The following is a 55464-nucleotide window of genomic DNA, read 5'->3' as shown; positions in this document are numbered from 1 at the left end:
GGTCCGCATTACAGCAGGTCCTACTTTTTTGCAGGACGGATCGCGGCCCCGTACACGTACGGACGTGAGAAGGGGGCCGTTGTATAACATTGGCCCCATGCTCTGTCGGCGATTGCGGACAGAACAACGGACGTGTCAATTGCAGCACGATAATCGAGCCGTCTAATAGGGCCCTTATACGCCTTCCCATAGGCCGTGTTCACACATTGAGATTTTTCTGCGTTTTTTTATGTTTTCACTGCGCAAAATTACTGCAAATTGTCACTAAATCTATTTTTTTGTTCTATATTGCCTGACAGCAAGCAGAGATGTTGAGGACAGGATGCCTAGCTATGGCTCATCCACTGAATATATACTTACTGCACTAGCAGCCAGGGCAGGACATGGAGGGACCAGCGCTAGAAATCAGCAAGAACAAGCCTGGCTGGCAGAAAGCAAACACCACTCGTGATGGACAGCAGCCGCGGCCAATCAGAGAGAAGACCTTTACAGCCAATCAGCTCTTAGCCACGTGGAGGGGCGGAACTTCGATCAAAATAACAGTCAGCTGTAGGGGGGCGGTGGGCGGAGCCTGAGTGACGGCCGGGAGTGTGAGGAGACTGTGCACGGGGTGAGCGCTCACACACATAGATAGAGAGGCCTGTGTGCGGCTTGTTTACTGCGACTGTCTGTTGTGTATATGGATATATGGAGGCAGGTGTCACGTGTTGCATCATGTAACGGGGCTATTGATTGAGAGTGCGGCTTGTAGCATTGCTGAAACGAGCAAAGTGTGTACGGAGACGGGTGTGGTAGGAGGAGTTTGGTGTATGTTTTATAATTGCATTGCTAATAGGGTGCTGAGCATGGGCACTATAGCCTTGAGCATGCCCTCCATTAGTGCTGAGCATGCCAACTATAGCTTTGAGCATGCCCACTATAGCCTTGAGCATGCCCTCCATTAGTGCTGAGCATGCCCACTATAGCCTTGAGCATGCCCTCCATTAGTGCTGAGCATGCCCACTATAGCCTTGAGCATGCCCTCCATTAGTGCTTAGCATGCCCACTATAGCTTTGAGCATGCCCTCCGTTAGTGCTGAGCATGCCTGCTATAGCCTTGAGCATGTCCACTATAGCCTTAAGCATGTCCTCCATTAGTGCTGAGCGTGCCCACTATAGCCTTGAGCATGCCCTCCATTAGTGCTGAGCATACCCTCCATTAGTGCTAAGCATGCCCACTATAGCCTTAAGCATGCCCTCCATAGTGCTGAGCATGTAGGGACAAATATTGTACATTCCTGCAGTGGCAAAATGCCAAATGCCTTTACGCCAACAAGGATGGGTACACTTTACGTGAGAAACTGCCAGAAGAGTGGGTAACCTAGTGAGCACTGAGAGTGCCCCCCCCCCCCATGCTTCAGGGTTACAGTTACCAATGAGAGGGGGATGATCTGCCGCCCTGCACTGGTGCCCAGGTTGTCGCAGCAGAGTGCTCACAGCCCGACTCATGTAATCATGTGACCAGGATTTCCTTCTGTGACTGTTCCTAGTCAGTGACTACAGGCAGTGATCTCTGAGAGTGTAAACTAATGGCTGCAGAAGCTCTGCTTAGAGAGGGTGAATTGGGTAGAGTTGGGGCTGTGCGTGCTTGGTTAGTGCGGGGGGGGGGGGGCTGTGCGCATTTGGTTAGTGCGGGGGGGGCTGTGTGCGCTTGGTTAGTGCGGGGGGGGGCTGTGCGCGGTTGGTTAGTGCGGGGGGGGGGGGCTGTGTGCGCTTGGTTAGTGCGGGGGGGGGCTGTGTGCGTTTGGTTAGTGCGGGGGGGGGGCTGTGTGCGCTTGGTTAGTGCAGGGGGGGGGGGGCTGTGTGCGCTTGGTTAGTGCGGTGGGGGAAGCTGGGCTTGCTTGGTTAGTGGGGGGGGCTGTGCTTGCTTGGTTAGTGGGGGGGCTGTGCTCCCTAAAGCCTCTATTACAAGGTGCAATGTGGAGAGCAAGCGAGCGCTGACCTGTCAAGTCAGCGCTTGCTTGCTCCTAGTTCCCTGCTTGCTGCTGATGCTATTACATGCACCGACAGAGTGCGAGGAGAGTGGGTAAGAGCACGCCGGGGGGGACAGGAGACAGCGGCGGTCTGCTGCTGCGACGCCTATTGCACAGACAGACAGCAGCAGATCGTTGCCAGGCTGATCGTTATGGTTCTCTTATACGGAGCGATTATCGTTCAAATTTTCGCGATAACGATGGCATTTGAGTGATAGTCTGCTCGTGTAAACACAGTGTACGAGTAAGCGACAACGAGCGAGAAATCATTCATCCTGGTTTTTCAACATGTTCTCAAATCGTCGCTGGTCGCTCACTGATAATTCGCAAATCGCTTTGTCTAAATAGTCTTTCGCACATTCACCCTAGTCTATGAGATGGCCTTAAGCTATCTTAAAACGATCGTAAAAACAACTTTTTTTCTAACGATTTATCTCTACATTTAAACGCCAAAAAACAATCGTTACTGTAAAATAGTTAAACGATTGGGCGATTTATCGCTCTGTGTAAAAGAACCATTAGCGTTTCAGCCTGTTGAAAGCCAACGATTAGCCGATATCGTGCATGTTGGCTGATCGTTGTCTTCTATTACACGAAGCGTTTATTGGCCAAATACTGCTGATCGCTTTCGCGCTGATCGCTGTAAGGGCCCTTTTACACAGAAAGATTATCTGACAGATTATCTGCCAAAGATTTGAAGCCAAAGCCATAAACAAACTATAAACAGAGATCAGGTCATAAAGGAAAGACTGGGATTTCTCCTCTTTTCAAATCCATTCCTGGCTTTGGCTTCAAATCTTTGGCAGATAATCTGTCAGATAATCTTTCTGTGTAAAAGGGCCCTAAGAGCCAGGGTTAGGGTACTATTACACCAACAGATCTGACGACAGATTATCTGCCAAAGATTTGAAGCCAAACCCAGGAGTGGATTTGAAAAGAGGAGAAATCCAGTCTTTCCTTTATGACCTGTTCTCTGATTATAGTCTGTTCCTGGGTTTGGCTTCAAATCTTTGGCAGATAATCTGTCGTCAGATCTGTTGGTGTAATAGTACCCTTAGTGGTGTAAGGAGTTATAGACTGTCTAGAAGCCTGTGTATCAGTATGCGTGGTTGTCCCTGTAGAGCTGATCACTCTCTAGATCTCTCTTTCAATGATGATTGGGGGGGGGGGTCTCAGCCGTATTCACACTATTCATGTCTGATCGTGGTAGTAATGACCAACAACCGGAAACCTCTGTAGGCAGGTATAGTATTACCTTACTACTGCAGTATATTACTATCAGTAGTAGTAACAGTCCCAGATACAGAGGGACCCTCATTATATCCCTGAGTAATGGGGATCCCCAGATACAGAGGGACCCTCATATCCCTGAGTAATGGGGATCCCCAGATACAGAGGGACCCTCATAGCCCTGAGTAATGGGGATCCCCAGATACAGAGGGACCCTCATAGCCCTGAGTAATGGGGATCCCCAGATACAGAGGGACCCTCATAGCCCTGAGTAATGGGGATCCCCAGATACAGAGGGACCCTCATAGCCCTGAGTAATAGGGATCCCCAGATACAGAGGGACCCTCATAGCCCTGAGTAATGGGGATCCCCAGATACAGAGGGGCCCTCATAGCCCTGAGTAATGGGGATCCCCAGATACAGAGGGGCCCTCATAGCCCTGAGTAATGGGGATCCCCAGATACAGAGGGGCCCTCATAGCCCTGAGTAATGGGGATTCCCAGATACAGAGAGACCCTCATATCACTGAGTAATGGGGTTCCCCTAGATTCAGGCTCATTATATCCTGGAGTAATGGCGACCTGCGCCCCCTTTTTTTTATATTTTTTTTATTTTTTTTTTAGTGGCACGGATTGTGCGCCTTGCACAGACGTGTGGATAGAAATCTTATGATGCTATGTTCTGGATGCAATTGTGGGTCTGCAACTACGGATATGTTTTTTTTTTTTTTCAACGATATTTTATTAGTGGCTTATGTAATATTTGAACATACATATTGAAAATTCATTACATATTCAAAAAGAAGGTCGCTCACAGGCAACAAATGATTGTATGTTTACAATATCATACAGATACTATGAGCCTTTGTAATAACCTTAAAAGATATATTATCATATACAATACAACGTAGTCTTACCAAAAACATAGGTAGAAAAACAGTAATTTATAATATCACCTTAAAACATGGTATAGATGTCCGATATTCAAATATGCTACCAATAGAATGGAGAGAATTGTCTTTAAGGGTATAAACCCACACACCGTATATGCAGCGTATTTACTGCTGCGATACGCAGCAAATACGCAGCAAACACGCAGCAAATACGCAGCAGATTAGATCTAAATAACTGAACACAGCATCAAATCTGTACCAACAAATGTGCTGCGTATTTGCTGCGTATTTGTTGCGTATCTGCTGTGTATACGGTGTGTGGGTTTGTACCCTAACAGAGAAAGGGAAAAGCTTAAGATATTTGGAGTGCTCCCAGAGTTCCCTTTTGGGCGGCCATCAGAGGCGTTGCTAGGGTCCTAAAACATCCGGGGCCCGGGCCCTCTGAGTGCCCCGTCATAAGCGGTTAGCGAAGGAACCCAGTGCAGAAGCTAGTAACCCCAATGACTGCTTTATTAGTCCTTCCCTATTGCTTTCACTCCTAATAACTGCGGCTAAGCAGACACAGACAGCTTCTTCACAGCTACCTCTTTACACACAGCCTCTGGGGGTCTGCCCTAGCTCCTATCCTCTAGGCCAGTGTTTCCCAACCTTTTCAACCTCAGGGAACTCCTACCAGATCACATTCTACAAAATGCAAAAACCTTATTCAGTGACTCACAGGTGACTTCTTCTTTGCTCTGAGTTTTTCTTTCCCTTTTCCTCTCCATCTGGCCCAGACCTCCATGATGATTTCTTTCAGTTGCAATTCATCTCTTTAGAACCTGCCAGACAAACATTTTAGGCTCCGAACTTTTCCTTCAATTTCCTCTGTGCTTCTCTCCCCCCTGTTTCTCTCCCCTATACTTCTCCCCTGCTTCTCTCCCCCCATGCTTCTCTCCCCTATACTTCTCGTCCCCTGCTTCTCTCCCCCATACTTCTCCCCCCGTGCTTCTCTCCCCCATGCTTCTCTCTCCACTGTGCTTCTCTCCACTGTGCTTCTCTCCACTGTGCTTCTCTCCACTGTGCTTCTCTCCACTGTGCTTCTCTCCACTGTGCTTCTCTCCACTGTGCTTCTCTCCACTGTGCTTCTCTCCACTGTGCTTCTCTCCACTGTGCTTCTCTCCACTGTGCTTCTCTCCACTGTGCTTCTCTCCACTGTGCTTCTCTCCACTGTGCTTCTCTCCCCCGTGTGCTTCTCTCCCCCGTGTGCTTCTCTCCCCCGTGTGCTTCTCTCCCCCTTGTGCTTCTCTCCCCCTTGTGCTTCTCTCCCCCGTGTGCTTCTCTCCCCCGTGTGCTTCTCTCCCCCGTGTGCTTCTCTCCCCCGTGTGCTTCTCTCCCCCGTGTGCTTCTCTCCCCCTTGTGCTTCTCTCCCCCGTGTGCTTCTCTCCCCCGTGTGCTTCTCTCCCCCGTGTGCTTCTCTCCCCCGTGTGCTTCTCTCCCCCGTGTGCTTCTCTCCCCCGTGTGCTTCTCTCCCCCGTGTGCTTCTCTCCCCCGTGTGCTTCTCTCCCCCGTGTGCTTCTCTCCCCCGTGTGCTTCTCTCCCCCGTGTGCTTCTCTCCCCCGTGTGCTTCTCTCCCCCGTGTGCTTCTCTCCCCCGTGTGCTTCTCTCCCCCGTGTGCTTCTCTCCCCCGTGTGCTTCTCTCCCCCGTGTGCTTCTCTCCCCCGTGTGCTTCTCTCCCCCGTGTGCTTCTCTCCCCCGTGTGCTTCTCTCCCCCGTGTGCTTCTCTCCCCCGTGTGCTTCTCTCCCCCGTGTGCTTCTCTCCCCCGTGTGCTTCTCTCCCCCGTGTGCTTCTCTCCCCCGTGTGCTTCTCTCCCCCGTGTGCTTCTCTCCCCCGTGTGCTTCTCTCCCCCGTGTGCTTCTCTCCCCCGTGTGCTTCTCTCCCCCGTGTGCTTCTCTCCCCCGTGTGCTTCTCTCCCCCGTGTGCTTCTCTCCCCCGTGTGCTTCTCTCCCCCGTGTGCTTCTCTCCCCCGTGTGCTTCTCTCCCCCGTGTGCTTCTCTCCCCCGTGTGCTTCTCTCCCCCGTGTGCTTCTCTCCCCCGTGTGCTTCTCTCCCCCGTGTGCTTCTCTCCCCCGTGTGCTTCTCTCCCCCGTGTGCTTCTCTCCCCCGTGTGCTTCTCTCCCCCGTGTGCTTCTCTCCCCCGTGTGCTTCTCTCCCCCGTGTGCTTCTCTCCCCCGTGTGCTTCTCTCCCCCGTGTGCTTCTCTCCCCCGTGTGCTTCTCTCCCCCGTGTGCTTCTCTCCCCCGTGTGCTTCTCTCCCCCGTGTGCTTCTCTCCCCCGTGTGCTTCTCTCCCCCGTGTGCTTCTCTCCCCCGTGTGCTTCTCTCCCCCGTGTGCTTCTCTCCCCCGTGTGCTTCTCTCCCCCGTGTGCTTCTCTCCCCCGTGTGCTTCTCTCCCCCGTGTGCTTCTCTCCCCCGTGTGCTTCTCTCCCCCGTGTGCTTCTCTCCCCCGTGTGCTTCTCTCCCCCGTGTGCTTCTCATCCCCATACTTCTTTCCTGTGCTTCTCTCCCCCCATGCTTCTACTCTCCCCATGCTTCTCTCCCCCATATGCTTCTCCCCCCGTGCTTCTCCTCCCCCCGTACTTCCTTCCCCCAAGCTTCTCTCCCCCAATGCTTCTCCCCCCCCCATGCTTCTCTCCCCCGTGCTTCTCCTCCCATGCTTCTCTCCCCCGATACTTCTCTCCCTACATTCTTCTCTCCTCCCATGCTTCTCTCCCCCATGCCTCCTCACCTCCACGGTCCACCAAGCTTAACCTACTGCCTGCCCGTAGCGCCCGCCGGACGTTCTGCTCCAATCCAATCAGAGGAGACTGAAAGCATGGGAGCGTGGGGCCGCTGTGGCGGGCCGTGGTGCACGCATCCAATTAGTGCGTGCGCCACAGCCCGCCGCAGCGGCTCCACACTCCCGGTCTCTGCTTATTGGATTGGAGCAGCACGTCCGGCGGGCGCTACGGGTGGGCAGTAGGTGAGACGGGCAGCTGCCGGGATCTGCGGGCCAGATGCAGTCATCAAAAGAGCCGCATCTGGCTCACAAGACCGGGGCTGAAGAGATCAGGGGCAGCAGGCATTTCATTCGGGGCATGAGCCCCGAATAAAACTGCCTAGCGACGCCACTGGCGGCCATGCAATACCAATCAGTGTCCTTAAATTGATTAATGACAGAGTCTCTCTCTTCTATAGTAAAATCATGAATTAGAAATTGTGTCCATTTGGACATAAATGTTTTTGTTGATTTTGCTTTGGTGCGCAATACATCCAAAAGTTCCCAATGAAAGATCTCCTTCAGAGCGGAGATTACCTCAGAAATGTCTGGTAGAGTATCCAGTATCCAGTGTCTTAATAAACATTTCAAGGAAACTAATAGTTAAATGAATTCCTTTAGAAGTAAGTAATTTAGGAGAGGGAGTAGTAGAGTCTATGTCAATAAAATGAAAAAGATAACTAAGAGGGAGAAGTGGTATGGCATGGCCCCAAGTGGACAAAAGATAGAGCCGCACAGAGTCCCAAAATTCCTGCACTCGCGTGCAGGCCCAGGCACAATGAGACAAGTCTGCTTTAGGAAGTGAACATTTCGGGCAACTGTTTATGTGAGAAGTGTGGGAGTTGGAAAAAGGAATATTAAAGGCATATATAGCCTTGTGTATAAAGCGGAAATGTATTTCACGTAGAACCACATTGGGAGTGGCAGAATGCACTAGTTGAGATCCTCTCAATATTTGTTGGGTCGGATCCTCTGAAAAAATTACGGAGGACCATTTTTAAAAAAAATTTGTCTAGATAAATTCTTTTGAGAGCGTGATCTAAGTTCTCCATATGTATGTGATAAAGAATTATGAACCGGTGGTGTTGGGAATAGATTATCAAATTCTATATCACTTTCTGCTTCTGCTATGTCCCGTACTCTGGAAGTAAGAAATTCAATTATAGAATCGTATTGAGGAAAATTAAATGAAGACAATTTAAATCGTGTTCTGATGATATCCCATGATAAGAAAGTGTTGGAATTAGTATCCAGCAGATCCCCAACAGAAGAAACATGTGCACTCTGCCACTCTGAGTAGTCCAATTTGTCTGAGTCAGGTGGGTAAAGTGGTGAATGCCACAGAGGAAATCTTTTCGATAGGCAAAAGGGTAAACCATATAATTTTCGTATCGCCTTCCATGTGGCAATGGTGTCTTTAAAGATAACACTTCTCTTAATTTCTGGGGGTAGTTCTGGTAATTTAGCATGTAGCAGGGTGGGTAAAGGCCAAGGTGCTGCTAAAGCTTTCTCAATTAAAATATTGGAGAAATATGACGTGTCCATAATCCAATCTTTAGCATGGCGAAAGAGAGCGGCTATATTATATAATCTAATATCTGGGCATTGAGCGCCACCTTTAGAAGTAGGGAGACAGAGAGTGGAATAGGCAATACGAGGTCTCTTTGATTGCCAAATAAATTTAGTGAAATATGATTGGAGTAGGGACACGTCAGAATGTTTGAGTTAAAGGGGTATTGTTTGCATTGGATATAACAGTTTTCCATAACACATCATTTTGATTAAGTGGGTACGGCCTAGAATTGACAATGGTAGAGATTCCCATCTCTGGAGATCTTGTTTTATTCTCTTAATTATAGGGCGATAGTTCAGGGAATATAGTGAGGAGGGAGTTCTGCCAATCTGGATTCCAAGATAAGTAATATAGGATTTAGCGATGGAGACCCCCGCAGGACCCGAAGTAGACCTCTTATGTGGAGTTAGGTAAAGAAGTTGACTTTTATGTATATTGATTCTATACCCAGAAAAGGAACCAAAAAATTTTAAGGCATCTAATACTGCCGGAACATGTAGATCTGGGTTATATAAATATATTAAAGTATCATCAGCAAAGCATGTAACTTTGATGACTTGGGAACCAACCCGTATGCCTGAGAAAAAGTCAGAAGAAATAAGATATCTAGCAAGAGGCTCCATCGCCAAATTGAACAATAGAGGGGATAGGGGGAAACCCTGTCTGGTACCTTTTTGTAAGGGAAAGCTATCTGAAAGGAAAGCCGGGGTATGAATTCTAGCTTTCGGAGATGTGTATATTGTGGAAATAAAATCTTTGAATTGACCTGTGATACCAAATTTTGTTAAGGTCATGTCCAGCCACTCCCAGCTGATATTATCAAAAGCCTTTTCGGCGTCAATTGCCAACAGACCTGGAGAGTGGCTGGAACGACCCCCAGATTGGACACCAGACTGGGCCGCTAGTACCGTTCTTATATTAGTGACACCAGAACGTCCTTTTATAAAGCCAACTTGATGGCTGCCTATTAGTGATGGTAGGATGTCTGCCAATCTATTGGTCATAATCTTTGCCAACAATTTTAGGTCTACATTTATTAAAGAGATTGGCCTGTACGAATTAGGAGATGTCGGATCCTTCCCCTGTTTGTGTAGTATTTTGATATATGCAGTATCTCCCGAGGGGAACATGTGATGGTCAGTCAGAATAGTTTGGAAAGTAGAAAGAAGAGTGGGGGAGATGACAGAAGACATAGATTTATAAAATTCCGCACTATAACCATCAGGGCCTGGAGCTTTGTTATTTTTAAGTGTAGAGATAGTGGCAGTAATTTCCTCCAATGTGACTGGGGCGTTGAGAGAATCAAGAGAAGGGGTATCAAGAGAAGGTAGAGTTAATGACTCTAGAAAGTTCTTACCAGCAGCTAGATCAAGCCTATCTTTGGAATAAAGTGAGCGGTAAAATTGTTGTGATATGACTTTAGGATCTTTTTGTATATTACCCGCTGTATCTTTGAGAGCAGGGATATGTGTAGTAGGTCTACGTCCTTTAGCAAGGTTAGCTAACATTTTCCCTGATTTATTACCATAGCGGAATAAACGGGATATGTATTGATCTCTATATATAGCATTGAGTTTTTCCTGTGCAATTTCGAAAGCTTGTCTAGCTGCTGTCCATTTAGATTTATTGTCATCTGTAGGGGAAGACAGGAAAAGAGTGTATGTAGAGCGCAGATCTTGGGAAAGTTGAAGATAGTTTTTACGTGCTTCACGTTTCTGGGCAGCCACATAAGAAATTATTTGGCCTCTTAGAACTGCTTTTGCAGTCTCACAGAAAAGTATTGAGGATTGTGTATGTTCAGCATTGTTAGAATAAAAGTCTGACCACCATTTTTTTAACAGTTTGATAAATGATTCATCATTAGCTAAATGAGAAGGAAATCTCCAAATAATATCGGATCCCTTCTGAAAAATATCTCAATTGTAAACTAACAGGGGAGTGATCCGAAATTACTATATCATGAATTTCAGAGTCTTCTACTCTGCCAAGAGAGTCCAGTGACACTAAACAGTAGTCTATTGTTGACCAGGCCGTTTGGGAGTGAGAGTAAAAAGAGTATTCTCTACCATCTGGGTGTAGATGATGCCAAGAATCAGATAGGGAGGTAGAATTAAGGAAGTTGGATAAAATATTATCTGATGAAGTATATACAGTAGGGGTCTTAGTTCTTTTTCTATCTTCAGTTGTATTAAGAACAGTATTTAGGTCTCCACCAACTATTTTAAGATTATTGTCATCTTGCAGAATGAGGTTTTCCAATTTAAAAAAAAAAATCAGGTCTCTGAGTGTTGGGACCATAAACGTTATATATGCTATATTTGCCCGCTGGAGTGTCAATAAGAAGATGACATATCCTGCCTTCATCATCTTGATATTGAGATAATACCGTACAGGCTAAATTTTTATGTGTAAGAATAACTACCCCGCCTTTACGGTTAATAGCTGGTGAACCATAAACTGCACCCACCCAAAAACGTTTGAGTCTGAAATAATCCGATTCAGTTAAATGTGTTTCTTGCAATAATACTATATCGGCCCTAAGTCTCTTAAGGTGTTTCAGTAAAGAAGTCCTCTTAGATGGGGAACGTAGTCCCTTAACATTCCAAGTGATTAATTTCATACAATATTAATAGAAGAGGAGGTGTTAAGAAGAGACCCTGGAAGCACAATAACATAGTGGGTAACCCTTTCAGGCAGAAAAAGAGGATAGCATGTAGCATTTTCAGACAAACTAAAGGTGATATACCTAAGAATAAAACCGTTAACAATATAAACTAAGCGAATAAAGTGAGATGTGGACTTTACTTTTTTCGTATTGTCCAATGTTCGGAGCATTCGCAAACTACGCATTATGGAGAAGAAATAAAGAGAAAGAAATAACTGGTGGAGAGGTCACATCAACCTCCGCTCCACTAAATGAGTATATATTAAAATTAAAGACATACACATCCCTACCCTCCTGAGAAATGTGTGAGTTGTCACAGGGAAGCAAATAAATAAAATAAAACAAAAGGAAGAGCCAGTATATAATGATTAGTACTTAAAGAAGTTGTACTTAAACCTTAAACCATACAAGGTGGAATTATACATATACATACATATACATGCGCACACACACACATATACATATATACATCCATAAATACATACTTACACATAGACACACACACACCACCAAATGCATTACTACCTAGACTAAAGAAAATAATGTAGTAACAAGGTGTCCCTAATATAGTATTTAGTCAACATATATAGGGCTAAATAGAGAAAAAATACTCAGTTTTAATGAGCAGCATAGCGTCCAACAGAATAGAGATGGAGTTCATAATCATTCCATTTTTTCTACCGTGTCAGTAGGACTATCCAAACGTCGTCTCTTGTGCTTGTCTTGAATAGGTGGAGTGAGACCCTTTACATCTTTAAGGGAAGAAATGGCTTCCTCAGGAGAACTGTAAAGAGAGGCTGAACCATCCGATTTGAAAACTTTCAGTATGGCAGGATAAAGAAGAGCAAATCGTATTTGATTTTTTACCAATATTGAGCAAATGTGTGCAAAAGCTTTACGTTTTTGAACCCCTGCTGCGGAGTAGTCATTAAACATGAGGATTTTGTGGCCACGAATTGCAACATCAACTGTAGATTTTTTTTTTTTAAAGCTTTGTAGAATGTTGTTTTTATCATTATAATTCAGATACTTGACAATCACTTGTCTGGGTTTCTGTCCTTTTTTATTTGCATCTTGCTTTTGTTTCGCTGGTGGGGGTCCCACACGGTGCGCTCTTTCCACAGTAATGTGACCTGGGATACCCAAGGCTTGGGGAATTTCTAGAGAACATATAGCATGTAATTGCATGGCTGGAATGGATTCAGGTAAACCTATAATACGTAAATTGTTGCGCCTAGAGCGGTTCTCTAGATCATCAGTCTTTGTTTGCAATGAAGCTGTGACATTCATATTCTGTTGTAGTTTTATTTTTGTAGAATGTATTTCATCTTCTAACAGGCTGACTCTCTCCTGAAGTTCAGTAATCTGTGAGGTATGCGTTGCTATATCTCCCTGTATGGTTGCTAGGGAGGAAACTATAGTGGCCTCAAGAGAGGATTTTATGTCATTTAATATCATTTTGGACACTTGAATTGCCAGTGCCTTGCAAGACATATTTAGTCCTGGTATTATGGTGTCACAGAGGTCCGGCACTGGGGTTTGTGAGGTATATGTTTCCTCTGTGTGTGCCTCAGCAGCAGCACCTCGTGTTGGCGCCATCTTAGGTGTCCCTGTGACAGAGCTGTGAGGTAAATGAAGGAGGGCTTATGGGGAGATGTATAACTGGTTACCCGCTTAATGAAGTGGTGCCTCCGACTCCTCAGCACTTAGAGAAGTCAGAGATGTCCTCCAGCAGGGCCGGTAATGTCAGGAGTCAGAGCGGGGAGCGATATTATGAGCGGAGGGTGGAGGAGCTCACTCACACTGCTGCCATCCCATATGCGCCGGAACCGGAAGTCCTCACTACGGATATGTTAATAGGGCCTTCGTTCTACAAAGCTTCCTGTAATAAAACAAGGCTATAATTCTATAGTTCAACAGGATGCAAAAACATGATATGAACCCGGCCGAAGAGACGGCCGCCAGGGACAATTATATATTTCTGCTTCTGTGCATATCTGGGTTAGGGTGGCCGCCTGTTATCTCTCCTGTCCACCCACTGTTCTCCCCATACACAGGAACGTTCGGGACAGCCAAGTATACCTGTGTTCTCTATGGGGAGAACTTTGGCTTATCTCTCCCAGAACAAAGGGGTCAACCATGATTTTTTTTTTTTTTTTTTCCATCACAGCCGACCTTTATCTCCACAGACATTATCTGTCAGCAGACAGTCAAGAGAGCCCTATACACCATATAACGGTGGCGGAACCCGCTGCATGTGGCAGGTACAGGGGATAAAAGTATAAAGTTTATAGAGGTATAAAAGGTTACATTTGTGTGGAAGGATTAGGCAGGAGAGGGATAGATGCTGTGCTATGATTGTGTGCTTAATATGGGAGTGCAGTGCTTATTATCCAGGTGGAGCCGTGTACACACCTGCCTGGAGATATCATCGTAGTCCTTATTTACATTTTTGAAGCAAGTAACTTTATTTTGTTACCTCCTTGTGAGCAGTGAAGCTGTCGGTGTGTAATGTGGCACCTGTGCTTTCTCCAGGTAACAATGTGGCAGGCATTGCTGCTTACAGGACACCTGTTATCGGTGGGCCTCTTCTCTGTGGTCCGTGCCTCCTGTGATCCTCAGCCCATCACTGGTGAAGATGCCGAGTTCTGTAGGTAAGTGAGAGTTTTTTTTTTTTTTTTTTTATTATCTATTGGTACAAAAAAACACATTGCTCCAGGTTATACCTTAATTTTAAATTTTTTTTTTGCTTTATCATATGGCCATTTGAAAGCTTCAATATTCAGAGACTGTTTGACATGGAGGAGGATGATCTTCACACATTTTCTATACTTAAAGGGGTATTCCACTCAAACATAACTTTTCATTTGTTGCTGCCCATGGTGAGACTAACAATTTGTTCTATACTTATACTCTAAGGGCGGGTTCACACTACGGAATTCTCGCGGACAATGTCCGCAGAATTCCGTAAGCTGTACGCCCACACTTCTGGGCGCTTTTCCGCCGGCCCCATAGACACCATTCTATGGGCCGGCGTATTCCGCTATACGCTGAAAGAAGTGTCATGTCACTTCTTTTAGCGGATCGCGGAATACGCCGGCCCATAGAATGGTGTCTATGGAGCCGGCGGAAAAGCGTGTGCGGACAGCTGACGGAATTCCGCGGACATTGTCCGTGAGAATTCCGTAGTGTGAACCCGCCCTAGGCCGTCTCCTTCCCCCAATTTTGATCATTTCTGCTGAAAACACAAAAATGTGTCTAAGCTGTTCTGTCTCTGCTCTGAACCCCCTCCTCCCCCCTGCCTTCCCAGATGTAAACAAGTCCCTGGCAGTTTGGATCTACAACTTTGTAATGCTGGGAGTATTACTCTGAAGTTAAGAGCTCACGATGATTAACCCTTCTGGCATTACAAAGTTGCAGATACAGCCGGACAGGGACTTGTTTACATAAGCTGTCTTGAAAAGGAAGGGGGAGACGGAGTGAATAGCTCCAACACAGATTTCTTTGTCTTCAGCACAGAGCAGCAGGATCACAGCTTGGGGAAGGAGACTGAATAGCTAAGAAGCATGGAAGGAATTGTTAATCTCACTATGGGCAGCTACATATCAAGTTATGTTTGAGTGGAATACTCCTTTACCATAACCTGTAAGTTTTTAGTATGTAATGTAATTTATAACCGGCTCCTAGTTTTTCATGTTGAGGGCCATCTGGGCATTTTAAAAATCATTTGAGGGCCTTACCGAAATATCACCATGATTGTGCCTTCTGAGTCACAGATACATCAACACCCCAATGATGCCCCTGGTATTGTAGTTAAAGGGGTACTCCGGTGAAAATGAAATTCTTTCAGATCAACTGCTTTCAGAAAGTTATATAGACTAATATACTAAAATGTAAAAATTTTCAAGTCGTCCAGTGCTCATCAGCTGCTGCATGTCCTGCAGGAATTGGTGTATTATTTCCTGTCTGACACTGTTTTCTGCTGCCACCTCTGTCTATGTCAGGAACTGTCCAAAGCAGGAGTATTTGCTACTGCCCTGGACAGTTCCTGACACGGACAGAGGTGGCAGCAGAGAGCACAGTCAGACTGGAAAAAATACACAACTTCCTGCAGGACATTAAGCAGCTGATAAGTACTGGGAGACTTGAGATTTTTAAGGTAGAAGTAAATGACTAATCTATATAACTTTCTGACACCAGTTGATTTTGAAGAAGGAAAAAAAAAAACATTTTGCCTGAGTACCCGTTTAACCCCTCATGATGCCCCTAATATTGTAGATAACCCCAATGATGCCCATAGTACATAGCGTTGAGTGGGATGTTAATTTTTTTCTGTTACTTGCTAAGGCTGGGGTCTTCTCCTTCTCGTGTAGTCTGTGCCAAAGTCTGGCATCATCGCGCACGGCCCACAGGAGAAAGGAGAAGATGTGCGCCACCTTAGTTTACAGGAGCAGCTTCTCCTGTGTCTGGAGGCCACTGTACTCCATGTTATACTGTGCGCAGTGCTTGCTGGATATAGGAAGGGGCTGTGGATCGCACGCACATCAACACGCCACATCAGAAGCTCCCGGCCGGAGGTTCCTCTCCCCTGCTCTGATACATGGTGAATGTGAGGTCTGCACTTCCTTCCCTTCCCTCATGTTTCAGCACAGCTGAATGACTGCTCATGAAGGATCTCCACTCTGTAGTTTGTTCTGTAGTCGCTGATGCTGAGAAGTGTTTGATTTTTTTTCCCTACTTCCCCCTGTACAATATGCCAGTACTTTACACAGACACTCTGCCTGAAGAGTCCCTTCCCTTATCTCCTGCAGACTGCTTTATCTAAGGGTCCACACAGCGGTTTTTAACAACTAACGATAAACAATTGCAAACAAAATTGTTCATCATAAACCTGAAATCGTTCCCCATATTACACAGAATGATGGTTGTCAAGGTGCGTTTACACGAAACGATAATTGGCTCGATCGTACGATTAACGATGTCGGAGTAACGATCAGCGTTTAGACGGTACGATATATCGTACGGAAAATCGTTTTGCGATCGTTTCGCGATCACTAAGCCTATCTCACACATTGGTTAAATCGGCGAACGACTGTTCACACGGAACGATCTGCGAATTTTTTACAAACTATGATTTGATAACATGTTGAAAGATCAAAATGAATGATTTCTCGTTCGTCGTTTGATCGTTCGCTGCGTTTACACGTACGATTATCGTTCAAATTCGATCGTTATCGCGCAAATTCGCACAATAATCGTTACGTGTAAACGCACCTTTAGTTACTATCGATACAACGATCGTTATGGCGATCGTTACTATGATCGTTTACTGATCCCGGCAAAACAATGAACAATGTGCAGTTACACTGAACGATTAGTGAACAAATGTGGAACGTGAGCGAACGAATGTGGAATTACAGCGAACGATTAACGATAATTTTAGGTTCAGATCTAAATCAACGATCAACGACATACGAACAATTTTGCGATTGTTGCCTGCAATGACACAGAACGATTATCACTTAAATTCAAACGATATAATGATTTTTCACCCGATAATCGTCCCGTGTAATAGGGCCCTTACACTGACAGAAGGGAAAGCAGAGAGAACGGACATGGACCTAACAGCACAAAGCCATTGGTTATGTCAGAAGCAGCAGCCCAACCAACTATGTGAAGGAGTTACTCAGACTATACAGCAGCAAGATAGTTGTAAATTTAATTGAAGAAGAATTAAAAATAACTTACTTTTTAGCTTTTTTTATTTTTGTGTATAGACATATAAAAATATGCATGTTATTAAGGAAATAATCCCAAAGGTCTCTATAGCTTTTAAGTTGTATTCTATAGTGAGTCGCCAACCAATGCACAGGGCAGAGCCATTGATATAGCAGATGGCTATAATAGAGACGTTTCATGAGGGGACCATACAGAGTAGGGAGAGACCCACTAGCAAGCACACATGATAAAGAAGACCTATAGACTGAAATATTGATGACTTTATTCTTTAAATTTCTTCTTTCCCCTAGCGATGATCTGCAAGTTGAGTATGGAAGCCTTGGGGATATGTCCTGCCAGAAGGTTACACTCTGTGAGAATGTCATCCAGTACCTGAAGGAAGCCCCGCAGTTTACTTACTCTAAAGCCCAGGAGGTAGGTTGGATGATGAGATATATGATGCAGAATGGAGTGATCAGTAACTCTGGTATTGAGGCTGATCTTGGTCGGTGTCTTCCCTTGTGACAAGCTGGAGCCCAGGGAGTCGGGGAACAATGCGCACAGCCAATGGCTTCTTTAATGATTACTCCAAAACTTTCATGTCTGTCTTCGTGATGTGTCAAGGTTTTTTTTTTATTTTGTATAAATCATGCCTGTTCCTATGGTGGCAATTCTCCAATCCAGGAACAGGATGTTGTGTGTGAGCCAAGCTGATTGGCCACTTACATGTAACTTCCTGCCAGAGGGGAGAGTGAGAGCTGCGTGGGATCATAGAAAAGGTAAATGCATTGTTCATTGTATTCTAAGTTTGTATTGTTCTCAGCACAAATGAGCACACCCCAACAGATTTGTCCGATAACTTTTTTGTTAATTTCCCCAAACGTTTTTCCTAACAAATTATTTCCTAATTAAGAATTCCAGTGGTGGGTTGAATGTACCCCAAACCCATGTCATGGGGGGGGAATACAAAAAAAAACAAAGTCCCCCTATGGTTGGTGGCCCCCTCTGTTCAGTCCCCATATGGTAGGTGGCTCTCTTTTTGTGCTGTCTGCAATAGTAGGTGGGTCCATGTGTAGTCCCCCCCCCCCCCCCCCATAGTAGATGGCTGCCCCAACAACCCACATTGAGATCCGCCACAGAAGAATCCGAGCTTGGGTGAGAATTACCTGTGGCACAATATGGGATACATGGCAGAGGAATTACATGCATGGGTGTTGTCCACAAACTGAGCCTCTCCCTAAATCCCATGGGCAGAAAAGCTGACCTATAATTTGCCAGCACCCGTGCTGAATAGGATGAACACTACTCAGACTCCATATTGTGGAGAAATGAGACCAAAAGAAGAGATTTTTAGAACTGATGGCTTCAGAACTGTGTCAAGATGAGCAGGACAATGAGAAAAAAAACATGGTACCTACATGGTCCTTATGTAGGTCTATTGGTGTCGGGGAGCTGCATTTTATCGATGGTATTATGAAGTCAATGCTCTGCATTGACAGTGAAGATTCTATTATCACTCTGTGCACATTGCAGCTTGGTGAGAAGGCAACAACTGTTGGAATAATTATAAGAAAATCTAAGTAACACAAGATCACTCTTTATTGGTCTTGATCTTGCCTGGTGGGGTAAGGATGATTGTGAAAAAAGTCAGGCATCGCCCCAGAAGGACCTGGTCAATGGCCTGAACAGAGCTGGGACCACAGTCTCACTGTTACGATTATCATGCCAATTGACATGTCAATTCTTTGGACAGAAAGCGGATCAGCCGCAGAAAATTCTGCTTGGAAGTTCTGCAGTGTGAACAACAGAGTGCAAATTCTATTGAACGCAATGAGACATTGCTCTGTTCATATTTTACGTATGCAATTTCAAGCTGAAATTAAGAGCAGATTCCTCTTCAATTCCTCACCTATTCCTCAGTGTGCACATACCCTAAGAGCATGACAACAACCCACAAAACACAGCCAGGGCATCTAACCAGCAGCTCTTTAAAAAGCATTTCAAGGTCCTGAGTGGCCTAGCCAGTCTCCACACGTAAACCCAAACTTTGGAGGGAGCTCAAAATCAATGTTGCCCATTGACAACCCTGAAACATCTGGAGATTATGTATATGGAGGGGGGGCCAGCAACACAATATCTATATTCTAAAGTAATCCTGATTATCTTGCAATTTTAATTCTCACCACGGGGGGTAAAACTAAGAACTTACTGTTTTTGTGGTGATAAAAGGAGGCTGCCGTAAAGTGATCTGTACAGCATTGCAGCATCATGTGACACCAGTAGATAGAGGAGACAATAGCAGCTCCCTGTAGAATGATCTCTTCAATAGTCACAGAGCGTTCTTAGTAATGTTTCACATTCATCTCAAGGGGGCACTGTCTGTCTGTCCATGAGTCTTGCTGTAAAGCAGGTCCCTAACTGTTGAACAGTCCAGGCAATATGGCAGCCCCCATAGCAATGTCCAAAAAAATGAAATAAAAGAAATTACAGTCAGAAAATAAAAACCGATTAGAATAAAAGAACTTTATGTTTTTGTTTTTTTTTTGTATCTGACTCTAATTGGTAAAAGAAAATGTAGGCGACACATCCCCTTTAAATTCCCAAGAAAATGCTTCAGGTTCAGAAATTTTTATTCTAAAGCCCAATGGGAACAAGGCTCAATGTCGGTGGCGACAACGTCTGCCGAGGAGTGTTAGAGCAATATAAATCGAGATAACTCATGCAGAATCAAAGTCTAGTGAACCCTTTTGTGAGCAGTATGTAGATGTGTCCACTAGATGGCAGTATTGGTGTGTGTGTTGGCGGGATGATTACACAAGAGCGGGGTAAATGCATAATTACAGTCATAATGTAAATGCCAGCACTCTCCGTGCAGTGTCTGAGCCTATAGGAGCAATTTACATTGTATGTATGGCTGTCTTACATACCGCATTTAATGGGATGTCAGCGTGGATGTGCGGGGGGCTGATTTTATATTCCAGCCTGTACGCTGTTTTCCATACGTGAAACCTATTGTGTGTAACCTAATAACCAATAGTGTGACAGTATAATGAAGCTCTAAAGAATGAGTTTAGAAACACTAAGGTGATATATTGCTGCATATATTAATATTACAGACCCTCTTCGGTCATTTCTGCTGGGAAGAAAAATATACCAACCTGTAACAAGGAGACTGAGAAGCCTGAGGACCCTAATGGGAGACAAGGACACGCTATTGTGACTACTTTAGTATGGGTCTATAGTAGTAATGCTGTGACTATATACGTTATACTGGGGAAGGCCAGGTCAGACATTGCACATGTTGGATTTAACATGCCCAGTCCCTTGTTGTTGGGGAGATAAGCTGCCGCCAGAGGTGTCTGACATTGCTTTTCTCCCTTCTCACACTTGCGTGAACTGAGAATGCATGTGTATGGGAGTTTGTAAAGGACAACTGTAAGTGGTCATTCAAATTGTCTGTATTTGTGTACAATGTGCTACGGAACGGACTTCAGAACCCCCAACATCCTTATTCGTGATGATGCCGGGAGCTGTGAAACTGTTTACGCTTGTATCTTCCTGAAACTACAGCTACGAGAAATCGTTGGACGTTTAATAGAATTTGGACCTATTTTTATCTTTGATCGTTTGCATGTAATAAGTCGTTCAAAGTAGCAGCAAACGCAGTGGTGACACCTGGATGAATGCAATAACGATCAACGTTCTGTGTAATTGGGTGAACAATTTCAGGTCGTTCTCCATAGCGGTCGTTTGAGTTCGTCGATCGTCAAAATATCGCTTTGTGTAATACTACCCTTAAAGAGTTTCTAGAAGATATTCTATTACCTGTGAATATACCTTAAAGGGAACCTGTCACCCCCCGTGCCAGGGAGACAGACTCCCGACCCCCCGTTAGAGCCCCCTATACTCACCTAATCCCGCCGGGTCCCGCTTCTGGAGGTGGTCGGGTGACGGAGATCTCAGCCGCTGCAGCCCGGCGCGCGCACTGAGAGATGAGTCCAACACCCATAGAGAATGACGGAGCGCTGGACTCTCCTGTCATTCTCTATGAGCGTTGGACTCCTCTCTCAGCGCGCGCCGGGCTGCAGCGGCTGAGATCTTCTTCACCCGACCACCTCCAGAAGCGGGACCCGGCGGGATTAGGTGAGTATAGGGGGCTCTAACCGGGGTTCGGGAGCCTGTCACCCCGGCACGGGGGGTGACAGGTTCCCTTTAAGGGCCAGTTCACACTGAGCAAAAAGCGAGGAATTTCCTCGCTGAATCCACGCTTAAAATTCCTCCCAAAAGTTTTGAGTTCAATGGAATTTACACACTGAATGTTCTGCCGCGGATCCACTTTCCAGTTAAAGAATTGATGTCAACTCTTTGGGCGGATTCTGTTTGCGGAATCTTAATGGGGCTTTGATTTTCTACTTTGAGATATTTTGGCCCGGAATTCCGCGAGAGATGATTCCTAGCGGAAGACTTTCCTTGCTGATTCCTTGCCTTTTTGCTCAGTGTGAACTGGCTGTAAGGGATAAGCCATGCCAACAGGTGTGCCTAGTCCTTGCATCTCACTAGCTGAGTTGGCAGCTGCATTTACGTATATGAAAAGGGTCCTCTGCGTTAGGCAATCCCTACATGTAAGGGTCCCTTGACAATAAGCTAAAAAGAATGTGTCCTTCTGTTCGGACCCCTAGAGACGGGCTGTAATCTGTGGAGGAAGGGGGGATACCTGGCAGCTAGTGTTGAGTTTTCCTGCAGCACATTACACCGTGGCCATTAACATGAATGTGTTGTCTAAGTAATGTATGACTGGACAGGTGCTCCAGAATCTACAAACCCTCTTTTTGTAGCAGATATCCATATTGGACAAGCTATAAGGATCCTGGAAAAACAGCCTCCCCTCTTTAACATACAGTTCCCTGAGACTGTGTTCACATGCACTACAGATGCATTGCGATACAGCAGTGTCTCCACGCCGCATCAGTACTGCAGTCTGTGAACACAGCTGCTGCTGCTCCTCCTGGTTGTCCTGTCCATGTTCCCTGCATCATTTTTGCGTGGTGTATCCCTTTTAATTTTAGTCCCTCCAGTATTGGAAGCCATCTGATTAGGATTATTTTTCCCGTTTCCTTAGAGCCCTGTTATACAGGGCTGAATGATGCCAGGATTTCAGTGCTGATCTGGTTGGTCGTCGCTCCTCTATCTTTTATCCTACTCGGTGATTGATTAGGCCGGGCTGCACCGACAATCGCTGGCCTTTCACTTCCATCATTCATCGCAAGGTCACTTAGATGTGGCCAGCCAATGTTATCAGCCGACAAACAAGGGTTCGCGACTACAGGGCAGTATTGGTCTTTTTAGCTAATTGCTCTGTTACATGGGGCAGTTTATCTGTGACCGATTTTCCTCCAAATCACTGTGCAGATTGCTTTCTACCTTGCTCGTTCGTTGAATGACATCTCCCTCCCTAGTTTTCTGCTCTTGATTAGCTCTGCGGAGCCCTCCAGTATACGGGTTAACGATGAGTTCATCCGGCCGGCCTTGCCAAGCTCAGCAATGACCGCTCAGTGCTGATAAATGGTCCCGATTCCCCACGTCCACTGCCTGATGTATGAACCGTATTAACACTGCTGCTGAGTTTACTTTATTCCTTTCCGGACACTGACACAATCCGTCTGCGCCAGGAGCGCTATGGGGATGTAGATGGAGGGAAAGTGATGGCTTAGGCCTGTCTGGGTCAAAAGAAATGGGAAAAAACTTAAGGTTCAGTCGCTGCCGACTTATCAGACCATTCATCAACGAGAAAGTGCTTGGTGACATTTCTTCTGTGTTGTGATATTAGCACATGGCCGTTCTTTATCAGGGGAGCGGAATGCAGCGGTCGGCACAGCAGCGGCAGGCAACAGTTTTCAAGGGGGGATTCTCACAAATTTGCAACAAAATCTTCATGTCTTGAATGCAGCTCTAGATGCAGATTTCACCCTTTTTGCAGTGCACCGTTCCGGCCACACGCTAAGGATGATTTGTTGTGCAGATTTGTTGGCAATTTTTCCACTGTGGATTTTCGTATGAAATAAAAAAATAAAAAATCAGGCTAATTGCAGAGTCTCTATTCCCATTAGGTTGCAGCAGTGAAGATTCACAGCAGAAAATCGGCACAGTTTACGGCAGCAGCAAAGTAGATGAAGAGTCAGAGGTGGAGTCATCCCCTGAGTTCTCTTTAGAAGGAGCTTTTGTTTTTCTGACTAGACACTAGAGCTGTCAATCATTGTTGAGAGGCGTAGCCGGGGGCACTCTCAAAATGGAGAGCTCGGAAATATCCCACCCGTCCCACTTTTCGGAAATTAAAACCATATTTTCTCGATCATGCAAAGTCCATGACAGAACAAAGTTTTATTTTTTGTTCTCCTCATCTTGGTGGCTCTTTCATTTCCTCCCAGACATGACCTAAAGTAGCCATAGTGCACCGGGGATTGTGATGTGATGTGATGGCTTCCCCCTCAATGATCCAGTTGGAAGACACTATAATCGGCTTCTTAAGCCGCTGATAACAGGGAAAAATACTATGAGTAGCCCAAGTCTATTTGTTTTCACAGTACTTGCTGAAAACAAAGTAAGGGGCCTAGTTATTGTGGTACTACAAGTTCCAGCATACTGTTGACTAAGCATGCGGTCACTTGCAGGTCACAGCGGTTCTGCCTCTGTGTGGAGGTTTCGGTGTTTTTCCTCACTCTCCTTTAACCCATTTACTACGAAAATGTCTTCAATTGTAACAAAGCCTTTTATTAACATAGCTTCCCCTTTCCCATCCGCACGTCTCTGGTATCTTCCCTGCAGCCCCCGCAGGCAGGGGAAGCCCGAATGGTTTTCTCTGTAGCGGGGGTGGATGGATAGCATCAAATTGCAGGGAGGGGGCAGTGGGTGGAATTGGGGTCCCTCCGCCTCCACCCAGAAAGAACACCTAAAGAGTAAAATAATCTATACACCCTTCATAAGCTGCATCTTCCTGCTGTTGTGGGCTGTGTAGTACAGGCCCTGGGACAGCAGGGGGCCCATGCAGTCTATTAGTCCAGGCGATTGACACTTTATTTCTGGGAAAAGCACTGTCTGTATGGATCACATTAACGTTAAGCAGATTGTTAAGGTTTTCAGTGCAGTCAAATCCTGCATTAGTAATGTTACATGGCTCTAGGGACATACGTAAAGTCAGGGAGCTAGTTAAACAAAACTGGGGTCCGATAAAGCCAACGGTGTTGTCATCTCAAGGTGGGAATAGTGGGGTCTCCAGCAAAGATGGCCAGGTTTTTGGGTAGAGTTATGATGAACTGAACTAATGGAATGTATTCAGTAAAATCCCCAATATGCATTAGATCTCTTAGGATCAATGGCTCTTGGATACAACCAGTCTCCATCAAAAACAAACATTGGGGGAAAAATTATAGCTATTGAAGGCTATAGTCACAGTTGATCTTGGCAAGATGGAAGAATAGTATGTCAACTTTATATCAGAGTCCTACCAGGTCCACTGTGTTCAATGGACCAAACATAGAGCGTAGAGCTGCAGACATGGACGGCTCCCCCAGCTTGCACTACAGCCATACTTGTCCGATCCATGAGACTCTGCCAGCCAGGGACGGTTCTGCTGTTCTCTGTATAATAAAGGCTACATTCACACGTCTGTAGTGCAGCCTGCGGCTGTGGACCTCACTACTGGTGTGCATCTGTAGTGCTCTGTGCTTCATGGAGCATTTTATTGGCACTTTAGCGACCCATTCTGCAAATTACGGTCCACATTACAGCAGGTCCTATTTTTATTATTTTTTTTTTTTTGTGCCATGGATTGCAGCTGTATGGACGTGTGAATGTGGCTTAAGGGAAAGTCTTGGTGCCCTATTACACGGAACAATAATCTGCCGAATCGGCCCTATCAGGCCGATTTATTGTTCCGTGTAATAAAGACAACGATCTGGTGGCTACTGAATATTGGGGGGGACTGAGCAAGTCCTCCCTGAATGAAACTTTCCAAAAACCAGGAAGAAAAGGAAGGCAGTAAAGACTGGAGTGATGGTGGCAATGGGAGAATGGGGCTGGTGAGTGTGTGTTTTTCTTTTTTTCACTGCACCTAAAGGTATTAAAGGGGTACTCCGGGCCAGGGGGGTTAAAGGGGTACTCCGGGCCAGGGGGGTTATCTTTGTGGATCGTCGGGGAGAGGGTGGAAATTGAAGCCGGAGGTCACTTACCTCCCCCGTTCCAGCGCCGGTGCCCGGATCTCGCCGCCCGGTACTCCCACCCCACGGCCGCTTCCTGGTCAGAGCGGCCACTTTGAGGCGGGACCCCGTTACGGCCGCTGATTGGCAGAGCTGCCCTCAGACGTCACGTCTCATGCGGCAGCTCTGACCAGAAAGCGACCGCGGGACGGAAGTACTGGGCGGCGCAATCTGGGCACCGACGCTGGAACGGGGGATGTAAGTGACCTCCGGCTTCAATTTCCGCCCCCTCCCCGGTGATCCACAAAAATACCCCCCGGCCCGGAGTACCCCTTTTTAAGGGGAAAACCAGTTAATAATGATACACTATGGCAGAGAGGATACCTTTCTTAAAATGATCTCTTAGGAGTAAGGCACCTTATTTTTTTTATTTTTTTTTTAAACTCTTATTTTATTGACAAATGTATGCAAACATATTTCCACAGTACAAATGCAGATGCAAAACAGTGTAGTACAAATCAGCACCAACCTAGCGCGAAAAGGACATAAACATAAACAATAGCATCTATGATATGTAGTGAATAGCATCCGGAGTGGAAAACAAAGCACCCAGACATGTACTAAGGTTATACATTTTGTATAGCGTGTATAAGCATCATTGCATTGCACATGTAAAACTATCACTGCATTGTATAGAGTGTATTATTTTAGTGTATACAGAGTATAATTATCATTGTGTTGTAAAGCGTGTAAGTATCTATGCGTTTTGTAGAGTATCTGTTTATTTGCCTTGTATGGAGATGTATAACTATTATTGCATTGTATAGAGAGTATGAGTATTACTGTATCGTGCAGAGATTGTAGGGGCCATTGTTCAGCAGCGGCAGGCAGATGATGGATGTGTTTCGGGGTGATGTCCTTTCTCCATGTGTAGGATCATAGAGTAAATATTCCCCCCCCCCCCCCCCCCCCCCGATTCAGATCTTTGGAATTTTTCTAAGCTGTCCTCAGGATGACCCATGATTTATTTAATAGACTATAGAACCTCCTACCTATTGCTATGGGTGCTCTTATAACCGCATTGGTGGGCTTGGGAACGCCTTTTTGACCCTTTTTACTGGAATTCTGGTACGTCTACGGCTAATTCCCATCTCGACAGTTCATGTCTTTTTGAACAGGTGGCCAAATAACAAACTCCATCACAATGTGGACACCGTCATTGTAATATCTCTCATGTTACGATGTTGTTGAATGTTATGATTCTGTTTTATTATGTAAACGTCTTGTTATGATGTTTGACGTGACTGAGTGGGTGACTGACCTTCCTGCCACTGGTCCTACACATAGTGCCATCTATGCCAGAGTGCTTAAAAGGTTTGCTGGTATGTGTTTTTTTAATTGGTACAGACTGGGACTTGAAAAACAAAAATTTAAATGTATATTATTCCTTAATTCCACTGATGTGCCATTGTTCTGCTATTTACTGTATAGTGTGATATGCTGCAACATCACATAAACAATGTATGCAGCACCTCTGCAAAAGATCCAGCTTTAGGATATGTTCACACACAAAAAAATAAGGACAAAACACTGCCTTATATTCGTCTCAAAAATGTTAAATTTACATGTATCAGAGTATAGGTGAAGGGAATTCTATTTTACTAGCCTACTCCCCCTCACTATGTTTGGGAGAACTGGAGATGCTATCGCTGAAGACAAGTCCCAATATCGCTTTTTAGAATTAAAGTGTAATTTATTTTTATTTTTTTTGCAGAAATCGATAGTACAGGCGATTTTAAGAAACTTTGTAACTGGGTTTATTAGCCGAAAAATGCATTTTTATCATGAGAAAGCAGTTTAAAGCTCTCCCCCCTGTCTTCATTGTTCTCTATGGAGAGGGGAGATGAGGCACCAAAGCAGGACAACAAAGAGTTGGGGTGGTATTACACGGGCTGATAGAGACCCGATAACAACTGTAAACTAGTGCCGATCTGCTAGATCGGCGCTCGTTTACAGGGCCTAATACATGGCCTGATAATCATTTAACAAGGGCTGCAGGGACATAGTTACCGATGTCCTTGCAGCCCTTGCTTAAACTATATACTTTACCTGTCCAGACTGCAGGGATGCTGCTGCATTCCACTTCAGCTGAGAGGCCGCTCAGCCAATCACAGGCCGCGGCGGTCCTGGTCTGTGATTGGCTGAGCGGCCTGTCAGTTGACAGGCCGCTCTGAAGCTTGAGCGTGTGGGACCTGGGGAGAAGTGGATAGCAGCCTGGACAGGTAATGTATATTGTCAGTCGCTGGCCACGCACCGCTTTTACACGTAGCGGTGCATGATCGGCGCCTGACAATTATAGGTTCTAACCTATATAAACGATCAGCCGATCGTTGTCATCGGCTGATTGGTGTATTTATTACACGGAACGATAATCGGCCGAATCGGGTCGATTATTCCGTGTAACAGTACCCTTAATTTACAGCTTTATCACTAGGCTGTCTCCTCTGAAGCCAGCACTGACCTCTCTGACCTCTAAATACCAGCTTTCATACAGCTCCTGCTGTGTAATGCTTTATTCTCTGCTCTCTGCTGCAGACTAATCTCCCTCCTCCCCCCCTCTCCAATCCATAGCACAGACAGGGGCATGTCTGATGCAACAAGACACAATATTCTGATAATGAGCAGTGAATGGAAAAGAGGAGGGAGGGGGGACCTGGGGAATGTTTTTTGAATGCAGATAATGGCTTATTTGCCTAATAAACCCAATTACAAAGTTTCTTAAAATTGCCTGGACTATTGATTTCTGAAAAAAAAAAAAAAAAAAGACAGTGACACTTAAATAGTCAGCAGGACGTGGTTGACTCCCTGAACTTGAATTGCATTGAATCACCATTTTTCTTTTAATCGATGTCCTGGATGTGATATTTCATTGTGTGCTTTTTTGTTATGTATGTTGTCTCCTTTTACAGTATTTTCCAGTTTTTGTTGCTTGTCTTTGTCATTTTTTTTGGGTTGTTGCAAATCCTTAGTGACTCTTACGTGTCTTCAATTTTCCAATTATGATTTCTCTTCTGACGTGGTCAACCCTCCATGTGATCTCGCTACCTATTATTTATTGATCGTACAGTGGATGACCACTTCTGTAGGGAACTCTTCTTGTAGTGCGTACGACATGGTGGCTCTTCATGACCTCAATTCTATTAGGTCTATTCCACAGGAATATTGGCCCACATGGGCAGGATCATTTTTATTACAGATGCCACACATGAGATGTCATCTGAACAGCCTATTCTACCCAGGATTAGTGAAAGCCGAACCTAAACACTCTGCATTTAACTCCTGGCATCTGGAGAAGTTGGCTGCCGCCCTAGGGGGTTCAGGAAAACATGGATAAAGCTAAAGATGAGCAAATCGCTTAATTCCTATCTGCATTCTGCTCATCAGGCTGCGGGCCTTTGAAGTCTGCTCCGCTCTCTGCCGCTCCTTCCCGGGTGCTTGGAAAAGCTGGATCCAGTCCCGGGAAAACTTCTCCCAGTTTCCCAGGACTGGATCCAAGTTTTCCCAGCACACTGGGCAGAGCAGACTTAAAAGCCCCGCAGCCTGATGAGTAGAATGCAGTTAGGAATTGTTCCCACTTTAAATTTGCTCATCTCTAGATACAGCCATAGGCTGTCTCTGTTTTCCTTGGAGCCATGGGGTGGCATTCAACTTCTCCAGATGCCAGGAGTTAAATGCAGAGTGCTTGGCCATGTGGCTGAACCTGAACACTCTTCTGAAGTTTGCTTAACACTACCCAGGATCCCAAAGATGCTGTATAGGATTAAGATCTGGGGACTATAAAGGCTGAGGAAGTATAGAAAACTGATTGTCCTCTTTCTGGAACCAATCCATGACCATATATCCCGGGTGGCAGGGTACATTGTACTTCTGCCATTATGGATTGAACCTGGTCAGATACACTGCTAAGGTAAGTCCTGCTTGTCTGAACACCCATCTACAGGTACCAAAGAAGCCATGGTGTACTAAGGAAACCTTCCCTACACCATTACACCACCTCCACCAGCCTGACCTGCTTATACTGCCTGTGCCGGCTCCTGACCCTCCTATCAGCATGGTGCTGGATCTGGATCAATCTTACCAGGCCATGTTCCTCCACTGCTGAAAGTGTCCTCCTGTCCTAGGGTGCGTGGCTGCCATGAAGGGATGAACATGGTCAGCTGCAATAAGCCCTACTGTGGAAACTCCTAAATAAAGACAAAATGTGTGCTAAGAAAACACACCCCACATCCTTACACCACCTCCACCAGCCTGGACTGTCCACACCTGACAGGAAGGTCTCATCTGTTCATACTGTGCCAAACTCTGATCCTACCATTAATATGGTGCAAAGAGATCCAGATTCATCTGACCAAAAAACACTTTTTCACTCTCGATAATACAGTTATTTGCCCACTGTAACCATGTATTTCTCTTTTCCAGCAGCAATGGCACTGATACTGGTCATCTGCTCTTATAGCCCATCTATAAACAGGAACAACAAGTTGTATGCTCTGACACCTTGACGCACCCTTCTGACCCCCCCCCCCCCCCCCCAACCCTTCTGTCAACAAGTAGTTTATGTCCACAGGATCCACTTTCACTGGATATTTTTCCACTATCACAACATTCCTTATACCGTATCAACACATTGTATGAGAAATCCGCAAGGTTTGAGAAATCTCGGCTCTGGCCAGTCTGGCACTGATGATCATGTTTCACCCTGAGTTTCTCATATCATTGGATTTTCCCATCTAAGGGTGGGTTCACACTGTGGAATCCATGCGGATAAGTTCCGGTGGATTTCATGGCTGGTACCCAAGTGACATGTCTTTTGGCGGACGGTGGAATTGGCCCCGCCATAGAATGGTGTCTATGGCACAGACGGAGACGCGTGCGGCCGTGATCGAGTACTAGCAACGGAATCCGCAGTGTGAACCCGCCTTAGTGTAGATTACAACTGATCCACAGAAAGGCTATACTAGTACTAGTAGGCTATATACTACTTTTACTGTATTCTGCAGGACAGCTGTTTGGTAGGGGGATTTATCAAGCTATCTGTGCCAGTTTGTTTTGTTGTACAGAAGTAAAAATTCTTTTGCACATACACTTTAGGGTTAAGGGATCAAGTGTCAATTTTTTATTTAAAAAATATATAATATACATATATAGATATAGATATATATGTGTAATATTTGTTGTTGTTTTTTTACCTCCTAGCAACCTGAGCAAGGATTTTGTGTTGTGGGACTAGAAAATCCTTTTACCTTCAATAATCTGGTCTCCTGGATGGAGAAAATACTCCGTCTACAACTTATATCCCAGGCAAAGATGCAACTTATTTTTTTCTTTATTCTTTTGCTACAAAAATCAGACTATAGTTTTTAACCTTTTAATGCCTAAAGCTATATACTTAGAGAACACCTGCACAGCAAGTTAGCATACAGTAATGCAAGCTCTCCACCTACTCATAGTGTAGGTTGTGCAATGCGAATAATTGCTCCAGAATTCTTTAGCGACCTAGAAGCAGCTGAGAAGTGGTTAATACTTCTACTCTAGCAAGCATGTTAGTGGGTGAGACAAAGGAAAGCATGCCCTAATGTCTCCCAGAATCCTTTGCAGTGTTGCCATGCACTGCCTGTGAGCCGCACGCTCTGCATGTGTCAGGTTGAGCAGTTGTCACAGAAACACAGCTTTAAATAATGCAATTACAGTAGAACAAGGAATGAGAAGTAAAGACGGATACTCCCCCCAGCTCCAGGGAGCGTCTACTCTCCTGCCTAACTGTGCCGTCTTTGCCTCTATTATACACTTATCACAGGGACCAGCTGGCATTAAGTGTTCCCTGTATACCCACATGGCTGGTTAACTCTTTCTCTGCTTCTAGTACAGGTGATGATTTGTTTCCTATAAGTAAGTTAATGACTAGGTCGTCTCTCTTCCTCTCACATTTGCACTTGCCAGTGGTAATTGAGCCCATCACAGTGCTCTGACACCTCAGCAGCTTGGCATTGTGCTTGTGTCTCTGACAGGTTTCCTGGATCTGAGGCCATGCTTTCTCAGGGCTTGGAACACTATGAATGCCTGTAGATACTAGATGAGTTATTGGACATTTGTTTAGCAGTGATTTTGCCTAAAACCTCCATTGTGGGTAACGCTCACATATAATTTACCAATGTGACTTCATGTCGCATTGTAGTTAAAAAGAAAAAAAAAAAACTACAAGCATACAATGCAGCAAGTATTTTTAAAGCTACAGCATGTGTTCACTTTTTTTTTTTTCCCTTTTGGCTTCTTCTTTTTGGGAAAACCATGAAAACCAAAACACCACAGTGATGTGAGTAGTGCAAGACAAGGGACAAGTCAATATAACTAGTCATAGATGACATCAGATCCAAAGAGTATCGTCCAGGACAATTACATTGAAGATACACCGATCAGCACCACTGTTGAGTGAAGTGAATAACATTATCTCGAGATGATGGCGTCTGTCAAGTGTTGGGATATATTAGACACTAAGTGATCGGTCCATTCTAGGAGTTGATGTGTTGGAAGGATAAGGTATGAGCAAATGTAAAGATATGAGTGACTTTGACAAGGGCTAAATTGTGATGGCTTGATGGCTGTATCACCTGAACAGCAGTCTCAAGGGATGTTCCTAATATCTAGTGGCTAGTACAAAAGTGGTCCAGCAAAGGTCAACTGAAAACAGTTCCCTGGGGTGCTAAGGCAACAGTGCCCTGGGGTGCCAAGTCTCTTTGATGCGTGTGGACAGCATTGCCTATCATGTCTGGTCCACTCCCGCAGAAGAACTACTGTAAAGCAAACCGCTAAAAAAAAGTTCCTGCTGGCAATAATAGATGTCAGAACACACTGGGCTTCGCAGCTTGTTGCATGTGGAGCTGTGAAGCTATAGACCGGTCATAGTGCACATGCTGACTGCTTTCTAGCACTGAAAGTGACTACACTGGACTTGTGAGCATCAGAACTGGGTCATGGGGCAATGGAAGAAGGTGGCCCTGTCTGATGAACTAGGTTTTCTTCTACATCACACGGATGGCTGGGTGTGTATGCATAGAAACATTAAAGATTGGCGGTAGAAAAAGACCACCTGGTCCATGTAGTCTGCCCTTTTAGTATTTCCCTCCGTATTATGTTAGCATAGATATGTTTATCCCATTGACTTATCGACTTACAGACATTACATTACATTGACTTATAGGGCCACTTAATATGGTGGTTTTGGTAGTTTCCTTACAGGAGCCACCCCTTGGCTGGGTCTTTCCTGGAGGGATATCTGGCTAGTCCTGTGTTTCGGATTTACCAACCATATCTGCTGGAAGTTTGTTCCAAGCATCTACTACTCTTTCAGTAAAGTAATTTCTCATGTTGCTTCTAATCTGCCAACTAACCTCAGATGGTGTGCTCTTTATTTTTGTGTTCAGTTTTTTTTATTAACACTTCCCATTTGAACCTTACTTAGTCCGTTAATCTATTTAAGGATTTCGATCATGGCCCCCTTTTCCCTTCCTTACCCCAGACTGTACAGATTTAGATCCTTTATGTCTCACACCCTCCATCATGCTTGTAGTCTGTCCTTGGACCTGTTCTATTTTATCAGTATGTTTTATGTAGGTAAGGCCTCCAGAACTGGACACAGTATTCCAGATGTGGTCTCACCAGAGCTCTATACAGTGGGATCACAATCTCCTTCTTCCTACTGGCTATACAGCACAGCATATGATATACAGCGCAGCTTTCCCTACCACCTGGCTGCACTGGTGACTCATTTTAAAGCTGTCAGAAATCACTACCCCTAAATCCTTCTCTTCTGAAGTCTTTGCCAACACCATGAATCATTTACCTGAGGAAGAGATGGCCACAGGATACACTATGGGAGGAAGATAAGCTGGCAAAGGCAAAGTAATGGGCAATGTTCTGCTGGCAAACCTTGGATCCTGGCCTCATGTGGATATTACTATGACATATTTCACCTACCTATACATAGTACAGACCAAGTACTCTTTATGGCAGTAGGACCCCACTAATGTTATCACAGAGAATTAAACCGCAAACCCCTCCAGCAACTGCTGAATGCCTGGTTTTCCTGTATGTGGGGCCTTAACTCTTGGAATAAACAGGTCTTTTTGGTGAGTGCCGCATTCTTTCTTCTTCTTTCTTCTTCTTTCTTCTTCTTTCTTCTTCTTTCTTCTTCTTTCTTCTTCTGTCTTCTCTCCCTTCTCTCCCTTCTCTCCCTTCTCTCCCTATTCTACAACTGCTCACATTTTACCATTCATATGTAAGCTTCAAAAACATAGAATGCTTTTACTCTCTGATGCAAATAGGCCAATGAAGTTCTGAGGTCTGGATTACTACTAAAGCAGGGATGGGGAACCTTCGGCCCTCCAGCTGTTACAAAACTACAATTCCCATCATGCCTGGACAGCCAAAGCTTTAACTTTTCTAGGGACCTACACAATTAGTCATTTCTGCACCAATGAGCCGTAACCCTAGCCTGAGAGTGAGAATCTCTGCCATACATCTGTATGGGGTTGTGTTTTCAGGGTGTGCATAGATTTCTGCAAGACCCATTTAGAAGAACGGGAAAGTAGCAGAAATTTCTAAAACCAATTTTCCGCATGTAAAATATATGTCTATGTATGTATGGCAGACGAGCTTCACTGTGTTCTTGGTGTATACTATTGCTGCCAGTATTTGTCTCTTCCTGTTTATTCCTAGCAAGAAAGCTGCATGTTCCCCGACTCTCCGCACACTTACTGCTAGGGGGGGTGGGGTGGAAACAGATGGGGGTCTTTAATAGCTATTCTCAAACAATATGGCATATGAGTTACAGCAAGTATAAGGATCATTTTATCTGTCATTAGAGTGTCAGCTCTTGTGTCTGTCACTTCATCCTGCAAGTATTGTATGGATTATCAACTATAAAAGGGCCATCTTCTTCTCTTTATTCACTGACACAATTCTCATTGAGTAGGATGCATTACAAACTGAGCGTGTAAAAGTGTCCCTATTATTCAGTTCTTGGGTGTGGTGCCCGCTGGTGGGTACAGTTGCCAAAGCAACCATAAGACGCCTCAAGAGGGAATCTCAGGCTGCGACAACCATCTGATGCTTGTAGTTTTCTTGACCTTACTGTACTGTTTATAGGGACCCTTTAAAGCAATGATGTTAAAAAAAAAAAAAAAAAAAAAAAGTTTTGATCTCTAGTGGCTGGGAGAAGCGCAGGGCTTTGTGCTTCTCTTCCCAACTCTTGCATGGTAAGCTAGGTACTGGGCACTGATCCAAATGTGGGCAATATCAGATATGTGTATAAAAGACACAACCCGCTTCAAAGACGTACCGGCACTTGAAAAAGAAGCCGATACGGCTGAGAAACTTTCCTTGTCTTAATAAATTTTATACACCTATCGGACAGTGTATGATACCTATGAAGTGGAGTGAAGATTTTGATTCCTGAGTGAATCCATGGGAGTGGCTTCTGTCTTTTGTTCATATGCGTTTTCAAGTGTAGTGCCTCTGTGTTTGCACAACATACTCATAGGTGGTGTAATGCTGTATGCTATGGGTTTAAACTGCGGCCCTCCAGCTGTTGCATTTCCCATCATGCCTGGACAGCCAAATCCATAGCTTTAGCTGTCCAGGCATGATGGAAATTGTAGTTTTGCAACAGCTGGGGAGCCTGTTTGAAGACCCATGCTGTATGCTATAGAGCACTGTGTGGTAAGCTAGGGAGAGAAGCACACATCCATGTGATTCTTCCAGCTATATCTAGATGTAAGTGAAGGGTCTCGGCACAGAGTCCCCTATCATTTAATGCTGTCAAAAGTTTTTTAAATGACATGAGGGTAGTGATGGTGGTGGTAAGGGCGTCAATGAGAAGAGTTCTTAAAGGGAACCCATCACCTTGAACATCCTACCTAAGCTATCGGCATCATGTTATAGAGAAGGAGGAGGTGAGCAGATTAATATATATCTTTATGGGAAAAGATTCAGTATAACTTGTAATTTACTGATTGAAATCTCTGTTTCCATGCTAAAGAGTCCAGTCCATTGAGTGACACTGCCCACTGGACTCCCTACCGCAGAATGAGCAGGGATTTCAATCAACAAGTTACAAGTTATACTGAATCTTTTCCCACAAAGTTATATCTCAATCTGCTCAGCTCTTCCTGCCCTATAACATGATGGTAATAGATTAGATAGCTTTATCTTGGTGACAGGTTCACTTTAAGGTCTTTGCAAGGATACTTCAACCCAGTACATATGATGATCTGCATTTCCAGAAGGCAAGGAGAGGGAAAGTGTGTGGGACATGGTTAGTAGTGAAAACTAAGCCAGAAGTTAGTAGGAGGCAATGACCACAGTAGTGTAAAGGCCAAAAATTGGCTGGGCACTACCCAGTTGATGTGAGGGATCCCCTCAGCAAATGTAGAGCATTGACCAGACTGATGCTGGTTTTGTCAGGGACTATGGGGGAGATTTATCATACATGGTGTAAAGTGAAACTGGCTCAGTTGCCCTTAACAACCAATCAGATTCCACCTTTAATTTTCCATAGAGTCTGTGAGGAATGAAAGGTGGAATCCGATTGGTTGCTAGGGGCAACTGAGCCAGTTTCACTTTACACCATGTTTGATAAATCTCCCCCTATATTTTCAGTGCAACAGGTTCCTTTTAACTTCATTTACTGAAAATCTGAACCCCCTTTAAATTCTGTCTTATACTACAGTTATATTGTTCTCTCCTTCTAGGATAAGGTCTATGTACTGATAATGGTGGATCCGGATGCTCCCAGCAGAGAAGATCCAATACGCGGGCCCTGGAGACACTGGTTGGTGGCAGATATACAGGTAACTGAGAATTGGTCCTCTAATTTCAATTCATATTCATAAAAAATTTTTTTTTTTTTTTTTTGCATTCTAGTAAAATAAAACCCCAAATGACTCCCCACAGAATAAACCATTTACACGGCAATGATCGTGAGATGGAAACCATCATTCACACAATAGTCACTATGAACAGTCTTTTTCTGTTGGATCGTATTAAAATACCCTTAGAGACCCAGGAGACACCAGAAATATGAAGCAAGTAGAATAATAGACAGTATTATACAACCCTCTGATCACATATAATAGATGGTGGGGAGGGGTGAAGGGGAACGTAAAAACCGTAGATCATTCCGATTTATTTTTTCATTTTCTAGCGCAGGCTAATGATGACAATAGACGATAATAGCGCCTAATTGAGCCAACCTGTTACCACCTCTTCTTCTTGTCTCCCCCTGCAGTAATTGCAGCCATTGCTCCTCCCATTGGGGGTTAATGAAATATTCTAGTCAATTGACATTGCTAGAATAATTAGTCCGGGCCTCGTTACAATGAGATGGTTTAATTTCCATGATTTTTTATTTTTTTTCCCTTTAAGACAAGCAGATTATGTGTAAATCACCTTCACGCCGCAGATAGGACGCAGAACTCATAATTGTCACTGATCTCTATGACATCTGCTCCCGGCTGTGGAGACATCTAATAAAATGATCTGCTAATATTCCTCGGGTGTGAAAATGATTGAGGAGGTACACTACATGGGCAAAAGTATGAATACCCAAATATCATAGTGTGATTTCAGGCTATGTTCACTTATGTAGTAATTTGGTCTGTGTTGTGTTTTTTTTTTTTTAACTATATAATGTCCTAAAAACGGCCATTTTATGGTTTATGAATTGGACCTAAAGACGTGTTTGTTTTAAAGGATTATTTAAAAAGTATATATGACGGGGGGGGGGGGGGGGGATAAAAAAAAAAAGAAAAGAAAATCTATACTCACCAACCACCCCAGCTGCTCCACATGCGCTCTGCGTTCCTGGTCATGTCTCGTCCCTACAAGAAATTGCTGCTTAGGTGGCACGTCGCTGTGGCCAGTGATTAAATGAGCTGGCTGGGTCCTGTAGGGACAACTCATCACTATGATGTAGCTGTGATGAGCAGGAACAGGAGGATCAGTGCAGCAACTGCAGGAGCATGGAGAAGGTGAGTATAGTGTTTTGTTTTTGTTTTTTATACCACCCCTCCAGCCATACATAATTTTTTTTATTCCAAGAGCACCCCCTTAATATTGATTTCCATTGGACTCCATCAGCTGACAGATGGCACAATGCTGTAAAGTGATCACTGAGCTTACCATATATGTTGGCTATTTATACAGAATTCTAGTTCCTTATACGAAAATTACATGTTAACAGAGGTCCTTCGACTTGTCATGCAGCTTTCAATAAACTTGTCTCACTGTTGTATCTACAACTATGAAGACCGACACACCATGTTACCATCATACGGAGACTTATAGTACAGTTATGACTGTAGGGTCAGACTACACAGTGCTTGTCTATTGTCTGTTACGATAAGGATGAATAGGTAGAACCAGATCTACAGTTAAAAAGGTCTAAACATGGTCTACAAAAAAAAAAAAAAAAGGCTCAAACATAACCTTATCCAGAAAGACACAAGAACAAGGGGCACAATCTGATCTTATTGGGGAAAAGACCAGAAGCAAAATGAGAATATATATAAACCTAAAACTCTTCTAAGTTAAGCATATAAAGGGAATAATGTAAAGCAGATTAGGTGGACCGCATGGTCTTGTTTGCATTCTGTTTTTCCATTGACTCCCATTATGAAAAAAAAAAAAAAATTAAAAAGGTATCAAAATGCATGCTTTTTTCCGTACACAAAGTGGTCGACCACTTTTTATGTGCACATTTAAAAAAAAAAAAAAAAAAACGATGCGTTTTGATACACCCTAAATTGTGGCCCCCCCAGCTGGATGACAGTACCTGCACTGGGATAAGTGCACAGGAGGTCAGACAGGCTGGGTCAACACCAAACTGGCACGTATGAGCAAATAAGACTGGTGAAATGCCAAAGGGTCAAAACCAGAGAGCCAAATTATCCACCGGCAGATGCATCTGTGGCCAGCAGGTGGCACACTTTATAATCTTCACTCAGGAGACAAGGAATGCCTACACTGGTCCTGGTCAGCCTAGCAATCCCTTCTCCTGATTGGATGGTTAACCCCTGTGTATGGGGGATGAGAAGTACTCAGTTGCCACACATCCATTTCGATGGCAATCAGAGGAAGCATCCCCGGGGCCGGGGAAACAAGTATACAGTCATGGCCAAAATTTTGAGAATGATACAAATATAAATTTTTACAAAGTTTTTAAAAAGGCAATTTGCATATACTCCAGAATGTTATAAAGAGTGATCAGCTTAACAGCAATTACTTACAAAGTCAATATTTGCCTAGAAAATGAACTTTATCCCCCAAAACACGTTTCAACATCATTGCAGCCCTGCCTTAAAAGGACCAGCTAACATTGTTTCAGTGATTGCTCCATTAACACAGGTGTGGGTGTTGATGAGGACAGGGCTGAAGATCAATCTGTCATGATTAATTAAGTATGACACCACTGGACACCTTAAAAGGAGGCTGGTGCTTGGCATCATTGTTTCTCTTCTGTTAACCATGATTATCTCTAAAGAAACACGTGCAGTCATTATTGCACTGCACAAAAATGGCCTAACAGGGAAGAGTATCGCAGCTAGAAAGATTGCACCTCAGTTAACAATCTATCGCATCATCAAGAACTTCAAGGAGAGAGGTTTCATTGTTGCCAAAAAGGCTCCAGGGCACCCAAGAAAGACCAGCAAGTGCTAGGACCGTCTCTTAAGTGTTCGGGCTACCAGCAGTGCAGAGCTTGCTCAGGAATGGCAGCAGGTGTGAGTGCATTTGCAGGCACTGTGAGGCAGAGACTCTTGGAGCAAGGCCTGGTCTCAAGGAGGGCAGTAAAGAAGCCACTTCTCTCCAGAAAAAACATTAGGGACAGACTGATATTCTGCAAAAGGTCCAGGGAGTGGACTGCTGAGCACTGGGGTAAAGTAATTTTCTCTGATGAATCCCCTTTCCGATTGTTTGGGACATCTGGAAAACAGCTTATTTGGAGAAGACGAGGTGAGCGCTACCACCAGTCTTGTCTCATGCCAACTGTAAAGCATCCTGAAACCATTCATGTGTGGGGTTGGTTCTCAGCCAGGGAATCGGCTCTCACAGTCTTTGCTAAAAACACAGCCATGAATAAAGAATGGTACCAGAATGTCCTCCAAGAGCAACTTCTCCCAACCGTCCAAGAGCAGTTTGGTGATCGACAATGCCTTTTCCAGCATGATGGAGCACCTTGCCATAAAGCAAAGGTGATACCTAAATGGCTTAGGGAACAAAACAGATTTTGGGTCCATGGCCTGGAAACTCCCCAGATCTTAATCCCAATGAGAACCTGTGGTCACTTGCAAGATGTTGTCCTATTTGAATCTCCTCTGAAGAGTGGCATCATGGGCTCCTCAAAACAACTCTCAAATGATCTAAAAACCAAGATTGTTCAACATAGTTGTTCAGGGGAAGGATACAAAAAGTTGTCTCAGAGATTTAACCTGTCAGTTTCCACTGTGAGGAACATAGTAATGGGATGGAAGACCACAGGGACACTTCTTGTTAGGCCCAGAAGTGGCAGGCCAAGAAAAATATCAGAAAGGCAGAGAAGAAGAATGGTGAGAACAGCCAAGGACAATCCACAGACCACCTCCAAAGACCTGCAGCATCATCTTGCTGCAGATGGTGTCACTGTGCATCGGTCAACAATACAGTGCACTTTGCACAAGGAGAAGCTGTATGGGAGAGAGATGCCAAAGAAGCCGTTTCTGCGAGCACGCCACAGAGTCTCCTGAGGGATGCAAAAGCACATTTGGACAAGCCTGTTTCATTTTGGAAGAAGGTCCTGTGGACTGATGAAACAAAGATTGAGTTGTTTGGTCATACAAAAAGGCATAATGCATGGTGGCAAAAAAACACAACATTCTAAGAAAAACACTTGCTAGCCACTGTAAAATTTGGTGGAGGTTCCATCATGCTTTGGGGCTGTGTTGCCAATGCCGGCCAGGGAATGTTGTTAAAGTTGAGGGTCGCATTGATTCCACTCAGTATCAGCAGATTCTTGAGAATAATGTTCAAGAATAAGTGATGAAGTTGAAGTTACGCCAGGGATGGATATTTCAGCAAGACAATCATCCAAAACACAGCTCCAAATCTACTCAGGCATTCATGAAGAGGAACAATTACAATGTTCTGGAATGGCCATCCCAGTCCCCAGACCTGAATATCATTGAACATCTGTGGGATAATTTGAAGCGGGCTGTCCATGCTCGACGACCATCAAACTTAACTGAACTGGAATTGTTTTTTAAAGAGGAATGGTCAAAAATACCTTCATCCAGGATCCAGGAACTCGTTCAAACCTACAGGAAGAGACTAGAGGCTGTGATTTTTGCAAAATGAGGATCTACTAAATATTAATGTCACTTTTCTGTTGAGGTGCCCATACTTTTGCCCCTGTCGAATTTTTTTTGAATGCATATTGCACATTTTCTGTTAGTACAATAAACCTCATTTCAATCCTAAAATATTACTGTGTCCATCAGTTATTAGATATATCAAACTAAAATAGCTGTTGCAAAAACCCAAATTTTGATAACTAAAAATGATTAAGATTAATAGGGGTGCCCAAACTTTTTCATGTGACTAACTTTCTGACAGCAGTTGATTTGAAGAAAAAAAACTTTCACCGGAGTACACCTTTTTAGGCCCCTATACACTTCATACCTATGTCAGTTGAACCCACTACCTATCAAGCTAAGGTGTATGGGGCTCTCCAAAATGATTGTTTTTGGTGATGGGGGTTGGGTGTGATGAAAAATCATTACGCAAACCCTTTGTTCTCTCGCTGTGGCTTACCTCTCTACATAGAGCACACAGGAACACTAGGCTGTGCCGTGTAAGGGGAGGATGGGCAGCGGGCAATAGAGATAACTGACAGCCCAACAATCATTAGTTATTGAAAGTGTACAGGGACCTTTTGTGTTCAGGGATGGATGTAAGGAAATGAATAGGGATAGCTAGCGAAGTTCAGTCTTGCGGAGGGCTATGATCTCTTCTTCTTGTTCTTTCTTCTTCTAACTCCTCTTCGTTCTTCCTTCCTTCCTTCCTTCTAACTCCTCCTCTCTGTTCTTCCTTCCTTCCTTCTTTCTAACTCCCTCCTCTGCTCTTGTTGTTTGTACCTGTCAGTGTTTTTGTTTTTTTTTGTTTGTTTGTTTTTTGTTTTTTTTTGCTGCTGTCTGCATGCCATAGTTCAATGACTATATATGTGAGATATAGGTTCCGGATCTGCTTGGTGACTTCTAGTATACTTTTTCGTTTACAATAGCGGGTATAATCACAATTCATATATTAAAGAAGGACAATGGAAACGTTTTCCTCCTTCCAGCTTCTGAGTGGTAAGGGTAAATGGCCATTCTGCTCCCCTTCTTACCAAGTAGCTGTTTCCCCGAAACTTCGCTGGTTCCAGTTTCCTTTTCTCTTTACCAGGGATGGGGAACCTTTTGGCCTTTCGGCTGTTGCTGGCTTCGCTTTGGCTGTCCAGGCATTATGGGAATTGTAGTCTTGCAACATCTGGAGGGCTAAAGGTTCCCCATCCCTGCTCTAAACAGACTAGCCAATTCCCGCAGTGCTTTTTTTGTTTAATATAAAGCACACTATAACTGGTACACAACCGCTATGCCTATCTGTTACCTTTCCATACAAAAAGATGTTCTGAGGCAGCTGGGCTGCAGTAAGAGTGCAAAGTTTTAACAAGAGATCTGTGAAGAGAACACCCTGCCTCGTATGATGTAGTCATGGAAATCCCCTACGACTTCTTATAATTCTATAATTGATGGTAGGTGGGTACAATATATATATATTGTACAGCCGCACTAAGTGGTAGCTGTCCTATGTCTACCGGCTACCAGACATATGTTAGAATTGAGCATAAAGCTGTGGCATAAGAGATAATGGTGATGATGATGATACAGAATTGTCCTGTCCCATATGCAGGAGCAAATCTCACAGCACCAACCTGACTCATCCCAAAAGCCGAACTCACTGCAGTTACCAAGGGAACCATCAGGATTAGTGATGTGGAGAGTGGGGAGTGCCTCCGAGGGTAATGGAGGGCTTAGAGTAGTCAATAAGGAGTTTTAACATTATAATGGGTGATCTCAGTAACTGGGGTAGACAGTGTGGTCGGGTAGGGGTGCTTCTTGCAGGACTTTGTTGTGCGTCCTGTTGCAGGCACTTTGCACCCTGGCCCCTTGCATCCCCCCCCATCTCTCCTCGGTCCTCTCCCTGCCTCTCTTCACTCTCCCCTGTGTTCTCCTTTCCACTTTCCCTGTCTCCCACGCCTGGTCTTCCTCCTGTTTCTCTTACGTGTCTGAGTGGGAGATTCCTTGTCACACGTGGCCTGGGAGTGGGAGCCTGAAAGAGCTTCCCCAAGATCCAGCTCATCATTATTACTCTCTGCCCTATACAGCTTACACTTTAATAACCCAGCCGAGCCAGCTGTGACTTCTGATTACCAGACAGCTGGATCCATTGTTTCACGGAGCCTGATCGCTGCAGCTAATATTAGACTGTGTGCAGAAAAACACAACCTGCCTGACACCCTCTGCTTTACACTTTATTCTCTCTACCCTCTGGCAACTTTAACCACTTCATAACCAAGTTGTTTGTTTTTTGCTCCATTATGACCAGGCCACATATGAGCCTTTAGCTGCTGCAGTGTGAACAGAACTTTTTCTACTCTGTTACTCAATGTATAGTTCCGTTACCATTTATTAGCAGGTGATGTATTCATTTGTGAGCTAAGACAACATGCAAGATACTTTTACATGTGTAAAGTTATATATCCACCATATTACGCTTTGTAAATAGAATTAATATACATAAAAAGTAGTTAAAGGGGAACTCCGGGCAGGACCACTTTTTTTCAAAATGCCCGGGGGAGGGTGGGTGAATATAACATCCACTTACCTCCCCTGCTCCATCACTGCTGCCCACATCCCACGAGCACTTCCTGGTCTAGAGACTGGACGTGACATCACAGGCCCGCCCCAGACCAGAGCAGCGCCACCAGCCCTGGAGCCGGGGAGGTAAGTAGATGTTATTTTTTCGATCCACCCCCTCTTCAGGTAGTTAAAAAAGAAAGTGTTTCTGCCCGGAGTTCTCCTTTAAGTGATACATTACTGAGTTAAATCCTCTATTATACTTCAGAGCTGCATTCAGAATGATGCTGGTTGTCATTGGAAGCAGTCATGAAACCGGATGAGAGATACAACCCTAGCAGCTTAGCTGAGCTCCTATAATGCAGTGGAGCAGTGACTTTTTTTTTTTTCTTTTCTACATCAGGGTACCATACAGGGCCGGACCAAAGACCACATCATAGGAGCGCCATCTCTGGTGGCAGATGTTACAATGCTGGATTCTTTTCTTTTACTGCTCCGGTCACTGCCAGCGGTTTTGACCGACAGTATACTCCTGACTCTCACGTGTCGGTGGAGGGAAAGGTCAAGTGTGATGAATTTCTTCCGCCCGACCCTTTTGTTCTGGGATAGATAATCTGATGCCAGAGCTGTCCGGCTGCAGTTTACCTTTCCCTATAGAGACCACAGGGATGTTTGGCCACACCTAACATTTATGCATATGGGGAGGACAGTTATTGAAGATGAAGATTTCCTAGTTTTCAACCGTAATCCTTTTAAGAAGGTGTAGAGTAGATTTTGCTACATGAAGATCCCCAGGTTATGGGGGTCCGCAGAATGGTCACATACTGGCAGTAATAGCAACCTGACGCTACATTGGATCCAAAGTAGCAGAGTGCAACCTGAACCAGCAGAGAATTGGGAGCCGGATCGGTGGAGGTGGAAGCCACCATGCCTATCAACCTGACATGGCCACCAGCAGGAGCCCTGGACTGTGACACTACCTGACTGTGGCATCTTGTTACAGCCTGTACGTTGAGTTATGACCCAGGAATACTTAATATATGGAAAGTAAACCACAGGATGTGTAGGGTTCGCTTCTTTATTCACACTTATTAATGTATTCCCCTCTCTTTTCATCTGGACCTTTTGGCTGGACCTTTTACCATTGTGCTTAGAAGGCCCCACGGTCCTCACTGCACAGCAACCCCAAGGAACCACCAAGTCCTCAAGCCTTGGTGGGATGAAGACCGGCACAGGAGACCTCTCATGTAGACCATACAGTATTCGTTCTTGTTCCTTGAAAGATGTCAGAGGTCCTTTCTTCTTTTGCTGAGGGATTACAATAGCTGAGGGATTACAATAGCCTATGTCCTCATAGCCTGGTCTGAGATTCATGTCGGGCCTTGTAAGAAAGCACAGTCTTGGTTCCATCTGTATACAAGTAGATATATAGAGAATGTGAAAACATAAAGTCTGGTTGCATTCTGCAATGATTCAGCTTCCTGTAGAGAGTAGGGGACACCAGCAGGTTAATGAACTCTCCATTATCACAGACTATAGAGTGTGTTCCTCCATGGAGGGGCTTTCCCTCGGATACACCCACACAGCCAGTGTCAGGGTTCCCCTGTGTGCCGCATCCTCTGCCCCCTCAGCCCAGCGCTCTCCCACACTGCTGTCACTCCTCTTCACTTCCTCTGTGATGCTGGGTTTTGTTCTGCCTGTATTCTCCAGTCGTATTTTGCTTCTTCTGCGTCTCGTCTTTATTGGTGTTCTCTGCATGTTTGTTTTTTGTTGCTGTTTTTTCCTCTCTTGTACAACTAATATGAAGTATATTAAAGTATAGGTTATACGATACTATATCTATGTGAATGATACCATCATCATCCGTTCCAAAGACCAGGAACAGGAGAAAATTACCTCACAGGCATAGTAAACCAAAATGACACGGACACCTGTACACATTGTAACATTCTTCTGACTAGAAATGAGCGAATTTACAGTATAAATGAAGGGAATCTTTGTTAGCTCAGCAATCTACTTATCAGCCTGCTGCCTTTAAAGTTCATGCCGCTCCTTGCTGCTCTACCCCAGGTGCCTGGAAAAGCTGGATCCAGTCCTGGGAAACTTCTCCTAGGACTGGATCCAGCTTTTCCAGGCAAATGGGGCGGAGCAGCATTGACCTCAAAGGCAGCCAGCTGATAAGCAGATTGCCAAGGAGCTAAGGAAGCCATTTGCTTTGTTTCTACTGTAAATTTGCTCATCTCTACTTCTGACTATGAGGGTGAGCTCCTCACATTATGTCTTGCCAACAATCAGCTGTGATCTATAGCAACACTACAGCCAGGTCTACTACCTGGTTCAGACTACCTGGTCTATAGCAACCTATAGCAAGGCTGTACTATTCTTGTCTGAAACAGACCTTCTATAGGATAACAATATGTAGGACACTTAGCACTCCTACAGATGAGCTATAGCTCCAGCACATACATAAAGAATGGGGTCGGAAGACATGCGCCATTCGTTGTGTAGTGGTGGCACCAGGTTACTTCAGTGGGAGCTGAGCCGTAGTAACCAGGTGCCACCAATACACAAACCAATTGTTTCAAGCCCTGTTCATTTTGAGCCAGAGCCATAGCCCACCCAAGTAGCTCATGGGCAGATGGGTCGGCACCATGCCGAACAGATGTTGATAGGTTATCAATAATGTCTGGAAAACCAGTAACTAAAACCCGCATAGTTACATGGTAGCTTAATATAATGAAATGCCCGTAGTTTTTCCATGCGTTGTAATGCAGATTTCTTGTGACGTGCATGAATTTAGTCACAGGCTTACTGGGAAGTTCGTGGATGGAGAGCCGCTATCTTGTGCCAATAATTTATCTACGTATAGAGAAGGAAATGAGGGTAATATGGGGGGTCGGCTCACACCTTTTTATCTTACATTCAAAAGAAGAGCCCGTGGAGCCTCATTAAAGAGTCTCGAAACACAGGACAAGCCAGATATCCCTCGGGGAAGGACCCAGCCAACCGGTGGCTCCTGTAAGGAAACCACCAAAACCACCATATTAGGTGGCCCTATATGTCAATGTAATGACAAGTGAAAAACCAAGACCAGGTATCCATCCACATACAGCTGTTTCGGGGTGTTGCCCCTCATCAGTATGGAGCAGATTCTGGCTAGGTGGGAGCAATGCCTAGTAGAGCCATAAGAGAAACAGATTGCTGATCTCAGGGATGGATACTTTGCCTTGGTTTTTTCTTGTCATTTCATTGACTTATAGGGCCACTTAATATGGTGGTTTTGGTGGTTTCCTTACAGGAGCCACCCCTTGGCTGGGTCCTTCCCAGAGGGATATCTGGCTTGTCCTGTGTTTTGAGACTCTTCAATGAGGCTCCACTGGCTCTTCTTTTGCATATTCATGTTTCCCAGGGGGCAATGCACCTATGATTTCACTGCATTGAGCGTTTTCACTAGCAGCTGGCAGTATTATCGTTTGGCTGGTCTCCCTGAGATCAGTAATCTGTTTTTCTTATACCTTACATTCAAGCAGGGCTGTAAGTTTGCAGATGGATGCGGTACAATCCATGAGACAGTACATCCTGCCCCCATCTAGGCCTACATCATACCATACATTATGTCACCATTTATTAGTAGGCTCTTATGCAGTCTGTGCCTTTTTTAAGTCTTCATCTGTTTAGGTAGACACATTGTTTACTTATATGTAGACTGGGTATTCATCTCTTTGTTGTCTGTTTTTATTTAGGGCCCGGATCTTCTAGCTGGAAAAATTTTTGAAGGAAGGATAATAGAAGGTAAAACCAGATACCAAAGAAACCAATGGACAAGACACAATGGGGGACATGTATAATAAAAGGCGTAAATGCCTTTTTAGGTGCAGATGGGGCAAATGGGCGTAAAAATATTCGCAAACTGTATTTTTGTGAATATTTTTTTCGTATCTGCGCCACCTTCTCCAGTGGGGCGGAGAGGGGGCGTTACTAGGGGTGCTGCTGCACGCAGAGGGGGCGCTGCCTCTGAGTGCGCCGCATTTATAATTTTTTCTTCATAAATGTCCCCCAATGTGACAAGCCGAGCAAATACCTATAACAGCTGCTCAAGCTCTCGTATTATTAGATGTTCTTTAAAAACGGAAAGTGCCATTAGTCTCTTGCTTTTAGCATCTCTTAAAGTGACTTTGTACCCACAATCTGCCCTCCCCAAGCCGCTTGTACCTTCGGTTAGCTGCTTTTAATCCAAGATCTGTCCTGGGGTCCGTTCAGCAGGTGATGCAGTTATTGTCCTAAAAAACAACTTTTAAACTTGCAGTGCTGAGTCAGACGGCCGTGGCCTAAAGTGTCTGCGCCCTAACTTTGCACCAACCCTCCTCCCCCCCCCCCCCCTCGTCACCATTAGGAATGCGGCTAGAACATTTTCTCCTGTCTGAAAATTGCACAGGTGCCTTAACGATCCAGCCCATGTGCCATGCTGACACAGGTGATGAATAGTAGACAATCTGCCTGGAACATTCCTAATGATGAAGAGGGTGGGGAGGAGGGACGGAAGGGTTGTGCCAGCCTATTGCATATACAATCTAGGCCACGCCTTTTGGCACAGGGCTACCAGTTTAAAACTTGTTTTTTAGGACAATAACTGCATCACCTGCTGAACAGACCCCAGGACAGATCTTGGATTAAAAGCAGCTAACCAAAGGTACAAGTGGTTTGGGGGGGGGGGGGTCAGATTGTGGGTACATAGTCGCTTTTCACTAACATAGCAGGCTTTCTCACTGGTACTAATTAACCAAAAGATTCATTCATGCTGTGTCCCAGTCACCTGAAGAAGCTGTTCTTACGGTGAAACATGTTGGAGGAGACATTCATTTGGAAACATTAATCTGTTTTAACATCAACTGTTGTTAGTAATGTGGTAAATGTGATTGGGAGTCCAGAAACCAACATACCAATATGAGTGGTGCTTGTGTGGCACAGATAAACTGGACTATTTCTGATAAGTTATAGAATAGTCAGATGGGAGGAGCCTATTTCTTGACTTCTGATTGACTCGCTGGGTTCTTACATAGTGGCCGCAGTTGTAAACACAGGGCATATTGGAGATTCAGCTATTTTTTTTTATTTTGCGAATAGAGTAGGGGCGGCTTGAGGTCTCCAGTTTTAAGGCAAATTATAAGGATGGATTCTCTGCTCAGATTTGACACCTATACAGGATTTTATTCTAAGACGTCTCTTTCTCATCAGCCTACAGAGGTCCCTCCCCCCCTCCAAACACTGGATATCACAGATATCAATTCCTTCTCTATCTGCAGCCCCCAGGTTCCTCCCCTGCTCTCCTGTCATCTGAAGAGACATTTCGAGGTACGTTACTGCTCAGTCATTGAAGTAAACTTCAACAAAAGAATATAATTCACTGCAAAACCGCATCCATGGTGCCCACACTTCCTGTTTTACATACTGTCAGGAGTTTTTTTTTAATATCCACCGATCCTAGAGTACCAGCTGATCAAAGGTAAGGGCCGAGCATAGAGCCGTGATGGTGTGTGGTGGGAGCATAGATGGGGAGCTCAAATATTAAATATAGAAAATTATGAAAAAAATCACCCAGACATGGAATATTGGGTATTTTTTAATCCAAGGAATGTTGTTGTACCTCGGCCCCATAATAAAGAGGTCCACTTATGTGTAAGACTAATAGAGGGTCTTGTAGGGACAGAACAATTCAGGCTTTAATAACGCCCACCGCTGTGCAGACCCATTTATCTCTCGGGCTCCTGCCATAATATTAATTGAATTTCCTGAAAAATGCCGGGATGGCAAAAAAGTATAATATCCACACCATACTCTTCATTCCTTCTATCGGAGGTAACATAATTAACCCTTTCTCCACTGTACGTATGGATATCGCCATGTCTCCATCCATACCATGTACCATGAGAAATATAGAGCGGAATGTAAGGGAAGCTCGGGAATAATGCAGTAGTGATGTACACTGATCGGTCACAAACAGACATTATGTACGTACAGTACGTTCCCCTTTGACCTATCAATCATAGGCTTCACACGACCTGTTATGGTGTCCTGTGGTATCTGGCACCAAAACTCTTGCTGTGAGGTTCCGCCTTATCCTACAGATAATTGTTCAGATTGAGGTATAGAGAATTTGAAGGCCAAGTCTTCACCTTAATCTTAAGTCCCTATTACATGAAATATGGCCAATTATCGGTAGTTTAGGCAGATAATCCTTTCATGTTATGTCGCATGTCGAAAGGCAATGATCAGCCGAAAGATTGTGGCCTTTCAGCATGCTAAAAGATACTGATCATGTCAGCGATTTGCTGCTTATTGCTCTGTGTAATAGGAGTGGCAGCAGCAGACCGCCGCTGACTTCAATGGGCAGCCCGAACGATCTAAGGATCGTTTGGGCAGCCCCTCCCACAGCTCCCCCACTCCCTGTCTATGTGTGTAGTTGCACAGGCAGAAAGTATGTTTAAACCATTTCTGAGCAATGGTCTGTGCATTGGTTAGGTAGGTGGTTGCTAAAGACCACATTGGCGGGCCAAATGTTGGTTAACTTTGTGGATGCAGAAGACCATTTTAGCCTATATCTTTCTGTTAGACACTCCATACATTGGACATTTATTAGGCCCAGCGTCCATTCACCCCACTAGATTTACTAAGATTCACACACTAGAGGGACCTGCGCCTGCTGTACAGCGGGCACAGAAGTTTACACCTGCTCCTGATCAGGTGTAGATTTCTGCCATGATTTACACCTGCTAACAGGTGCGGGAGGAGGCCGCGAAATCCACAGAAAAGAATTGACCTGCTTCAGATTTACAGTCTCCACTGCATACCTGTTTCCACACAAATACTTCACAGCATATAGATGAGATTTCTTCATTCACTCGTGAATTTACCCTTAGGGCCCCATTAGTCCATTTACACAGAAAGATTTTTTGACAGATTATCGGCCAAAGATTTGAAGCCAAAGCCTGAAACGGACTATAAACAGAGATTAGGTCATAAAGGAAAGCCTGAGATTTCTCTTCTTTTCAAATTCATTCCTGGCTTTGGCTTCAAATCTTTGGCCGATAATCTGTCAGATAATCTTTCTGTGTAAATGGACCCTTACACAGAGCAATAATCGTCCGATTATCACTTGGTGTAATAGAGACAACGATCAACTAATGAAACAATAATCAGCTGATCGTTTCTTTAGGCCCAGATTAAAAATCATCGGCCGCTGACCACGCGATGTACAGCCGATGACTGACAATTGCCCAAACAGTTAATACTTTACCTATGCACGTTCCTGGTGTTCTCCTGCGCTCTGTATGCGTCCCAGCACCGTGCATTGCATCTTCAGAGTGGCCTGTTTGAGCTGACAGGCTGCTCAGCCAATCACTGGCCGGGACCACTGCAGCAAGTGATTGGCTGAGCAGCCTTTCAGCTCAGACAGGCCGCTTTTGCTCTGAAACTGCAGGGCGGGCTGCCGGGACGCATACAGAGCACAGGAGAACACCGGGAACATGCACAGGTAAAGTATTAACTGTTTAGGCAAGGGCTGCACGGACATTGCTAACAATGTCGGTGCAGCCCTTGATAAACGATTATCGGGCCGTATAATAGGCCTAGTAAATGATCCACACCTATTTACAGTATTGATCGGGCCTTTATCAGCCCGTGTAAAAGGACCCTTACAGGTGACATTGCAGCTATGGGCCATAGAGAGGGGTCTCTAAGAAGGGAATAACGGCCAATCCATGAGGTCAGGATATTAATATTACTCTTTTCTCTTCCAGGTAACTTTAAAATTGATGACTTTGTGTCACGCTTCAGCTTAGGGGATCCAGTGGTCACCACTCAATTCATGGCCCAGAATATCCAACAGAAGGCGCTGTAAATGTGACATCACATCCTGTCTGCTTGTATCACCACTGCTGTGTACCTGCTATGAGACTGCAGTGCACACATTAGAATAGTGTATATGATGATATAGATGTACTTGTATATGGAGTGACTCACTGACCGGCTACAGTAATCATTGCTGTGATTATTTTATTCTGTTGTGTTCATGTAGAGCAGACAGACTTGTCAAATAAAATGAAATCTTCTCTGCCTTTGTCTTATAGACTTGTTACTTTTACTTTTTTACTCCCAAATGTACACATATCAAATGGGCATTCTCCTCACTGTATGTTATAGCACAGGGTTGGGGAACCTTCAGCTGTTGCAAAACTACAATTCCCATCATGCCTGGACATCCGAAGCTTCTCTATAGCAATAAGATCTGGGGATTGTGACGGCTAAGGGTCTGCCAAAGATTTGAAGCCAAAGCCAGGAATGGATTTGAAAAGCGGAAAAATCTCAGGCTTTCCTTTATGACCTGATCTGTTTATAGTCTGTTTATGGCTTTGGCTTCAAATCTTTGGCAAATAATCTGTCAGATAATCTTTCTGTGTAAATGGAACCTAAGGAAGCCTGGTACCTGGAACCAATCCGTGACTATACAACCTGTGGTATTGTTCATTTCCTTGTCCTTCTGCCACAAGGTAAACAGCTAAAAAGGGAAAATTTGGCAGCACATCTATGACTCTGTTCACACTGCAGGTTGCATGCTGCTAGTGGCTTAAGTACAGACAAAAAAAACAAAAAGTGCAGCAGCAACCTACAGGTGCAAGGGCTTACCGTATATACTCCTCCCAGCGTGTTTATCGTGTGTACGCTGGGAAGAGTATATACGGTAAGCCCTTGCACCTGTAGGTTGCTGTTGCACTTTTTTTTTTACAAGGTAAACAGCTGCCATGGAGACACGAATGTGGTTAGGTACAATACTTAGATGGGCCTCTACTGTTCAGTGATACCATTTTTACTCTTTTGCTCAGGGGAGTCTTGCGTTTCCCTTATACACAATGGCATTGGAATTGGTAATACCCCTTGAACTTACAAATATTTTAAAAATTATCTAGGGTCAGGTAGTTATGCAGATTTGTAAATTACTTTCTTCCAGTACTTATCAGCTGCTGTATGTCCTACAGGAAGTGGTTTATTCTTTACAATCCAAACAGTGCCCTCTGCTGCCACCTCTGTCCATGTCAGGAACTGTACAAACCTCTCCACCTGCTTTTACATTTTCAAAAAGTTGTGCAACTAGTTTTGTTGCCTTTAAATAATATTTTTCATATATCGGACTCTTAAGTCACTTGACATGGCTTTTTTACTCCAACCTCCGTATAACCCGTTTGGCTGAAGGCAATATTACATAAGCCTACTCTGTTCTCTTCTGCATTGGGGCCATCATCCATCTGTTTTGACAGAAGAGAGTTCTGAATACAGCGCAATGTTTACTGTTTAAACCATACACACCAGAAGATCCTGACAGTCCGTATGACAAGTCAATGGGGTGAAAACCGGAAAGAAAGTCCAACCGCACCAAGTTTTATGTTGTCTCTTTCTACTGATCTGTGCCTCCACACAATCCTGTCTCTGAGGTCTACAGGCAGTTCTTTCCTCCTCATGGCTTGGTGGTTGCTCTGGTGCATTGTCAGCTGAGCGACCTTATATAGACAGGGGCGTGTCTTTCCAAATCCTGTCCAATCAACTGAATTTACCACAGGTGACTCCAATTTATGTACAGAAACATCTCAAAGATGATCAATAGAAATGAGAGACCCCGGAACTCTACATTAAAGTGTCACAGCAAAGGGTTTGAATACTTATGTCCACATGAAATTTTAGTTTTTTCTTCTTTTAGTACATTTACATACATTTTGAAAATTCTGTTTATAGGGTATTGAGTGCAGAAGTATTATTATTATTATTATTGTTATTTCTGTAACACAAGGCCGTACCATAAAATGTGAAAAAGTAAAAGGGTCTGAAGACCCTCCCAAAGCATTTTACATGCTATACTTACTACCTTACCCTAAGTACAGGTATACGCAGGTATAATTATTTTGAGCTGGAGGCTCAGCGGGGTTCAGTGTTTGTCGGCGATATTCGGTTAACTACAGACTGGTTTTGTTTTTATCTATTATGACTTCTGTCCATGGCTGCTTATAACAATTACCATTTCTTACACCTAGAGATTATTTAGTAGAGCCATTTAGGAAGGTCAGGTTCAGTTATATCAGACCTAGATATGTCTTATCTGGTTATAATTAAGGATGACGAACTATCTGTGGAGGGTTTAAAGTGTCACTGTTGTTAAAAAAAAAAAAAAAAAAGTTTTTTGTCATATTTTTTAGTTTTTGTCAGTTTTGTCATATAGACATGTCAAAAGTTTTGATTGGTCCGGGTCTAAGTGTTCAGATCTGTACCGATCAGGAGAACAAGCACTGCAGTGCATCCCAAAAACTAGTTGGGCTCCATAGACTTAGGGCCTTATTACACCAACAGATTATCTGACAGATTTTTGTAAACCAAAGCCAGGAATGGATTTGAAAAGATGCGGAATCTCAGTCTTTCCATTGTTAACTGTTCTCTGTTTATAGTCCATTCTGGGTTTTGGCTCAAAAAAATCTGTCAGATAATCTGTTAGTGTAATAGGGCCCTTACATTATGAGCCTCACTCTTTTTTTTTCTAACACAGAGCGAGAGTGGACGGGGCTGCCGCAGTCTTCTCCCGATTGCTACGGGTCTGAACACTTAGACCTGGACCAATTAAAACTTTTGACGTGTCTTAGTTATTCATTGACATTTCCTATATCCTGATGCTAAAAACCTGACGTCACTTTTTTTTATTAGCAGTTTTCATTGACTGAAGGCAATCTCCTGCAAATTCAGGTTATGTTCACACCTGCACTGGAAACCTCCGCCACAGATTATGTCCTTTCTGATAGGACACTAGGGCTGAGTGCACTGCTATTGAATCAAATCAACAGACACCTTGGTAGAACCTGACAAACCACAATGTAAGTCATTGGAGTCAATGATGTTGGCGTGTGTCTGTGCGACACATCTGAAATTGTATCATGGTTTTTGTTTTGGCAAAAGGAAACAAATTTGCATAAACCCTAAATCTTCCATAATTCCAGAAGAGAAATATTCCTTAGCTTAAAGTGTACCATGTTATAGAGACATTTCAAAAGTTTTGATTGATCCAGGTCTGTTTTTTTTTAGACCCGCACCGATTGGGAGAACAAGTTGAGAGAGGACGCACTGCAGCCCATCCTCTTCCACACTCTATGTGCTCCATAGACTTAGGGTGCTTTTACACACAGATATCAGACTTATCTGACAGATTTTTGAAGCCAAAGCTAGGAATGGATTTGAAAAGAGGAGAAATTTTAGTCTTTCCTTTATGACCTGTTCCCTGTTTATAGTCTCTTCCTGGCTTTGGCTTCAAAAATCTGTCAAATAAATTGGTCAGATATCTGTGTGTTGACTCCTCTGTGATCAAGCGGTTACACGAAACGTGCGTTAGAGGTGGCAGCTCGCAGCTTACAACAGGTACTGTTTGCAGTCTTTGGGATTGAACTTTCCATGTAACTTAGAACTGTCTATTTACTACGGCACTTTGTTCATCCGGGACTTAATATTGTGCAATATTGAGTATATAGTGATTTCTGTGCGGGAACATTTCAGCCAATATTACCAACCTTGTTTTATTATTCTGTTGTGATTTTAACAGTACCTCTAGTGCGCATAATTTTACTCCATTATGTGATTTTATATGTTACATCAATAAAGTGATTTGTATTGTTGAAAGATTGGTTGTGACCCCTTTTTTTGTAGGATTTGTTATTGGGACCTGGGTCAGGTCTGGTGGTCTTTTTAGGGGATATAGATATCTGTGTGTGTAAAAGGACCCTTACATTATAAACCTGACGCTTTTTTTTTTTTCTTACACAGAACGCGAGTGGACCAAGCTGCTGCAGTCTTCTCCTCGCTTTTTCTCCCAATCGGTTTGGGTCTGAAAACCTGGGTCAGACCTGGACCGATCAAAACTTTTAAAATGTCTCTATGACATATAAAAAAAATTTTTAAAAAACGGCAGTGACACTTTAAACTTTCCATATAAATAGCAAACTCCCGCGTTCTAATGTCTCAGATCACTTCTGCTTTTCTAATGTGCTGAGTTATTTGAAAGCAAAAGAGGGACGTATAGATGTCGACTTCCGGGTGTGAATGGCCACTTTATTAGAGACACTTGTTCTTGCATGGTTGGCCCTTTCCTGTATGGAAATGAGGCCTGTGATCCTGGAGTGCAGCATAAAAGTAAGGGACCATTCACAAATCTGCAAAATACTGTCTGTGCACAGACAATATTCTGCGGACCGGACCTTAAAGCTCCCAGCATCATCATTCATGATGATACCAGGAGCTCAGAAACTATTTAAACACACTTTGTCAGTACAGTAGCACGAAGATTTAAACCACTTTGGAGCAGGTGGCATCATCATGAAGGA

At 44.3% G+C, this 55464-nt stretch overlaps 1 protein-coding gene across 4 annotated transcripts; it reads left to right on the top strand.

Annotated features, from left to right (window-relative positions):
- Positions 1–13653: 13653 nt before the first annotated feature.
- Positions 13654–54712, top strand: PEBP4 (phosphatidylethanolamine binding protein 4). Of its 4 annotated transcripts, XM_069944769.1 has the most exons (6): positions 13654–13820; positions 17196–17319; positions 35885–35983; positions 46804–46852; positions 48296–48412; positions 50857–51172. In XM_069944769.1, exons 1-6 carry the CDS (start codon positions 13678–13680, stop codon positions 50955–50957), a joined length of 633 nt encoding a protein of 210 aa, XP_069800870.1. In that variant the 5' UTR covers positions 13654–13677; the 3' UTR covers positions 50958–51172. The 4 variants fall into 4 exon arrangements, with proteins under 4 accessions (XP_069800870.1, XP_069800886.1, XP_069800896.1 ...); XM_069944785.1 differs by lacking the exons at positions 46804–46852; positions 48296–48412; positions 50857–51172 and adding exons at positions 53801–53967; positions 54176–54712; XM_069944795.1 differs by lacking the exon at positions 46804–46852 and having other exon boundaries at positions 48364–48412.
- Positions 54713–55464: the final 752 nt, after the last annotated feature.

This window comes from Dendropsophus ebraccatus, chromosome 1 (assembly GCF_027789765.1).
Source record: "Dendropsophus ebraccatus isolate aDenEbr1 chromosome 1, aDenEbr1.pat, whole genome shotgun sequence".
Classification (NCBI taxonomy): Eukaryota; Metazoa; Chordata; class Amphibia; order Anura; family Hylidae; genus Dendropsophus; species Dendropsophus ebraccatus.
Note: the sequence above shows the minus strand (reverse complement) of the source record. Positions and strands in the feature narration are given on the sequence as shown.

What these genes read in the sequence shown, in the direction of transcription:
- PEBP4 (XM_069944769.1), top strand. Translation starts at nt 13,678, where the DNA reads ATGTGGCACCTGTGCTTTCTCCAGGTAACAATGTGGCAGGCATTGCTG. An exon ending in GAAGATGCCGAGTTCTGTAG is followed by an intron (nt 13,821 to 17,195) that starts GTAAGTGAGAGT and finishes TCTTTCCCCTAG; the next exon opens with CGATGATCTGCAAGTTGAGT. An exon ending in GGTTGGTGGCAGATATACAG is followed by an intron (nt 35,984 to 46,803) that starts GTAACTGAGAAT and finishes GTTTTTATTTAG; the next exon opens with GGCCCGGATCTTCTAGCTGG.